This window comes from Ixodes scapularis, unplaced genomic scaffold (genome assembly GCF_016920785.2).
Source record: "Ixodes scapularis isolate PalLabHiFi unplaced genomic scaffold, ASM1692078v2 PGA_scaffold2__306_contigs__length_199485367, whole genome shotgun sequence".
Classification (NCBI taxonomy): domain Eukaryota; kingdom Metazoa; phylum Arthropoda; class Arachnida; order Ixodida; family Ixodidae; genus Ixodes; species Ixodes scapularis.
In genome coordinates, this window is record NW_024609857.1 from 30,576,142 (window position 1) to 30,647,924 (window position 71,783).

The 71,783-nt window shown below is 47.6% G+C and overlaps 2 protein-coding genes across 3 annotated transcripts in view; both read left to right on the plus strand.

Annotated features, from left to right (window-relative positions):
* Window positions 1–1,513: 1,513 nt before the first annotated feature.
* On the plus strand, window positions 1,514–33,499 carry LOC8039725 (superoxide dismutase [Cu-Zn]). The gene is made up of 5 exons (XM_029983252.4): window positions 1,514–2,092; window positions 28,687–28,783; window positions 29,298–29,367; window positions 31,167–31,284; window positions 33,226–33,499. The coding sequence occupies exons 1-5, from the start codon at window positions 1,931–1,933 to the stop codon at window positions 33,415–33,417; spliced, it is 639 nt and encodes a 212-aa protein (XP_029839112.2). The 5' UTR covers window positions 1,514–1,930; the 3' UTR covers window positions 33,418–33,499.
* A 32,116-nt stretch (window positions 33,500–65,615) lies between these two features.
* Window positions 65,616–71,783, plus strand: part of LOC8032157 (superoxide dismutase [Cu-Zn]-like) — a 20,099-nt gene continuing 13,931 nt past the window's right edge. Inside the window, exons 1-2 of one of the 2 annotated variants that reach the window (XM_029983251.3) lie at window positions 65,735–65,748; window positions 65,809–66,050. In XM_029983251.3, coding sequence (XP_029839111.2) covers window positions 65,868–66,050 — 183 coding nt within the window. In that variant the 5' untranslated portion in view covers window positions 65,735–65,748; window positions 65,809–65,867. Of the gene's footprint in view, window positions 66,051–71,783 lie in introns of both variants that reach the window. The other variant, XM_040210008.2, reaches the window with a different exon arrangement.

The following is a 71,783-nucleotide window of genomic DNA, read 5'->3' on the forward strand; positions in this document are numbered from 1 at the left end:
AACTTTTTATTTGAGAGCCATAATTTGTTAGCTGCGTGACCATCTTCCACCTCTCTGGGTTACGGGTAGGATACGGTGGAAAAGTTTCCCTTAGCGATACAAGGCTTTCCAAAAGACATGTATATCTTGTTCTTTGTTTGTTTGTTTGTTTCACTTTTATAACTAGTACAATATCCATATTGTTATAGCTTGTGAATAGTAATTATTAGAAAGTCCTTAAATAAATCAGCGGTATGAAAGTCACGTGACACGTTACATATACATCTAAATACTTTATTTTGTTACATAAGCAGTTATTCAATATCGGTAAATGTCAATTCCCCAAACAAAGTGACAATACGTTAAGTGGAAGAAAAATAATGATTTATAAAGCAAAATTGTTTATTAGGTTGGTAACACAGATCTGTATCGATTCATAATCCCCACCACTCGAGCTAGCTTTGGGATAAGATAATTTATATGGCTATCACAAGACATACCCTCAATAAAAATGACTCCAAGAGTTTTAAAACAAATAACAATTTCGATTGGAGTAGAGCTAAAAGTGAGTATTTTAGACAGCACTACGGGCTCATTTTTTGAACGAAAAATCACATCTTTTGTTTTATGAATATCTTTTTTCAAGGAGTTGCTATCTTTTCAACTTTTTATCTTTGATAAGGTCAGATTTGCCATATCGATTAAATCGTCGCAGGCATCGGAAGGAAAAAAATATGCTCGTATCATCCTCGTAGATCACGAACTTTGCAAGCTTATGTACGTTAACCATATCATTAATGTATAAATTAAATAGAAAAAGTTCCAATTTGCACCCTCGGGGGACCCCTGACGTGATGAACCTTACAGTGGATGAATAACCGTCTATATTTACATACTGTTGGCGGTATATTAGGTAGGACTGTAGAAGTAGCAACGCTAGTCCGCCGATGCCATACGCTTCATGCTTTTTATGTACGACCACATCACTAAGACTGTCGAACACCTTTGCAAAGTCTAAAAAGACCCCCAAAACAAATTTTTTGTTCTCAAAATTTTCCAATATATATTATTTGTGATTAAAAAGTGCAGTTTCAGTTGAACAGTTCCTTCTAAAACCGAACTGTGATGAAGTAACGCGGTCTCATTTATTCGAAAAATATACTTGACGTTGATAAAGTATTTCTCCAAAGCTTTAGAGAAAACATGCAGTATAGCAATAGGCCTATAGTTACCTAGCTCGTTTTTGTCACCTTTTTTTATATAGAACAGTTACTTTCGCTACTTGCATTCTTTTGGAAAACACACGTTTTCAAAGACGGATTAAAAATATAACTTAACACTGACGCAATTAAGTCAACTACGTAGTTGACTGAGCGGATTTGTAATCCATAATAAAACAAATCTTAAAAAAGTTGCGACACAGACAGAAACAACAACAAAAAAAAAAAAAGAAATAAAAGCACCGCGACCAATTAGATTTCGAGCTGGCAGACGGACAAAAATATTTTTACGTTTTTTTTGTTCTGGCGCTTTCCACTCACTGATCTCGGCTTGGCTCCGCTTCCGCTTCCGGCGCGATTGCAGCGCCAACCCGGCGGCGCGGGCCGCCTTTCCACTTGCCGTTTCCTGCGGCTGCGGCGGCTGCGGCCCGACGGGCGCATTTAAATATGGCGGAGCCTCCGGCGTGACATCAACAAAACGGGACCGCCTGCCAGCCGCCGGAGGTCTTATTTGGTGCAGCGCTCCTCGTCGACGACTACAGCCCGTGCCGTGTGCCGCTCCGTTCCGTGCCGGCGGTGGCGACTCCGGACTCCTCGGTCGCGGTGGGCTGGAGAAGCGGCCGAGCGGCGGCGACGAGTACGAGTGCGTGCTTCTGCCGCCCGGGACAGCTCGCCGGTGGTATCACTGGTATCACTACATCCCTAGGCAGCGGATTACGGTGACCGTAGCGATGCCGTCGTCCACGCTCTACGGCGGCGGCGGCGGAAGGTCGGCACTGCTCGGCGGCATCATCGCAGCGCTTTTCTTGCTCCCGTGTGCCACGGCTATCGAGCGGCGGGCTGTGTGCTACTCTCCCGGCAACGTGTCCATGATGCTCTTTTTCGTGCAGGAGGTGAGCTTTCGTTTTGTCATGTATGCTGCAAACTTTCGTTGTTGTTTTTTCTCGCAACTGTTGCGAAGGGGTGGCTGGGGGTGCCCGTCCCACGCCGAAATCACGAGTTCCTCTCCCGGGCCCGCGGCCGGTGTCGAGAATGTTGATTCGTCGTTCCGGAAAGGCGCGTTGTTTGAAACTAAGTGCTACCGCGCAATTGAACTTGCTGCTGTTATTGCTGCGGGTACCGAAGCGTACCGCGAGTTAGTACCGTGTTCCGTTATATAAGTGCGAACACAGTCGCGGACACTTAGTGTGTTGCGTTCGTTCTTCATTTTTCCCCAGTCTCGGGGTTTTGTCTTAAAGTAAATTATGTTCAATTATCGCCAGCTAGTTTGCGTTCTAAATTTTTGTTGGACTTTCCGTTATTTTGAGGAATGCCACACCCCTTTCACGGTAAACGTTTTTTGTTTTTTTGTTTTTTTTGTAATGTGCACCGCAAAACTCGGATATCTTATAAATCGTAGCGATAATGTTGCAACAAACTACGTTAACAAGTGTAACTTATATTCTCTATATCCTCGAAAACAAATTGTGCGCAGCGGACGATACGACAAGACGCCCCCCTGTGCGCTTATCTTTATAGCCCGTGCGCACCTTGCCGTTTTTGTTTACTTGATTAATTTAGAAGGTTTGGCTAGGTGGCGCAAGACGCCGCTCGATTAAAGAGGTGCAGACGTATCCTTTTATCCATCCATCCACTTAGCTGCCGAGCACGTTCTGAGCATACATCGGGCTTCCGCCCACAGCCCAGTTCCCCCGCATTTTTCGCCTGGTAGATAAGCGGGCTGCGAGGGTGCACAGAACTCGCTAAATCTCCCGATAATCATTTTTTGGGGTCTTCAACTCCTCCGGTAACATTGGCATAGGCAGTTACAGCTAGACTTTCTCGTGTGCCGTTTGAACATGATTAATCCCTACTACGGAATAGCCAATCCGCATTTGACTACCCTTTAAAGTTGCTCGCCGAATATTGTTGTTGTCGTGGCTTCTGCAAATAATTCCCCGTGATAGTGTCCCGGAACATGTGTGAGCGTACGTCAAGGGTAACAGTCCGCTGTCGCTAAGCGTGGATGGTGAATATAAAATCATATTTGTGTAATAATAACGAGAAAAGTTTCGTCGGTTTTAAACAGAATGTAAAACAAGTGGAACGTCCTTATACGAGCGATAACTAACTATGCTTCGTTTCAGCCTCGGTCCGAGCGCGGCCGTTGTTAAACGCCGAAAGGCCCAATCAAACGGCGTAAGAGGTACAGCGTCATGGCGTGCTCTCTGCAGTTGAGGACCAGCCGGTATTCGCCGTCTCTCTGTGCGCGTTCTTCCGCCGGCTGGTCCTATCAAGGGCAAAGAGCACGCCATGACGCTGCGCTTTTCGCGCTGTCTTGGGCTTATAACGTCGGCCGCGCTCGGACCGAAGCTGAAAGGAAGTATAGGCTAATGGAGTTCGTGCTTTCCGCCCGTACTCTTTACGTCACAAAAAAAAGGGGCACTTGTTTATTCTTTTTGGCAAAAAAAAAAAAAAAAAAAAAGGTATGGATTTCTTGCACGTGAAATCATCGAAACATGCTGGTGGTCCTTCCCACTTGCTCTTACCGAGGGAAACAACTTATGTGGTGCGAAGGGTGTGCGGCAGGGATGGCGCGCTCAGCAGCAAGGCCAAGAGAGCTGGAGCTCTAATCTGTACACTTGACGAAAAAGTCGGCGAGGAATTGGACCGCCGTGATTGGACGGGGCCGAGGTAATGCGCAGCGCCGGCCAAGCACGGCCACCGGATTCCTCGCAGACTTTTGCGCAAAGCGTCCACATCAGAACCCAACATGTCATTGCGTTTTAACGCGTGCTGACGTCGAGATCCCGCATTACCATCAAGATGGTAATTCTTCGCAAACTTCACCGACTTGCCACTTCCGCCTTCAAGGCCGAACACTCCACCCACTTCCGTTACTTTTCACGCACAGCGACGTGGCTTAAAGGCCCAACCACATGAAGCTTTTTTTGTTCTGTTTTCCACACGTCTCGACATGGAGCGATGCTGACGCCGACAAAACGCGTAACCCCTCCCCCCCCCCCCCCCCCCCCCTTTTTTTTTTTTTCCTTCGTAAAAAAAATTGTTTTGTCATGTGACTGTTTTAGAGAATTACAACCACGGCTACGCCCTCAGCACCCTTGTTTCGAGTAGCACACCCTTTATCGCTATGAAGTAGGGTTGTACAAAGTGCAGCAGCTTTTATTTTGTCGAGGGTGTAAACAATGTTGCGGTGCATGCTGCTGGGGTTCGACAACATGTATACAAGTGTCTCGTACAGCTTTATCGAAGGTTGTGTTCGCAACTACCTGCAAAAATCATCCTTGTACATACTGATGCTTTAACAGATGAATTCCTCGAATGCTGTAAATGACTAAATTTTCGCGGGGACCTAATTTTCGCGAATTTCGCGAATCGCCTACAGTTCGCGAAAAATGCATCCCGCGAACAATTCAGGCAATATTTGAACGCTACGGAAGCTACACTCGATTCGCGAAAATTAGAACCCGCGAATAATTTCAAATCTACAGCTTTGGCCCGATTCGCAAAAATTTGAGCCCGCGAAAATTAAGTCGTTTACAGTACTTGAAATGGAAAGTGTAAAAACGAGGACGTTCAGACAACCATGCAGACATGAAAGAGTGTAGCTGTTTGTCAACATCCTTGTCTTTATTCTTTCTATTTCAATTTTTCGGGATTCCAGCCCGCTCGTTTTAATCATTCGTGTAACTTCGATGCACTCTTGATGTGAAAATTTGACGAGGACTTGGCAACGTACCTGTAACCTTTGTACTTGCGGAACCGCTCGCCAGTGGATGAGTATCCTTTAATTGTCGACTAGCTGATGGATTAGGCAACAAGGTCGCAAATCGGATCTCGTGCGTGCTTCCCTGCATCTGTCGTTTCTCTGGGCGTGTCGGCTTCTATGTGTGCTGCTTTTTAAGCTGGTTGCTGGGGGCAAAATGTATATCTAGGGGCGCGCTTAGAATCACCAGGGTCTCTGCTTTAAAGTTTCAGAAGCGCCCTATAAAGCCGCTTTCATAACGTCAATACGTCACACGAAATAGTCTCACGAGCAGAGTGGCCGCGGCTTAATGGGTGTTGCTGCAACACCCTTAAGGGAGTTACCCCGTCCATGCACGTTAATTTGCAGCTGTTAATGGTGTGAAATGTAGCGCGTATACAGACATGCAACTCGAACCTGTTACGTCACGCCGTGGCGCTTTGAGCGCATTTCCGGTCTGGGGGTGTGAGCGGAAGTTGGCATCCGGGACGGGCATTCCTGTGTTTTGGAACAAGCCGGACCTGTCTTCTCGGTCAAGACGCTGCGACCGGAGATGTACCAAAAGGGCCGGGATAGGTGTGAAGATCAGTTTTCAAATGTTTTCACTCGCTCGGTTACGATTCGACGAAGTGGAGAGATGGCGTGAAAAGGGGAGAACACGGTTAGACCACGACTGCTTGTTCGGGAAGCCGATCGGTTTGAATTCACGGTGTTATGCGTTTTGTTCCGAAGGGAATGCGCGTCAGGTTGTCCGGACCACCCGCGGACGTTCAGTGCGTCTTCTCGTTCATACGGCCGTCCGATCGCTCAAGCTGTCGTCTGCTCTTTCAAACTCCTTCAAATAACTCGTCTGCTCGTTCAAACGACAGCGGTCAGTGGGCCGGACGTTCCGATAAGTGCAGGCTTCGAAAGATTTAAGTTTGAAGGTCGTTTGGGCTAAATGCTCGCTGTAAACGGGAGATTCAGAGATCTTTCATTGTTATGAGTTTCCAGTGGCCATCACCGACTTGTTGTGCCCTGACTGACCTGGTCCAATTCCGCGCGCGATTTTTTTTCTTTTTTTCCAAGTATTGACGTCGATTATCGCGGCCATACTGTCTACGCTTTTGCAGCGCGAGCGACGTCGCGACTGACGATGGCGAGCAGAATCTCGTGTGAATCGGGCTTTAGCGTCCATTGTGCGGAGTTTACGCGCAATGAATCGCCGCATGTCACATTATTAGCGTTAATTTCGCTCAGGCCACTAAAGTAGTACGACATTGCTGGACATCACATTCCAATGGTTTGTTGATGCGAGACGCGGCACCTCTTATTCTTGCTCATACGGTCATACCCAATTGCGCATGCGCGGTGCCAATGGCGTGGCTCAGGTTTGTTTGTAAACACGAGTTGGCGTACATTATCGTGAACACGGTTGTCGAACGGTGTCGCAGCGTCATGTTTTTTTGTTTTTTGTTTTCCTTTCCTTTCAATAAACCGGTAACGAACGCCATTTGTCGGGTTGGAGTCTTCGCTACCGGTCGCGTATCTGGTGTGCGCGCTGTTCAGTCGCGGCGTACTGAACTTTTTCTTTTTTTTTTTTCTGTATGTAAAAACTCATTTAAAATAAGTTTACATAAGAATTTATTTCTATCCTTACACAAATAATATCTGTGCACACCCACGAATAATAGCTTTGCACACACAGCCTTCGCTTGCCCCATTCGAGAACTTCGATTCATTGTTCCTTGTTCTCTCGTTTCACTGCCGTCAGCAGTGTGTCTACACGCACGATATATATACAGCATGTCCCCGTGCTCCGAATAGCAGCAGATTATTGACCGGAGAGAAATTTAAAGATTCCTTGACGACGCGATGCCCATATTGAACCTGTGGTCCCGATCTCGGTTTGCACCGCGAGCCCACGCCCTGGTGGGGGAGGCCCGCCGGATGGTCGGGGTCCACGTGTCGTCACGCACATACCGCCGTTCCCATGGCGATCCTACGCTCTTTGGCGGACCTTGTCGCGTTCTGTCTGTGTGTGCCTCTGCGGCACACGATTGAAGCAGACAAGGAAAAAAATGCGGTCTCTTCCGTAATCACGGTAATCGTGAGGCCGGTACAGTGCTCTCGTGTTCCGCCCTTGTTCACATGGCGGGGGTCGGAGCTCTGGGCGCCGATACGCGGTCGCCTGTTTCTGGCACGAAAGAAACGCCCAGGCTTTTTATATAGGGGAGAAGTGAGGGATGCCTCTTTAGTAAGCAATTTATTCGGCCTGTAGATTTACGTAGTAGCTTTTTCTATAGTCCGTTGCAAATCAAGGGCGAGGGTAAGACGGGCCGGGGAGGAGGAAGCAGACGGAACGCTAAAGAGTGAAGGAGGTTTTCAAAATCTCTTCTCAAGTGTTCGGTCTGCTACCTCCTTCCCGGCCCGCCCTATCCTCGCCCTTCGTTCTTAGAGTTACAACGGACTATAGAGATAGTTAACTAGTTTCTCAGCAGCTGGCAGGGTTATTGGGCGGCAAGCTCAGTGTTTTGCGGCTACGTTTTTTCATTTAAATGTTTCTTGTTGTTTTTTTTTGTTTTTTTCTTTCTTTTTCTTTTTAACATTGCTTTCGCGAAACCGGTTCCAAACTGCGTGGCGAGTCCGGCCACTGTATAATCGATATAACGACTTAATTTTAAGTAGCCTGGTAAACGTATCTCGCTTTTTATAGATGAGATTTCAATACTCTAAAGAGGTACTGTTGTAGGGGTAATTTGTTTTTCCTCCAGTGATTGCAGACTGCAGGATATCGCACACATAGCCCAGTGAGGTTTTGCCAGCGCGACATTTGTCGCGTCACTGGGACTTGCAAATTAGGGAATGAATCCGCCATAGTTGGCCGATTTTGTCACTTCTATGGAAAAAAAAATTTTTACCACAACTTTTATTATTTTTGCCAAGTTGGAACATTCTTTATTAGATTGGAATTGAGCGCCAAAGGAACGGGGACAGGTAAAGAAGTAGACAACACGGGGCGCTGTCGGCCCCTTCTTCACCTGTCCCCATTCCTTTGGCGCTCATTTCCGGTTATGAACCAAAAAGCCCAACTAAACATTTTGTTGCAATTCTTTATTGGATGTTTCAACTCCTTCACTGCAATAGGGTTGCGTGCTCCATACTACGCGTGCGTGGAGCCCAAACCTCCAGTCTTAAATTGGCGCATGGCGGCGGCGCGCGTGCGCAGCTTGCGAGTACCCCGACGCGCGGCGCTTGTGTTTGCCCCTATTCGTCCCTTTTTGTTTGGCCTCAAACTCAGTGGCGCCATCTATTGAATAGCCCCGGCGCACTTTCGGTTCACGTATATTTTCTCACTTTTGTTATCATGCTTTTATCATGAGTGAATTAAGCATGATAGTGCTATAATTGGCTATTTCAAGAAGATGGCGTCTAAAATTGATTTGGCAAATACTCCGAAACCCGCCGTCTAGTTCAGGACCTGAAGTGTTCGAGGGCTATTTGCACACTGGCACCACCACGCTTCAACTTGCGCGAGAAAGAGTGAATTCGCAATACTCGAAATTCGAAATTGCGCTATTCGTCAATAAGGCCGCCGAAGAACTTATTGCGAAGGAAGAATCGCAAATATAAACTACGCCCCGCGTTTCTTAATCTCTCAAAGACCGTGCGCCTCCGAGATGCGTATTTCCCCACGTACAAAATCGTCTTCTACCGGGCAGAAAACCGGTTCCCAGCTCACTTCTCTCCATACCCTCTCGCACTCTTCGCTCCTCTTCCCACGGGAGCAGGTCTCTCAACCACTCCCCGCAGAATAGAGGAGTTTCCCACTTCCTCTAATGGAAAGAAACAATTGACGGAGGTTCTTTTTTTCTTTTCTGACTGTTCGTCGGCCCTTAAAGGGGCCCTGCAATCATATTTAAGCGTCTACCATTTTTGCGGTTTCCACGTCTCTTGGTGTTCAGGCAAGCCAGCCGGCACGGCGAGAGTAACTAAATATCAGTGCAGCATATTTTAACCGGACGACGCGGAAACCTCCTCCACCGACGGGGGCGACCCGCGGTACCAAAAGCGCCCGAAATGTGACGTCTTTGGTCTTGGGCTTACTACTGGTCAGAGCCGCTGAAAGCTTCTTTTTAGTCGAAATACAAAACATAAGTGGCGCGAACCGTTTCAATTATTTATAAAAGTAGTTTTTGTTCAGTATTTTAGATCAGAAAAGAAACAAATGCAGTTTGTAAAGTACGGAAACAAGAAATGACCCGTCGACATACCCGCCACCAAGCGGTGGAAAAGGTGGCGCCTGATACTAAAAAAGCGGATCAGGCGCCGACACGGAAAGGTCCCGGATGGACGCGGCGGCGCTGTGGTCGTTTACGGACTGGAGGATCCGACCGGCTCCGAGCGTTCCGAAGGCCCTCAGCGAGCAGCTTTGTCTTGCGTTTTGGCCGTTTCGTGGTACGGCTACAGTGTACTAGAATACTTGGGTAGTGTTGGGACCGGAGGGGCTCGCCCGAAGCGCGTGGTATTGATCGCGACAGGTGTCGACACCGGCGCGTTATCCAGAGGGTGTGCGCGTGCGCGACTGCACGCGCGAAAATATGAATCTTTGGTGCCGCTTTGGTGAAGTGCACATAGGATTTCTGATACAGCTACGACCTGCCAGCGGTCATACTGCAGCATCTCTATCTAAAACTGGGAAGCAGTTTTTCTTTTTTTTTTTTTTTTTTCTTATTTTATAAAGGAACGAAACGGCACATACTAAAGTCCGAGATTGTTTTAGTGTGTTTTTAATACCCCAGGTTAACTTCTGTCTTTTCTGTCCGTCTTCTTTTTCTTGTCCTTAATCAGCTCGCTTCACTTGTCACTCATTCGTGTGTTCATTTATCCGACGAACCATCCAAGCGACGGTCGCAAAGGGGTGAGAATCTTTTATTTCTTCATGGCTGCCACGACCATCCGAGGACCACCCGACGTTCACTTGTAAGAAATGGCACATACGCAGTGACAATTTTTATCACGCGTTTTAACACTGAACTTAAGTCCAAAAACTGAGACAACATGGGCTGAACAAGTAATGCTTTATAAGATTTCAAGAAAACGAGCAACTATTTCACATGATTTTGAGCAGAAAACACGAGCACACGTAGATCAGGCAAGGAAAAAGTTGTAAAAGTTTACAGCACGGCATTGAAATAATGGTTACAATGCGCAGCGCATACGTGGTTACAATATGCAGCGCATTATCCTCTTGATCGATGGATAAACCATCTGAAACCTACACGCTCATAACAATACATTTAACCGACAGCTGCTTTCCGACAACCAGGTAGGTCTCGCCTGAGCTGGGTATTCGAAGTGAAAGACCCATGGTTCCACAGGGGGCGTATCTGGTTCACGCAGACATACTATGTGTTTTTGTTTTATTCTTTACAGAACTTTACATATTTTACAAAAAAAAAAAAAAGGGATATGGCATATATGTGGATACCGTCTTTCGTTATATATCTGTTGGGCTCGGTGGACAATAAATGGGTGAATAACCGTTGCAATCTTTAATAATTAACCAAAATCTGTTAGTTAACTTGTTTATTAACGGCTTAATTGGCCATGGTGCAATTGCAGTTTAAAAGGAGTCATTATTAAAGGCAAACACAATTTCGACAATTCGCGAAAAGGCAACGAGGTTCGCGAAATTTATCGTAAAAGTTTGCCTTTCTTCGCTTGATTCAGAAACCGCGTTATGAAAATAATATGTAGAATAGTGACTTTGTCGTTTTGTGTGGCGCCGGTGAAGCCACCGAAGGCACGCTGTCGAGTTAGTGACGAGGGGACAGAAACAACTGTGTCATTCTTCTACGCATCAATCTCGGCACAACCTCATTCGCGCTTTCAGCGCACGGTTTTTTAATTAAGCGAAGAAAGGCAAAATTTTAGCGATGAATATCTCAAGACAGAACGAGCGGGTTGGTAGAAATAATTAAGCTTGGGGAGGAAAACGAGAAGGGACGGACAAACGCAACAAAAACGAGCACCTTGTTGCATTCGCTCAAAGTTTGTTGTTTGTTCGCAAACTTTCTAAATTGGGTTGGCCTTTAATAATGGCTCCCTTTGAAGCTGCAATTGCAGCGTGGCCTATTAAACCGTTCATTAACCCTTTGCCTACCGCAAAAAAAAAAAGAAGAAAATAGCGATTTTTTTTTTTTTTTTTTATGTGCCCTATACTTTGTTTCACCTTGTGTTGTACCGCAGGAAAGGCTACATGCGCGAACTCCTTGCTCTGGGGCACATCTCGACGGCACAAGCTCTCGTGCACCAAAAGCAGCTGCCAACGCTATGAGCTTGCGCTTCTAGCCTTCGCTGCGGTACAACATAATGTAAAACGGAGCGTATAAAGTGATAGTACCGACACGTGCACCGCTCAAAGTGAGAAAAAAAAAAAAAAAAGGCGGGCTGCGCGATTTTTTCCGGATAACTCGACTACAGCGCCGCCACGAACTTTCAATACACGCGCCCTCACGAGCTCCCGTTGCCGAGCCGCTCCTGTCCCAACTAGTCCCAACACTACCCAAGTATTCTAGTACACTGTAGTACGGCAGCGCGAAGTGGCTCCCATTCTGAACTGATCTTTACCCCGTGTTTGCTGTCGTTTGTGACCAATGAAGTGTCTTGCCGAATTAGTGTTTAATCGCGCTGGCTGCCCGCTGTATACAGCCTATCCATGGATGGATGGATGAATACGGCTGAGCCCTTTGGATCGGGCGGTAGCTTACGCTACCTAGCCATTTTGTTTTACCATTTAAGCTTAGAATATTTAAATGTGAAATCTATATTCACTCCGCAGTGCAAAGAAAGTGAGGCTATGAAACCCCCTTGCCATCAGTGAATAAGAAAATACCTAGTTTTCTCTCGATTTCTGCCACCATTCACTTAATCTTTGCTTGGTAATCGCTACAGTCTTGAAATCCACTCTCCCTTCGCTGTCTCTAAAACCCAATGACTTTATTAGATCTATGTTGTCTTCGGTAGGCATAGGGTGAAGCCCTTTACAGTAGAGTATCAAGTGCTCAGCCGTCTCGTCCTCCTATCCACAAGCAGTGCAGAATGTTTCCATTTCCTGGTACCTCGATCTGTATGTTCTGGTTCGCAGAACACCCGTCCCCGCCTCAAACAGCAATGAGCTTCCCCTAGAATTGGCATAAATGGTTTCTTTGGCAATAACTGTTTTGTTTAATCTATAGCTTTCCAGAGCCGTCTTTGTCTGTCCAGAACACGCTTTAGTGGCGCCCTCTCGCGCCGTCGACACGGAGTGCGGCAGCCGTGAGTGCTTGATGAGCTCACTGTCCCTCGTCTAGTTGACAGCCACTCAAGCCAGGACCTACGACGTCATGAAGGAGGTTATTTTTTTGCTTGTTTTTGTAATTTTAATTTGCTAATAACTTTTAAACTAAAGCGAAATTCGAGAAAAGAAGTTTCATTAAGTTACTACGGTCAGGTTAGGTGCAAATTAAAAAGCAGTTAAAAAGTGCTTGCAGGGCCCCTTTAAAGTGGTTCTCCGGCAATTTTTCAAGCTACTCCAACTAATCATATTGTCTGAATCCCTGGCGTTTACCCTTTCCGGTATGTTATTTACTATCTCGAAATTCATAATAATTATTTTAAAATCGGCGAATGAAAATGTTGCAGAAACCAACATTCAAATATACTGGCACTGTTCAGTGGCGTGTCGTCCGTGGAAGGCAGTCTTGGCAGTCGAGCAAGCAGTCTAAAATAATAGACTATGTCGAGCATTTGTTCCGTGCTGGAGCGCGGGTAGTGGAGAGAGCTTCCAAAGCGTTCATTTCACACCCTGAAAATGTTCGTGATCAGTTGGGGACAAAATCTGCGGTCCAAAAAGCGAACCCATGCCTTCCACTGGCATCACTTTATCGTTGTTGCTAGTAGAAACTTTCAGTTTGCCGTAACACGGTGAGAACTATAATTGTAAATTCAACAACTTCGCATAAAATATTTGACCTAATATTTGGGATGCCATTTCAGCGATGTTTGTAGGTGTGTTTAGCAAATGTTCAGGTCCGTCGGAATCGACTATTTCACTGTCCATAATATGTGGAGCACTAACTCTCCACGAGCTAGCAGCCGCCCGTGTGCGTGAGCACACACAACGAAATTGACGTCATAGTCCTCCATTCACGCTTGACATGACAGTGAAATGTGTGGGCTTCGTGGAAAAGGAGAATAAAGACAGGCTTTTCATCTCCAAAGTGGGGTATGGTGATAAAAGGTAGGCGATTAATTGGCGTAACAAACACGTAGCATTCACGTGTGGACAGTAAAATCCTGTTTTTATTATTTTGCCCGGAGCCCATATATTTCACTGCCATCTTAAGCGCTAATGGGGACTGACCTCAATTTCGTTGCGTGTGCTCGCGCACACCGGCGGCTACTGACTGGCTCGTGGAAAGATCGCGTGCCGCTTATTATGGACACTAAAATATTTCGTTCAGTATCCTTTCAAACACTGCAATGAAAAAAAAATCTTTATGAGCATATATGGGACGCGTATATTTTTTTTTTGTAATATTTCCACTAGAAGAAAAATGTTTCGCAATATTTACGCCGTAAGACGCAATTTTAGGTCGAGGTCACGGCCCACTCTAAACTCCGCCCACAAATCAGTTGCCCCGCCCATTACTACCCGATTGGCCTGGCTGCTCAGCCGAACACGCTAACAAGCCTGGTGTCTTCCTCTCCCGGAATCCGTCGCGCCTAGTCTGGCGTCTGACAACGCCTGCTATTTGTACGAGCAGACGCGCGGCAGCCTCCGGCATCGTCTGCTATTTCACCACAGTCTATCGTCGTCTGCCATGCCCGTATGACGCGGACATCAACGCTGCCTGTCGGCGTCCGTTTTCGCCAACAAGGTAAAGGGGCTTAGAGCGATAAACTGGTATCCCGTTGACCAGGCAAGTCACCCCCCCCCCCCCCCCCCCCCCCGGGCTGCCGCCATATTGTACACTTTTGACCACTAGACACGTGACCGTACCAAATCCTCAGGGTTTCACGCAAAACTGAGCGAGATTTGTATTGCGATCGCTGCAAAAAACATGATAAACTATTTTTCAATACTGTTAGGCCCAGAGATCAGCGCCCGGCTCCGATAAGAACCAAAAATACAGCACCGTGGCTGACGGCATCTAGCGGAGCCATTGCGAAGCTGCCCGAGTTTTTGTGGTAAAAGCACGTTTTGGACTTAAAACAAACGAAACATAACTCATCTCTTCGGTACTGTTAATAAAGATACTTTGTTAAAATCGACGTGAAACTATAAGGTCACGTCTCTAGTGGTCAAAAATGTGTGCAACACAACGGCGCCCTGGTGGGGGTCACATTCAACTGCCAGTTTGTCGCTCTAACCCTCTGCCTTGTGGGTTTTCGCCTTCGTCCGTTTGCTATTCTGCCCCCCGTCTAAAAACTTTTACAACGCTCGCAAGACTCGACCATGAAAGGGTACGTTCACTATTGCGCAAGCAGCGGTCCAATACAAGAGTTTGCTTCTTTTTTTTTGTTTTCAATTTACGGTAAAAACCGACCGAGAGGACTAAAAAAAACAAGCAAGAAAATAAATATGCAGTAATTTCAGCTTTCATGTTTTTCGCATTGCTTCCGCGCGCAAGGGGAGAGAGCGTCATGACCAGGGTGTAAGATAGACAGGTGTGGAAACGGCCCATAGAAACCTACCGCAGCGCCGTGACCGGATTGTGTACTCGTCTGCTTGCGAAAGGCTTGCGGGTACCCCCGATTTGCGACAGATGGCGCTGCGGCGAGAAGAAAAAAATTGGAATCGAATTTGCATGGATCTCTATGGGAGAGTGCGCAAAATAAACTGAGAGCACGACAGTCCTCCACTGAAAATACACGAGAAACTATCTCCGTCAGTTTAACCGGTCGCCAGCGTTCGCCCAGCTGGAGTGAGAGTTCGCGGTGCTCCACATAGATGGCGCCACAGAAAAAGAGAAAACCGAGGGGGACACAATCCGGTCGCTCATTTGGCTCTCGTTTCACCACCTGTCTATCTTACACCCTGGTCATGACGCACAATTAATACGTGACGTAATAATATTCGCTTTGGCAGGCCAGGTGCACTGCAAAACTTGAGTGCTACTTGACTTTCGAAAAGAAATGACGGGAACATACCTGGACTAGCTTGAATTACTTCCAGCCAAATGGCTCGCAAATTCCTACCTGTATAGGTATCTTCTGTGTTAAAACCATGGTCGCAATCAACGGTTACACAATTCACAGAGCAGAGAGGCCGTTTTTACGGGAATCAACATTTTTATTCGGCATCAACACGCCCAAAGAAAGAAATGAACCCAGATCGCTCAAAATAGTACTGTGGGACGAATAGGCTTAGTCCAGTCCCGCTACGAAAACAAGCATCCGCACAGCCCTTCCAAAGGCGCGTACTTGGGGGTAGTTGTTTGCTCCAAACTATGTTGGTTGACGAGATCTTCCTCTAAGCACCTCTGGGAACTCAATACGACTCGATCCGCAGGCCCCGGCAGCCATGTTTGTTGACGTTTCAAACCGAAGCGGGAGAAGCAATCTCGGAATACATATGAAAGCAGTGACCCTCTCTTGATTAGTTCCCTCTCAAACATAATAGAAATAGTTTATTCAAATACTATTACGGCACGGAGATACAAATTTATAACCAACCTTTCACGCGTCAATAATCTCTCCAGCCAATGAGACATGTAAGCACCTTAGTACAGGGCGGGGCTTAGCGGGTTGCGACCTCCATTTTCGGCCCCTAAATTGCCTCTAGCGGCGTAAATATTGCTAAAAAGAAATATTTTTCGTGGTAATATTTCTTATTGTGTATTTTTGGATAAGTTTTTTTTTATTGCTGTGTTCCTTTCAGTGTAGCCTGTGGAAAACGAAGCCTCGGCTGTGCGCCAAAATTTGAAGTGTTCCTCCACCCGGCAGCAAATAGCTACACGCGCAAATCCCTTGTGAAAAATATTACATGTATAAGGAATTTTTTGGTCCCACAAGTGTGATCAAATAAGATCATATAAGAACCTTATAAGAACACGTGTTTCTTAGATCTTCTCATGCGGTCTTATAAGGTTCTTTTACGATCTCATTTTATCAAACGCGCCTATTGAACCAAGAAATATCTCACTAGGGAAATTCCTTGAAGTAACGTGTTTAATTGTTTTTAGTGAATCTTAGTCATAAACTGTCAATTACAAAGAAAAAGTAATCTGCCAATACACTTTTTTTTTTTTTTGCGGGAGACTTTTGGTTTGTTTTTTTGTGACACACCTCGTATATATTTAGAAACACTTCACCTTGGCGGTGCGGGAGACCTCGCCCTCGAACGAGTTTGGGTGTCGGCCCTGATTGAGGTCCCTTTATATTGTTTGGTTGTTTTTCTCCCCTTTTTCTTTATGCGAGGGTCTTGCACTCTAAAAAAGGCCTGCGCGTCTACTTACCCACAAAACACTGAAAGAGCCAATCGCTTCGATCTGCGAAATCAGCTCAGCGAATGATGAGGCGGGACATCCGTTTGGACAAAAAATGAAGTGTCTGCAATGCAAAATGTCATGCTCGCATTGCGAAATGCCACAGCAAGGACTTAATTTTGAGGTCGAAACAGATGTTCCGCATCATCATTCGCTGAGCTGATTTCGTAGATAGCACAGATTGGCTCTTCGGGTGTTTTGCGGATAAGTAGACGTGCAGGCATTTTTTAGAATGTGAGGTCGTTCAGCGGTTATCTCTGCTCCACCTCCCGCCTGCGTTAACCAAAAATATTGTGACAGGCTACTTTGCATGGGAAGGAAAAATGGTGCAGAAGAATGCAGAGTTCACATGTTCATATACATGTATATTGCCAGTGTCTAGCATTATTGTAGAATTACCCAAGACTGCGGTGTCGAGATAAACGACGCACTATTTATGAACAAGGCCCTTGCGCCTGCTTTCCCGCAAAACACATATACAGCTAATCATCGCATCGCGCATAAATTACATAGGGAATAACTAGATCGAGAACACGATTCTCCATACAAATGCAATCTTCACAGATGGTATTTTCGCGCGAAGACGTTATCTCCGTCCTGTGAACCGCTGGAATCATGCTGTCGATTGCGGTGATTGGCAATTCGCTTGCTCCGAGGAAAATCGAACCCTCGGGTTTTCGTCATAAACAGTGCGGCTATTACTCGAGTAAATAAGGTAATTGTCAGGGGAATTGTCAGAAAATAGGCGACGCGGTGACACGCAACGAAGCGAAAAGGTGCGGCGTGCAGAGGCGAGGATGGCCTTCGCGCTGCGCAACGGTTGTACGAGGCACACCCTAACCGCTCATTCACACTGGAAGCGGATCCGCGTTCGCAAGGCGGTTGCGAACGCGGTTGTGTAAAGATCCAGTACAATTGCACGCGCACTCGATGACATCAAGTACGTGTGCAATTGTACTGGATCTTTATACAACCGCGTTCGCAACCGCTTTGCGAACGCGGATCCGCTTCCAGTGTGAATGAGCGGTAAGGAGGCATCGCTGGGCAGCGTAACCGATCACCCATTTTACTGGATTAAACGGGAACGGCCGAACGGCACCTGCAACTCTATCCTCCGCACTTTCTTCTTTTGTGATGGTCTGGGAGTTTAATCTAAATATTCAGAGAAAACCTGGAGACTAGTAATAGATCTTTCCGGAAAATTCCAGGAGACCTTGCAACGAGGGGATTGTGGGGCTGTTCGGATGTCCGCTCGTGACGGCTCGAACTCTTCGTATATCCTGGTTGCGGCACGATTCATTCTTTCTTATTACTGGGAGCTCTAGAACACGGAAAAAGTAAAGCGAACGGAAACGGTCATCAAGTGTGCTCTGTTTTGCTTTCCTTCCGCCCTTTCTGCGTTCTGAAATCACAATCCGTTAAACCAACGTCAACTTCGTCTTCGCTTCTTATATAATTTCACGTCTAAACGTCACAATGCGTAAAGCAGACGCTGGGGGCACAACATATTTCCGGTAAGGTATATTATTTATTTAGAAACTAAAAATGCTCTGGGAAAAAAAAGCTAAGCTGAATTTTATTGTATTTTTGCCCTGTGAATTTGAATATAACGAGAATTTGACACAAGCGTATCCATAGACGAGGAGAGAAAAAAAAACGCTGGGTGTGACGTCATACCAGACATGTACACGTTACCCAAAAAACTAAATACCATTACTCGTTCCTCGCTCGAAATGTAACTAACTACGTTACTCGTTACAGACTCTTTCTTATATATTGAACGCTTTACCTGGCCTCAAATTTAACGAATTACTTTTCTCGTTACTTTGACGATCAAAGACAAAACTCTTCGGTTTCATGCTTTGCTTCTTTCTCACTATTTGTTGCACTTGAGCAGTAGCTGCTTCTTAAAGTTTTCATAAGTTGTGTTGTTGTTTTTTTCCCCGCTTCGGTTGAGAATACATCACCGGCGACACGCGCGCTTCCGGCGACACTGAAGAGCCGTACGTTCTTTAGTGACGCGCTCGAAGGAACGGCAGTGCTGTGCTTCAGGAAGAGCTTGTGAATCTGGGCTTCCTCTCTTTCTTTTGTCCTCTCTGCTTCTAATGCCCTATTCGCACGGTCAACATAAAGGTACCTTTAATATAGGTCCCTTTGCTATCGGCGAATCAGCTCGTGCTCTTGGGTCGCGAGCACACGCCACGGGCGGAAGATCGTTAATTGATTGGTCGCAGAGAATAAAGGTCCCTCAGCTAAATGTACTTTTACGGTCGTGTGAATAGGGTATTAAGTTCTAAGTTGACAATGGGTTCTGTGCCTTCCCGAGTTGGCAACCTCCAGGTTTAGATTCGATCTGTACACGATCCTAGACGGTTCGACCAACGAACTTTATTGTGTTCGCTGGTTGAAGGACATTTCTGCAGCTGTAGAGTTCGCCTGGCGTGTTCAGCGATAAACGTTGCTATACTGTCGTACTGTTTAGTAGTTTCTACGGGTTTCCCATTTGCCTTTGTAGCAATAGACGCATACTCAGGTTCGAATTAAAACGAGGCTGTTTAAACGGTGTTTTCCACGTATACTGCTCAAAAGTAACAAAATACCGTTACTCGTTACTTGGCCTTAGAAGTAACTAAGTATACGTTACTCGTTCACTTTCTAACATAGTAACTAAAGTACGTTACTCGCTGCCGGAAAAAGTAACTGGGTAGAAGTTACTAGTAACGCGTTACGTACATGTCCCCGTCATATCCAGAGGTTTCAGCTGCCTTGCGCGTGCCGTTTGTGAGGAAAGCGCGTGCAGTGCCATAGCCTCCTGTATACTGACAAAGCCTGGCAGATCGCCACGAGACGCGGCCGCCGAAACTGAAAAGGTAAAGCGGCAGACAACGGATGAGAGGAGAGCCACGTGACGGGCGCCCCGCTGTGGCGAGACGCCGAAACGCACTTCTCCCGAGCAATGGGATGTTCGCGTTCCTCGCGCTACCGCTTATTTTCTCGTCGGGTTTGAAAACCATGTTACGGGTCCTCGCTGCTGCAAAAAACTGTGCGCTGACGTCCAGGTTCCCCGAGCACTTGATACTCTACTGTAAAGGGCTTCACCCTATGCCTACCGAGTGGATTTCAAGACTGTAGAGATTACCAAGCAAAGATTAAGTGAATGGTGGCAGAAAGCGAGAGAAAACTAGGTCTTTTCTTATTCACTGATGGCCAAGGGGGTTTCATAGCCTCACTTTCTTTGCACTGCGGAGTGAATATAGATTTCACATATAAATATTCTAAGCTTAAATGGTAAAACAAAATGGCTAGGTGCCGTAAGCTACCGCCCGATCCAAAGGGCTCAGCCGGATTCATCCATCCATCCCGAGAAATGCTCTGTGCTACCATATCCTCACGCTTCAAATCTGCGACGGGCACCCTATGGCTCCGTCGCCGAACTGTCAGGCTTCTCTGACAGGTGCTTTTGAACGGTCGGGAAAATACTTGAATACATCCTACTCCCGATAATACAATGGCATCGGAGCGGACAGGTTTGGAGTAGTTTGAATGGCTGAATGACCAGCAGCCTTGGGTATTTCCGTATTGAATTGTGGTGTGGTGGGAGGCGCCACCTATTGCCATGGGGGTCGCTGTTATCAAGCATTCGCGCGGGTGAGCGAAGGGCGCGCCGCAGGCCTTTCTGTCGATGCAAGTGTTTGATCGATACGTGTCGCAACTTGTTCCCTAAACATTAAAAAAAAAAAATTTGCGCGGCAAGACTTTTAAATTTTGGGGGGAAAAATTGGTTCAGTGGGCGCGCCGTCTAACGCTTACACGAGCGGAGTAGGATGCATTCCCCTAGTAAAGTATTTGGCTCGGGTAAGGCTTGCGAAAGCGTGGAAACGTTTCCCTCCTGGCACCAAACGCGAGGGGAAAGGGGGACTTCAGTGCTATTTCGAAAGCGCTGCTGTGGCTACTTGGCGCATCAATCTGAAATATAATTGTTATTCGTAATCTTGGAGGCCAAATCTGACCCGCTTCAGTTTCTCTTTAAGGAAGCAATTTGGTAGGCAGCCTGCTTGATGCACAGACATCCTAATGCTTTAGCGCAAACTTTGCCGCAGCGCAAGACTTGACACTAACAGTTCTCCGAGTTTTATGCGGGGCACATTTATGATCCAGTGACACGATTGCTACGCCATTTCTGCCGAACTGCGCCAGAGTGCTTACCCACGCCCTGCTGCATTTCACTAGAATGCGGGTAATCTGCGCCAACGCTGCGCCAAAAGCTCATTTTACTTGATCAGAGCAGAAACTAATAGCCCAGTCGTCGCTACACCGCCAAATCGCAACGGAAAACTTGCGCAGATTAAAAAAAAAATGTATATCGCTCTGAATAACGTGACTTGATATGATCTTCGTATCGAGCACGACTCGGTACTCGATGTTTCGAGTACTGAGTCTGTGATGTTTGAATGGCAAAGCTAAAAAAAAGAATGTGCTATAACGCTCATAGATAACAAACTTTACTTGGCACATTTGCGTTATTGCAAGTTCACGTTGCTGTTTTCCGCGGCGTCTCAGCCGTCGCGATTACTATAGTCGGTCCGACAGAAACTGCGAATGAGTTCCCCCGATCCGATTTAGTAGCGAATGTCTTTTTCGGTTATGTCATTACGTATTCCCGTGGGGCAGCGCACAAATGACCTTCGAGGTGAATCTCATTGGCTAGAAATTTTATTAATTTTTTTTTCTGTGTGACGGGTGAAAATTTTGCCACAAAGAAAAAGAATTAGTACCGCTCCACCAAAATTTGATTTTTTTTTTTTGTTTTTATTTTTTTGCTTTACGGTTTTTGAGGTAAAACGCTGCGCAGCAAATAAGTCTTTTTGACATGTGGGAAAATAGTCGGCTTTTCACTTCCGCAGTTTGCGGCATGTTCCCAAATATGTGTTCCTGTGCGGCCTAACGATGCATAGAAAACGTTGCTACCAAGGGTCCTAATCTGGACACTTGGCGAAGAACTCAGCGAGAAATTCGGCGGACGTGATTAGCCGATACTGCACTTGACATCGGTGCCGGCCACTCATAGCCACCAGATTTCTCGCCGACTTTTTCGCCAAGCGTCCCGTCGCAGGGGGCACCTGTGAAAGCAGGTGTTCGAGGAGTGGCGTCACCACGGACCCCGAGCCATGCGGGTTCGCCCGCCCGCGTCTGGCTGTGCGTGACTTTCCCGTGTTTGGGGAAAGGGGCATCCTGGTGGTTGAGTCGAGCCCGGGGCAGGTTTGAACCTTTCGGGGCCCCTGGGTGAGGCAATACACCACTTGGCCCCCCCTTCTCGTAGACGGGTGTCTTGGCTTGGCAGGACCAGGATGATTCAGTCAGTCGTCATACCTTCTCTGTCCCCTCTTATCTTTCTCTTTACTCTACTGATCATTCATTTTCACCTTCTTTGTAGACAACGGCTAACCTTGGGTAGCGACAGAGCTCTCCCTTAATCCACACTTGGTTATAGCTTCCTGGTAGCACTGGAAAAGTAAGGTACTCAGACAAACCAGACCTTGTTGGACTCCGCGGTGGGTCGTGCGCTACGAATGCCGAGGTTTCTGCCCTTTATATGCGTTCTGAACAACAAAAAAAAAAAAAAAAACCTCCCCCGATCTGACCTTGAAAAGGGTCCGGACCGAAGTATTCACAAAAAGACATCAGCTGCAGCCCAGGAGCAATAAACTCGTCAAACACAACATTGGAGCCGAAAGCTCGCGGGGCGCGCCGATTTGACGTAGTTGGTGCGCCCCATCAACTTAGGCCGCAACTTTGCGTTTGACGAGTTTAAAGGCCCGGAAGAGCTTCAGCGGCTTTCTGGTATTGCTATCAAAAGAAAATGGAAAACCACTGGCCAAGCTTCAACCCTTTCTTATTTCGAAGACTTTCAAAGGCTCCGAAGATGTTATATCCAGTGCACCATCTTGGTTTACGACTCACTCGACACCGGTGCTTACCGTACGTCCCTCATTCTGAGTTTATACGCAGAGTCAAACGAGTTCTTGTTGGTTAAAAGACGCCAATATCTCAGTATGACATATGCCTACAAAATCTTAGCTTAATCCTCGTCATGCAACATATGATTCCATAAAACGTTCAAGGTTCTCTCGCCTTTTTCGAAAACAAGCCTAGCATTTTGAGGCCGTTAAGCCTCCGCCTCGCAGCCTGTCATCTCTTCAGATGTCTTACGATAGAATGACCCTATCTTTCACCAGCTGACTGTATTGCTCTCTGAGAGTGCCGGTTTGTTGCGATTAGTCGCTTACAAAATATAATAAGCACTGTATTATTTCAGTGGTTATCCAGCTAGATTTTCAAGAGTTGGAGTCAAAGTATGCTGATTATTGTCAGTTTAATTTATACCGATGGTGCTAAGGCTCATTCCTTCACTGGATGTGTCTTGCATTTTGAGAACGTTTCTATAACTAAGCGCCTTCATTCGATCACCAGTATCTTCACAGCAGAACTATATGCAGTATTGTTGGCAGTTGACCATATTATACTGAAGAGAAAAGTAAGATCGATTATATATGTGAACTCGCAAAGCGTGATGACTGCAATACTTCCTCAAAGACACCAAAAATATGCTTGTGCACCTTGTGCGTGCCAAGATTAATCGTACATTGCAAAACGGACATCGTATTATACTTTGCTGGCTTCCAATTCTTGTAAATATATTGCCTAATGAGAAAGCTGAGTGATAGGCTCGCTTCTTCCTCTAGGAACCTTCGGCAGTTACCAGCCTCTTTACCTTACCAGGATATCACACCGGTCGTGAGGGCATCAATTTTCCAGAGATGCACACAGAATGGTACGAAGAGTTTGACATGAAGCTTCACCTCACCAAGCCCATTCTTGGACTGTGGGATTCCATGAGGTCTTATTATACAACCTTCGCATAGATCATTCCTATATAACCCACTAATTTCTCCTCTGTATAGAGAAGATACACCCCGATGTGTTCACTGCGGGTACGTTGTTTCCATCCTACACATTCTATGGATTTGTTCCGGTCTTGATGAGAACCTGCGGCATCATTTTCCTGAATTGTTTAGATATCATTTACCTTTTCACCCTGTTATTTTACTAGATCACCTTATTTCATTTGCATGTGTGCTCGGTTTTATTTCTAGTACTGGCTTTTTACACCAGCTTTAGTACCCATAATGGTGGCAAACAACATCCCATTTTAACTAGAATGTGAATAACAACCGATTTTGGCGCACTTTGGCCTCAGTAGCATTTGTCGCCATAAAGCCTGCAATCCTCATCGCCAAGTGTCCAGATTAGGGCCCCAGGTTGTATTATACGTGCCTGCGAGCAGCGTCTATTGTTTTCTTTTTCTGGGCGTAAATGTACCGGATTTACCGGTTCCCTTGTTAAGTCGTCCCGGGAGTGCATTGGGACTTTTAATGAACGAATATTCTGGCGCCCTGTGTTTTCTCTATTTGGTGCACCGTATTAGCGCCTTTCCGCAATTGCATACGATGCCCTCCTCCCCTTGTTTTCCGGGCTCGCGATGGGAGAAGAGAGGAAAGAGCTCGCTTCAGTGGGTTCCGCCGCTACGCCTTCAGTGGTTACTACCGGCCTCTAATCTTTTAACAAGCCGTCGTGTGCTCTAACGCTCTGTAATGTTGGCGCCCGCGTTATCCGACGCTGCCAGCCTTTGTTATGAATCGTCTTGGTCTTCGATCACACAGAGGGCGATAACTGAAACCAGGCCGGCGCGCAAGAACTAATCTGATCCAGCTAGAGTTACAATGCTATAGAGCCCGGCTACCCGTCCGTGAGAGTTTATCACTCTTCTACTTTTTGCACACTGGATCATTAATTAGGCTTGAAAACAGGCGCACGTGATGTACCGCGTGAATGAGCGTCGAACAGAGACGTATCTCGTACATCGCGGTTTCTTTGGCACCAAACTTGCGTCAAATAAACTTGAAACCCTATTGAATCTTTGAACAGGTTGTACTGAAGATGCTAGTTTCTTACCAAAATTGATTTTTTTTAATTCTCCTAGCTTTTGTACCTGATGTGTACTCTTTGAGGCGGTTTTATTTAACTCCTCCCATACGTTCCTTTATGCTGTTGAAAAACGTGACCGTTTCTCTGACTTCCGTCGCATCATAACGCGCGACACACTCGCACACAGCGTCAAAGCCTCGTCGTGCAATGTGTTGAACAGAACTTGCGAATTTATTGATGCCGCATCAAATTTTCAATATGGCTATGGTTACTATACAGCAGTTCGGGAGTATATTACAAGTTGAACTGGTCTAAACATGGCGCGTCTTGTATACGCAATCGTAGCTCAGCGATCGGTGAATGCCGATTCTCACATTAAGACGTGCCAGCGATGTTCCCCCGGCGGCTTATAGTACTACACCAGCGAGTTCTTCTTTATGGTGTCCGCGACTGTAAAGATGCCATGATAAACATACTGGCTGAGCGAGAATGCAGGCGAGCTGGTTAAATGTGTAGGCCCTCTTAACCTGGAGCGTGCGATGGGACAGGACAAACACAAACGAGAAGCTTCGTGTTTGTGTCTCTCCGGCTGGAACCACTGCTCGATGAGGCACTCCCATGAAGCAGCCAGATTCGCAGCTTTCATAATACAAACGCGACGAAGTCGTTTCCGCAGCTGGTATATGCCCACATGTTTACACCCCAGCTGGCACGCATGCGCGCATTGTAGCCTGCACAGGACTGATGTGCTCCCAGACCGTTGTTGTGAACATTGCGCATTTGGCGAAGCCGTCGCTTCGCAAATGCCACAGCTTCGCCAAACACGCTCTAAAATCTAAAAAAAAAAGGGAACAAATTGCTTTTTTTTTTTTAGGAACACAAGTCGACGAATCACGGCAGACAACAGAAGGATTCCAGCGAATAACGGAGCTCGTAATGCAGGACCAAAAATGCGATGTATTCCGAGATAATGAGCATAACGTTTCACTTGATCATTGTCTCTGCACGCGTGATCTGATCGTATACTATCATTCATGATCATTCATGCATGGTCATTCTCTGTCATCCTTTTTGTTCTACGCCGCGATTTGTTGTCTCATATACTGCAGAAAAACGCACTCGCTTTTTTTCCTTTTTTATATAGGGAGCAAATAATCCTTTGTATTCCTTGCTCTTAGCAAATTGTTCTTGAGTAATTTTTTTTAAGCTACACACGAGTACTCGGGGGCATCTTCCTCCCCTCACTTAGCCCCTTCGCTCTGAAACATTTTGGTTTAAACTTGAAACGACCCCTGGGAAACCATTTTTTGCTTCCCGTGGAAACTGGAATAGCAGGTTAACGCACCACACAAATGAACAGTCGTGAATTTTCGAAAGGAAGGCAAACCGAAGCCATAAAATACACCCCTTTCCCGCCGCACTAACCCGGCAGTAATACCCCAATGTATTGCGTGGGCAGTACCCGCGATGCAAATGTATCTGATAGCATCTTGGGGATTCTTTTGGGTATCTGTATATCTGTACCGAACTACATTTCGCAAAACATTTATTTGTATCTTAGTAGTGAAATACACTTTCTTGAGTACTAACTGAACGTATAGGAAAAGCGAAGGAGAGGAGAAAACATTTTTCCTATACGTGCAGCTGATATTCAAGAAAGCATGTCAAACCAACTGGCTCAGCTCCAGGCCGTCGCAGTGAAATGTACATTCCAGATCTATCGATTCTGTCGAAATGCTCTGCCAGGCTTAGATATCCCGTTGCATCTGTTGTCGAAAATTAACTGCCGGGTTTCTATAATACCTCGAAGGCCACATTTTTTATGTACCCCCTTATAATGAGCTTTCTAAAGAAAAAGAAAAAAAAAAAAAGAAGCAAAGGTAGTTCGAACAAGAGCTGCGATAAAATTTCAGAATAAGCTCCTGCCGCAAAGCTCTCCACTTAATCCACTTTAGCAGAGCGGGCGCTAGAACAGGGGCGAGTGGAGAAAAGAAAATCGCCTATCATACAGTGGAGAACTTGGTAAGAGGAGCTTCGCTTCATCTTGTTGCAACAGGTTCCGTGTAAAGCTTAGGTACCCGAATACGGGGGCTTTAGTTTCGTGTATACTAGGGTGCTTTAATGCAAACAAACTCTACTTTGTTTTTTGTCTGCTTATTTTGGGTGCCTCGGATGCACTGCATCGGACAATTTGAGACAGACCCTCACGGCAAAGCAGGGTTCGCTGCGGGTAGCATGGCCTTTTGCCAAGCATGGCCTTTTGCCAAGCATGGCCTTTTGCCAAGCATGGCAGGCAGTCATTGTCCTCTATATTACCTACGTGGGTCACTCGGTGCGACCATTTATTTCGCGACATTCGGGATGGTAGTTTGTAAATAATGTGCGGAATGAGGGGAGGTGCGTCAACTTGCAGAGGGAGGGACACCAAAACTGCTACCATTTGCACACCATTCGGGAGGAATGTATTTCTGTGCGTATCTCTATCTTCCGGGATACTTCTCGGCCGTTGTCCAAGAAGTAGACCAGGGATATCCGTTACATATGACAAATTACACTGTATTTTGGCCTCAAAATTACATATGTATTTTAAGTGTTTGTATTCCCGAATACTTTGTGTATCTCTGCCCAGCCGTGATACATATTCGGTGTCTTCAAACCTGACTGAAGACGAGAGCGGTGATTGTACTGACGATCAATTCTCGATCGGCAATTTTCGTAAAAAAACAAAAAAAACTAAAGCTGCAATTTTCTTTTTTTTTTTTTTTTCACGGTTGGGATTTTGTTGCAGGCTGTAACTGCCGGTTTGGGGTCTTTTGCTGGGGAAAACTAGACAAAAGACCAGAGGAGACTCACGTGGACAGCGCCGTCTGCCTATACGTCTAACTGGACCTGCGCCTTGTTTGCGCAGTTTTTAGTTTTTAAAGATATATACCCTACTCGCCCAAGCGTCTACCTCTTCTCGGTAGGGGCACGTGCCTCCACTGTGTTCGTTCGATCCGTGTGCAGCTCATACTAAAACCTCCCGAACCGGCGATTTCGGAAAATGGTATGCACTGTGCATCCGCAAACAATACACGTGCCTGACCTTCTGCCCCTTTCCTTGTTTGCCGACGACCGTGCCGTTCTCTTGTTTGTGCGGTCGCCGTTCTATTTCCGTTTTCTTGGTCCATGCACTGCATCCTGCTTTGGCCTCCGGGACACGCGTTATTATCGCAAAATGCTTTTTTTTTTTTGCTCGCGGAATGTCGGGACGTGACAATCCCCGACTTCTCGAGATCGAGCTTGCTGCGTCGCCAGGGGCTAAGATACGAAAATAGGGCTAGCATTATAGACAATTGCAAGCATGGCGCCACAACTGGTGCCCCATGCATGCAAGCGCGTGCAACGCGCGGGTGAACGTAGCTTTGGCAAGCTCGTGATCGCACGGGCGTGCCTGCTCAAGCAGAAACATGGCGGTGGCCAGTCGCCCAGCTTGCAATCGTCTATACACCACACCGAACATTATTCGGGAGTACAAAAAAAATTAGCATAAATAAACCAATGTACTGAGTGCAACGAACCTTTTCACAAAAGTTTCTTTAGGTGGTGCATTTATTACCCTCAAACTCCTTCCAGAAATGATTTCTATAGATACGCCACCGCTTCAGCGCTAGGGAGACTCTCGCATACCGGCTCTCTTTGCATTGTTTAAGCTAGGTATTACGCTTGGCTATTCTATTCGCACACCTGTGTGCAATATTAAACCATTCAATAAAATTTTGTTTGGGGCTACTTGGTTCATATCGATTAAAAGGTTAAAAGGCGCGAACAAACAGGACGAAAAGAGACACGTACGACACGGGCAGGCGCCTGTCCGTGTCGTACGTGTCTCTTTTTTCGTCCTGTTTGTTCGCGCCTTTTAACCTTTTAATCGATTTAAACCATTCGTTCGCCACTTGACACGCAACCGTGTACAGTTTCTGTGCACTACCATGTTCCCTGCACATTCTTGTTGGAACTAAGCCCACTTTCCCGTTAATTTGCTTACGACTTACAACTTTGGTTGTTTTTCGCAAACAATGTTGGTGTTTGTAATCCCCGCCTCTCATTATGTTCAACCTTTCAAACTTCTCTGTAGTAAGTGTATCATAAATAAAGTGGCTTTCTGCTGATTGTGTTTGTATTGAGCCTTCTTTTTCCAAAATTACCCGCTCCCTTGTAGCTCCCGCTGAATCTTTTCCTTTCCGTTTGCCTTTCTTTGCAGAACATCGAACACGCGGTGGTGATCAACGGCGAGATCGTCGGACTGACGCCAGGCGACCACGGCCTTCACGTCCACAGCCTCGGCGACCTGACCAACGGTACTGCAGCATCTCTGAGCTGTTCAGTCTGAACTTTCCCCAGTCATGAATCCCCCTTATAGACCAACGCACTATTTACGAACAAGTCAGCGTTTCCCCACACCAGGTGTGGACATTGCGCGTGCACAGACTCCAAATTCGCGTAAAGAATAGAAACCTGATTCCCGTAAAGATGAGCGCATGCGGAGTACCGAGCGTCACCTCTAGCTGCGGTGTGACGTAAATGCGTGTTGGTCTATATACGCTCTAAACACGCGCCAGATTGCGCCGCCATTGCCGACCTTCACTTGTCATACCGAACCACTGAAGCGGGCGTTCACGAGCCTTTACAAAGGCCTATGCTGGGGACAAGGACGCAGTAGCACCTAAAGTGGCAATGACCTGTCTTGCTGTGGCAATGATGAAGTGAGGCGAACGGAATAAAAAGGTACAAAAGCTGCTGAAGGTCGGTTATGGCGGCGCCCATGCACAGCTGCCTGAAAGCGCCTATACCGAGCCTGTCTAATGTTCGCAGGTTGCAACTCGACGGGCACCCACTTCAACCCTATGCACAAGGACCACGGTGCACGTGAAGATCGCGAAAGGTACGCCCCATCTGGCACTCGGGTGTCGCCCCTGCGCCAACGTTGTTTCGTGCGGTATTCAGAAACACGAGGTGGCCTAAGCCGCTTAGCTAGCGACTATATTGAATAATTAAAGGCCTCTACCAGTGATCTGTACGGGAGATAACATTCATAGAACATAGGTGTATGCCTACGAATGAGTCTCCTTGAATTGTCGGGTATACAATTCGGTAAATAGCAGTCGACTGGATCGCGGTTCTGTATGTCGAGCATGATTCATTGCGTCTGTATTTGCTTTTTCTTTAAATATGACAGGTGCATGTAGTGCTTCCCGCTTGTAAACTTGTTGATCGTAAAATACAATATCCCCGGGATGCCGCTGAGATCGTCAGAATTTTATTTTTAGGGTGTTAACGAGCGGTCTAGGACAACCTGATTTACACCCTGAAGGGTGTAAAACATTTTGGTGTGAAGGCTATGGAACTAAAACTACCTAATTCAAAAGCAAACAAAAACATTATATCGCATTATAGGAAAAGGTTGTTCGACGTATACTGAACGTCCGAGAAGCAAAGAACGGGAGCGAGACCAAGTAGTTGTATGGTGAGCCCTACAAACATATTCCAAGCCACTCTGCTCAAATCGAATTACCCCCGAGGGAAACGAAACGGTAACCGAAACCGCCGGTCGGCGGAGAGCGAGAACTCCCACCACGAACATTGAGAGTGCCTTTTTCATCGTACTTTCGTCTTCTGTTGCTTATTGTTCTTTCGTGTGTTTTCTGTTTGAACAAGACGTTTCTAGCGTTAATGCTCCTGGGCAAGTTCCGCGCGATTGTCGCCATTCTGCACCCTTGAACGAGAGCCGGACTGGACTCGTAGGAAAAATACACCTATGTTTATTTCTGGGAATGCTCAGCATTTGTGGGGCTTGCGCTTCGATTCCTGGGCAGCGTACATCAATCTAAAAAAATATATATTTAATTTGATTGCTTTTGGCATTTTAGCCTAACAATTCGCGGTTCGGGGGAATCTGGGCACACGATGACGATGGTTAAGAAACACGCGGTTCGCGTTCATCGGCTGTCTAAGGTTTACTGCTATACTTCAGCTTTAAAAGTGAAAAGGAGCGAGGTCGAAGCTGCGTGCGTGAGATGCTGCCTCGAAGCAACAACAAAATCGCTTGTACTGCAAAAGCACGTCCTTTTCTCTTTCCCGCTTTTTATTTGAGGCGTGTATCCGAATAATAATGCAGATGTTGATTATTCCGCAAGCTGGAGTCACTAGAAAGTGATAAACCTGTTGGATACTCCGCAACAAGTTTATTGGCCAATTTGTTTTTGGTTCTTAATATGATGCAACTTTTATGCAGTGATCCGCACCATATCTTGAAAAATCAAACGACTTTGGTGAATACCATTGAAATTGATGGGATCACGACTGCATGCTTGCTGCATCCGACAGCGGTACAGGATTGCGGCATGCCGCCGTCCGAAAGATAATCTATCGAAGACACGTCGTCACGTACCTCTCTACGACGCTCCGATTGGTTCACTGGAGTCGTTTCCGGTTACGCGGAAACTCTGGCATTTCCGATGCCGCCGAAAATTCAAGACTCGTCCGTCTGCTACCGCTGCGCATGTGCTGTATACCCTGCAGGCAACCCCGAAAACAACGTTACTCCCCGAAGGTGCTCCATTGTGTTGCTCGGAACCTTGAGAAAGTCTGCCGTTGACTTTCGATGCTTTGAACAAAAAATAAAACATATAAAAGACTAACCGCACGGGTGTACAACCTCTCGCGTCGTGTTTTACAACGCAGGCACGTCGGAGACTTGGGCAACATCAACGCCGACGTGACGGGCAAGGCAAGGGTGTACATCAGCGACGGCATGATCTCGCTCATCGGGCACCACAACATTATCGGCCGGGCTTTGGTGGTGCGTACGCATTGAAAATCCGTAACCGCGCGTCTTGCGTGAAGCATCCGTGCTACACGTCATAGATACAAGGCGCTGTATGGTTGCTGACGGGTTGAGAGCGGCGGGGAGAACTTTCAGTTGTCCTAACACCCAGCGCGAGCTTCCTTCCTAACTACGGTTTCTGGAAAGCGTCTAGAGCTGGCGCGTTTTACCGCGTCCAAAAAAAAAGTGGTCCCTCGATTTCCGCTTGATGACGTCATAAGTGTCCCACTATCGCCCGCCGCGATCCTGGCGGTGGTGTACTGTACACGTGCCAGACGCCTGTCCTGCTGCAGCCAATGCCACAAGCACTACAGCTCGAGGTCGCTGCTACAAAGCGTTCTTCCGCAGAGCGCCCGCGCTAGAAATCCACGTATCGAAGCAAGGAGCGCGGACTAGCTCGCGCTTGTTGCTTTGCCTGCAATCTCTACTAAAGGATGAACGGAGTATAGGGTGTATTCACTGGCGGCCATAGCTGTGTGCGCGACTGCTGAGCACGTGCTAATGACGAGCTTCCACATTTCTTTTGTAACGTGCATTCCGCACCCTCAAGATTGCCGGTCTTAGCAGCCTATTAATGTGGGCTCGTTCTGAGCATGCGCTCTAAACAGCACCCACAAATATGGCGCCCAGTGAATACTGCTTATAGGGGTGTGCGAATCGTTGTCCGAATCGAATGGCACTACGTCATTCGTAGCCTTCACAGTGCAGGAGGATGCCACAACAACGTGTATAGTTTGATGCCACATGTACCGTGGCTTCGGCCTTGTCCGCTACTGTGCATTTGTCTTAACGACTGGCATCTAAAGACTGTGACCGACTGCATTGCGACTTTTTTCAGCTCCAGTACAACGCTTTGCGCGCACTTCGGTTGCCGTAGCAACCCTCTCGTAAGTAGGCAGTGGTTCACCCAAGCGGAAATATCTTAATCAGCCTAAAAGGGGTGGTGCAACAATATTGGGTAGATGTTTCCCTTCTTACACAAGCTTCCTGGCACTAGTGGAAGCCAAGTGTACTCGCACGCAACGCCGCTGGCCAAGAAGCTTCTTGGTTGCCGCATAAGTTCCTGGATATAGAAGCGGGCGTTTTCTTTAATTCAGGCTCTTTCGCACGACGTGATGACAAAGCTGATGGAATAGCATTATTGGTCTTGACAACAATGCGATCTCTAGGATTTTGTAATCGAGCTTGTACGGCCCATATAGAGAACACGAGCAGTGGGTGACCATTCGATTTGGGCTCGTGACAATCGGTGCCTGAACATGCATTTGGGTAATGACTGCCTACCAATTTTATAGGTTATAAATATCGAGAAACAATTCTCGGCGCTCTTTATTCAAAGTACTAAAAATGTTGCATTGCCCCTTTAATGGAGTCGAGATGAGCGGATTGGTTATATTCTACGGTGCCTGCATGGAAAGGGTCTTCGACTGGTGCGTTTATAGCGTCCTATCTCGCCCAAGTAATGGTCCCGAGGTGCCAACAAATGGCGTCGCAGAAGGCGTCGGATGTCACGATTAATGCTAAGGAGTCGCAGTGAAAAGCATGAGCGCACGCGATTGTCGCTGTCGTCCGGGCGACCCAACTGCTAGCTGCCAAAGCTTCTGTGCGCTGTCAAGCTCGCAGAAGCTTTGGCAACTCGCAGAAGCTCGGACAGGCGTCTGCTACACCCACCAGCGCTTCTGTGACACTGCAAGTGTCGCGGCCAGCGACAGCGTGACACTTCTGCGATGTCCTCGGGTCGGAAATCGAGGGAACACTTTTTAGGACGCAATAAACACAACCAGTCGGAGACACTTTCCAGGCACCGTTCTACGACACACACTTTGAGGGAGATAACAGAAAAGGACGTGCAGACAAATTATGTGTGGCCTAGTTAGTGATTATCGTGAAACTCATCGGAAGGACTCGTCTCGCCAGGTCCACGCCCTCCCGGACGACTTGGGCAGGGGAGGTACCGACGAAAGCAAGGCGACAGGCAGCTCCGGCGCCCGCCTGGCCTGCTGCGTCATCGGCTTCCAGTCCGGCACTGGATGGCCCAGCCCCAACTCGAGGCTGCTCTTCCTCATGTTTTCTGCTCTGCTCGTTTTCTTCTGCAGGCACGGCGCCTGAACCTCGTGTGCCTCCTTGTTCACTGTGTACATAGCTTCGTTGCGTTTTCGCCAACTTGTTGAATAAAACACTGCTAGCTGCGCTCGTCCCTTGTTCTTTCTGAACCTGGGACGGATCGGACCACGGTGGAAGGTGAGATCACTATTTGAACGGCGCCGCCTCACCGTAGAACAAATCTGGCGAAGGTTCCCTCGCACTTCCCACGAGAGATGGCGCAACACATCTAGGGTAGACGAGTTGCAGATTTAGTAAAATGCTTTGAACTTCAAAGTCACTGACGCAAAAATAGACATTGGGACCAAGCACAGGTGATCGGACTGGTGGCATTAGGGAAGAATGAAGTATTATATTCTTTCAATCTGTAGGGCGGAAAGTGCGTCAACCAGATTGCGAAGAGCACCATCGTCATACGGATTGTAACCGCCGTTTGTGAAAAATGCTAAATTATAATCGCGCACAGTAGCAAAATAATTCCCAATTCTAAGTATACCGTTGAAAGGCGTAACATTTTGTTCTCGAGCTCTAGTTAGGTGGCGCAAGCCGCTGCCCGATTAGAACGCACATTCGTTCATCCAGTAGGAAGCTCGTCGTGAGAGCCCTCTCGAAGAACCGTCCTTGTGTGCGCACAAGGGCGCGCGACATAAAATGCGCGAAGGCCCCTAAACCGACAGCGCCCCTGACGGGAGGTGCGCAAAGCCCGAGCGAAGGTCTGCCGCCTTGGCTGGCCTTGTTCAGAACCTTCTATTCTTCTTGGTAATAAAACCCGTGACTCGAGAACACAGAAGGGGACGAACACAACACAGCGTCTCGCACAGCTGAGGGTTTATTAGTCATTTGTTTAAAAGGGCGGTGCAACGATTACCAGACATTTGCTAATTAACTGTGGAAGTTAATTTGTCACCCATGAAACAAAGGACTGAAGACCGAATTTTCTTTGGAGCGCTAGTTTTTGTGTAGAAAAATTAAACAAATCGAAGAAGTGCCTCTCAACTCTCCACGTCGCCTTTCGAGTGACGTACTCTGGAGGATCACGTAATTTCCCCTTCGGTTCTCTCTTTGGAGACCCCAGCAGCTTCCATTCATTCATTCATTACATTCATTTATTGATACTCTCAGCCCTTGCACAGGGCTATTACAGGGATGGAAAAAAAGGACAATAATAAACAAACATGTACGCTTACACGCAAGCATACGCAATGGTTACAGACATATTGAGATGCTTCGGTATTTCGGCAGTTTACGAAACGAATATCACTTCCTAGATGTGAAACATTTCTTTATACAAGCTGTAGGGGTTTTAATTTGTAGCACATAAAATAATATCAGTGATACGCTCCAGAAATTCATTTAGCGACATAGATGACACAGCGGAATCAGGTAATATATTCCAATCTTTAATAGCCCTTGGAAAAAAAACTACTTGAAGCAATCGTTTTTAACAGATGGATTCGGAATGTACATGCTATGACGATGTCTTGAGGATTCAGTGGAGTAAATTTCAAAATACTCAGATTTCCTTATCTTTACGCAATTATGAATAATCTAAAAAAGAAACTTTAACCTTTCATACTTCGTTCTTGATTCAAATGTAGGAAGATTGGCAAGTTCACATAGTTTTGTGGGGGAATGAACGTGGCTGTATTTATTAAAAATAAACCTGGATGCGAGTCGCTGAATTTTCTACAGCGTATTGCATTTTGTAATGGTATATGGGTCCCATACAATTTTAGAATACTCGATGACTGGTCTTACCAGTGTCTTATAAGCCAGACTTTTTATTTCAGGAGTTGCAATAGCGAGGTTTCGTCGAAGGCACCACAGTGCTTTATTAGCTTTGATGCATATACGTTATCAATGTGAGTGTCCAATTTTAGATCAGGAGTAAATATTAAGCCTAAGTATTTATGTTCTTTTACTCTCTCAAGCTCAGCACCCGCAATACAATAATTATAAGCCAAAACATTTTTTTTTCTCGTAATAGACATGAAGACTGATTTTTCAGGGTTTAGCACCATTTGCCAATTGTTACACCACTCTTTAATTTTTTCTAAGTTATAGTTTAATTCGATTTGATCAGCTGATGTTTCAATTTTATTGTAAATCACACAATCGTCGGCGAATAATCTGATTGGAACTGAGATGTCATTGCGCAGATCCTTAATATAAATCAAAAATAAAAGAGGACCCAAGACGCTGCCCTGGGGTACGCCTGAAACGACTGGGGACATGGTGGATTTGCTACCCCCAACTGTAACATACTCCTTCCGTGATGAAAGTTAAGAGGAAAACCACTTCGGTGATGGCTGGATTCTTAAAGACAGCACTGATTTTCAATAACAATTTGGGGTGAGATACTTTGTCAAACGCCTTTGCGAAATCTAGGAATATTATATCAGTTTGACCACGACAGTTTATCCTTTGAGAGAGATCATGAACAGTTTCTATGAGCTGGGTAGTCGTGGAAAGACCTCTGCGGAAACCATGCTGTGATTTAAATAATATATCATATTTTTCAAAGTTAGCCAGTAGATGTTTAGATATGATATGCTCAAGAAGTTTAGAGCATGTACTAGTAAGGGAAATGGGGCGAAAGTTACAGACGTCATTAATACTACCGCTCTTGTGGACGGGTATAATTTTTGCTATTTTCCACGCGCTGGTAAAAGAACCGCTACTCATAGACAATCTAAAGATGATAGTAAGGTATTTAGAAACCAACTCAGCATACCTTTTTTTAAAAATTCATTTGGAATTTCGTCTGGACCCGGGCTCTTTTTTGAGTCGATGTTAAGTAGAAGGTTAAAAACTCCTTGCTCACTTATATCTAAATCATTGATGGGAGGATTGTTGGAAGAATCACTAAAGCTTGGCAAATTTCCATCATCGTTGGTAAAACTGATGAAAAAAAAGTGCTAAAATTTTCAACTCTTTGCTTTTTATTTTTTGGGTCAGAGGCACGCTGCTGGAACTTAGCCGAAGAGTTGACGTACCGCCAGAACTTCTCAGGTGCCTCGCTAAGGAATTTTTTAAGTGTTATATTATAAAACCTTTCTTTAGACTCTCTAACTAGACGCCTCAGCTCCCGACTCAATCGCTGAATGCAAGTTTTTTTTTTTTTCTACACCTGTACCATGTGAACTCGCTCGTTTCCTCTTCAGTTGTCGTTTTGCATGGATTATTTCCCTTGTAATCCAAGGATTTTTGTTCGCGATGTTTTTAGGGCGCTTTGGTATAAATCGCTCAATACACCGTAAAGTCATGCTTGAAAAATAGTCCCATAACGTGTCTGGGCTAGCATTTGATTGGTAAAGAAACATAAAATCATCAAACGATTGTTCAAGGCAATCAAGTACGCTTACATCATCAGCACTTCTAAAATCCAAAAGCATCTTTCGTGAATGACTGTGCGATTTTTCTGGGGTAACATTCAATGAGACGAGTACCATCCTATGACGAAGGAAAAATAAAAAAACGGACAGTACAACGAAGTCTCTAGAGAGACTTCGTTGTACTGTCCGTTTTTTTATTTTTCCTTCGTCTCAGGGTTATTATGGATACCATTCACCAGCTCGCCTGTGTTTTTTACCTTTCTTTACCATCCTATGATCGGATAGGCCTTCTTCGGTTTCACATTTCGAAAAAGATGGTTTTAAACTCTCGGAAACAAAAACTAGATCTAAAATTGTTGACGTTGTTGAACATACTCTAGTGTAATCTGTTACCTGCGCAATTATCGACTTCAAAAAGATTAGCATCACGGAAGGTCTCGCGGCGAGCGATCGACACGAAAGACTGTTCGCCACGGGGGTGACGGGGGACCTACTTTGTTCACTTCCGCGTATCCTCCAGAGTACGTCACAGATCAGTTCCGTTAACCACCACACGCGGCTGCAGATCAGCAAATATTCTGTTTTCTTTGCGATTACGCACCGGAATAGCAGTTTTGGGGGGCAAGGTGACACATTTTTGGTCACTTGTGCTTGGATGAACAACATAAAAAAATGAAAGCCGTTTACAATTCCCTGTAACGCCGGTTAGAGCGCAGCTCTTGAGGAGGAAGATGGAAGCGTACTGAGAGATAGGTGACTCCTTGAGGTCACGTGACCTCAGGGGGGTCACGTGACCTCAGAAGGTCACGTGACATCAGGGGCTCACGTGACCTCGGGGCCACGTGACCTGAAGGGGTCACATGACCTTAGGGGGGTCACGTGACCTCAAGGGGTCACGTGACTTCAGGGGGTCACGTGACCTCAGGGGGTCACGTGACCTCGGCGGGTCACGTGACCTGGGGGTGTCACGTGACCTGGGGGTGTCACGTGACCTGGGTGGGTCACGTGACCTCGGGGGGTTCACGTGACCTCGCGGTTACGCCGACGGCGACGCCGACGGCGACGCCGACGCCGCTCAAGCCGGAAACGGGCCCCTAAGAGCTGCGCTCTAAAATACGAACTGCCAATTCTTTCAATACTAAAATCGTTGCACTACCCCTTAAAAAGGCGAGCCTCCCGTGCCCCAAACGACACCCACAGTCCCGAAGGTCAAGCCGCCTCCTCCTGAGTCCTGACCGGTCTATCGTCAGCCAGCTCTCCTCACGCACACACATACATGCACACGCGCCAGGCGCCACAACCGCTAATCCCCCAATTCCGCGCAAAGCTTTCTTGCCCCCCGCCGTTGACTCGTACACAAGCGCACCCCTCCGATACCCCCTTCCCTCCACCCCTCCCTCACAGTTACCGACGTAAACACAAACATCGAAGACACAACACATGTGGAAATGCGCCCCAAAGTAATCTCAAATCCTTAAAGGCCTGTTCACACATGCAGCGGAGCGCTACAAGCATAGCGCTGACCTCGCGCTAACCGCGTGCTGACGGGAGCATTCACCAGCTTTGTATTGCACCGTCAAAACTGTTGCTCATGGCAGACGATAAGTAGCTGACGGCGCGTGAGGAGCGCTACATCAGCGCTTCGCTGCATGTGAGAACCGGCCTTAAAGCTTATACCGCTAGTAACCGACCTTCTCCAAGAGCCTACCCCCCCCCCCCCCCCTCCCTCCCTCCCTTTCTTTGTCTCTTTCCGATGCCTTCACAAAGACCAAAAACAAAACAGACCAAAGTTTCTTAACCTTTCGGTTGAACCTCACGCGTCATGGAGAGGGAAACTCCGTTTCTGATAAAGGACCAGGTAAGGGTTGTCTAAAGAAACGGGAGAATTGGGATGCTTCTGCAATTCCCAATACTCCCCATTCCAATAGTCTCCATCAATATCCTTTTAGTCGCATCTTTTTCACTGTAGATAATTTCTGTTCTGGCCCACTCGGGGTTGCACCCATTGCACTTCTCAACGTGTCTGGCTATTTCTGAATTTTGAGCCCTCAATCCCACTGCCCTTTTGTGCTCTAATTTACCTGTCTGGCCAACGTAAGTAAATCCACATGCCAGTGGTATGCCGTAAACCACCCCCTCCCGAGACTCGACTTCTCTATTTCTGTGGGGTTTTTTTTGGCACTCACTCACTCCTCCTGTGAATGGGGTTAGTCTGCTGAGTATAAAGTCTGATCTGAAAACCACTGTTACGTTGATTTTTTTAGAAAGAGCTTTCAGATTATGGGAAACCCAATGGTAAAAGGGAATGTAAACTGCATTGTTGATTCTTTCTCTTATTCTGAACGTACCCACCAAGCGCTGCACACCCCTCGCGGCTACGCTACCCAAAAGCTCCCTTTTTTATCCTGCCGCTAACAGCCCAGACACCTGTGTCTGCACAGCCTCTGCAACCTTACGCGCACACGATTTTCTGAGCGCACTATTCAACAGTGAAGCGGCAACACCTCTATTGACCGTTTTGGCCAAGCACCTGGCTCGTGTGCATGTATGTGTGTGCGCGAAGAGAGCTGCTCACGATAGACCGGAGAGGAGGAAGCGGCTTGACCTTCGGGACGGTGGATGTCGTTTGGAGCCCGGGGGGTTCGCCTTTTAAACGAGTGTCTGACAATTAAATCCTCAGCTGTGTTTCAGACGTTGTGTTGTGTTCGTCCCCTTCTGTATTCCTGAGTCTCGGGGTTTATTACCATAAATCACCACCAGCTAGCTCGTTTTTTAAGTATTGTTGCAGTGTTTCTATTCTTCCACCGTGGATTGAACCAAACCCTCCTAGATAAGACCAGTGGTGCCGAATTATTGGCGTCACCTGAAAGTAAAAGGCACCGGGCTCAGATTGGGCGCGAGTTCTGCGTCAGCGTTCTGCTGGGACTCGGAACTTTACTGATTGGTCGCGAGTATAGTCCGGACGCTGACGCGGCACTCGTGTCCAATTCGCGCTCCGGATTCATCTGCTTTAGGCGACGCCGAAAATTCAGCACTATAGAACTTTGGATGGATGGATGCTAACGGCTGGAGAGGAGAAGAGCACCTCCTCGCCTTTTTTCCAGCTTCGGCGGAGTGTTGGTTATCGTCATCAGAAGAATTTACTAAAACTTTCTAAAATGGGAAAAGTTGGCTAGTAGTCGCCCGATCACGCTAGGAGGTGGTACGAAAAAGGCCCTGGCCTTTGTCAGTCATAAATACAACAATTATTGTGAAATGTTATAAAATAATTCTCCAAATATTGATTTTAAAAATAAAGTATATATATTCATACACTTCAGTTTTTTTTTTTTTCATATCTACTCTAGCTTTTAGGTGGTGTTTTTATGCTTATCGAGGATCATTTATTTAGTTTTTCCTTCTTTTTATTTGCTTATTTATTTTCCGGCACTCGAGGCAGCGACAGATTTCCGATCCGGCCCCTTGGGCAAAATGTTGGGGGACCCCTGACTTTTGCGTAAAATTAATTTCTTGACACGCGTGTCCCAGCTAAACTGTTAAAAAAAAAATATCATTTTTTTTTTCTTTTCAGGGACCTTTTAAAGGGAAACTGAAGTGTTTCTGCATTTGAGGATCCAGGATCACGAATATCGAGAATATATATATATATATTTTTTTTTTCAATTGGGTGCACGGAGACTGCAGGAAATTATTTTCAAATTACCACTGAAGCAGCTCCTTCCGGGAGCGTGACGTCATATCCGGAGTTCTCGGAACCTCTGCGCTTGGGCACTCTCAGCGCCTATCAAAGCTATGCACGCGCACTCTTGCTATTTTCAAAAAAGGTAAGAAAAAAGACTTCACAACTGGTGTCAGTGCGGAGGAATATAGCCGCTTTCAGGTCAGCTGTGCACGGGCTCTGCCATAACCGACCTTCAGTTTTTGTTTCCTCTTATTCCGTTCGCTTCACACTTCATCGTTGCCACAGCAGGACAGGTTATTGCTACTTTAGACGACTGTGTCCTTCTTCCCAGCACTGGCCTTTGTGGAGACTCGTCAACGACCGTTCCAGTGGCTCGGCATCTAAAAAAAAAATTGGGTTGTGTGTATGTTTATACAGGCTAAAACTTGGTCTGCCTCAACGGGCGACGAGTCTCCCAGCTGAAGTTGAGAAATTTAGCCAGTGCAGTACGACCGCTAGCCTGGAGTCTTTAACGTGCATCACGCAGTAGTGAAACACGACCGCACGCCGGTACGACGCTCATCCAGATCGAAACGAGCAAATGTGGGGGATTGAACCCAAATCCTGGGCGCGAGCTTTCGCTCCACGTGCTCCGAGCTGGTGCGCGCCGGCCCACTCTTGGCATCTCGGTAAGACGAGAGAAGGTCAGCGATGGCGGCTGTGATTGGGCGCGTGTGCAAAGCGCCTACAGTCAAAGTAAGTTGTCCCTGAATATACAGGCCTATAGGTGCCTTCATGTGCGCTTTGCTTAGGGTGGAGACATCTACCCATTTTGTCACACACATTTATTTTTATTGTTTGTTCAGAAGCGCGTGAAAGAGCGTGTCCCTGCATGCGTTTCTGGCGCAGTGTCGCTGACAGTGCTATGGCGACATTTTGTTTTCGTCGATTTCTTTGTATTTCCCCATGAGCGCGTGCTGTCGGCATCGGGCACTACAAAGGGTGGCATCACCTTAAACAGAAGGACATTGAGGCACCCCCATGCTGGCCCATATCTATGCCTCGCCGATTACAAGGAAGCAAGCATGAGGCTTCGCATGTGGTATATTGTAACGAATGAAGGTGACGAGAAGCCGAACAGTGAACTGAAGGATAAAGGTTTGATTGGAGAACTTGTGCCAAAAAAAATAAGTAACGAAAGAGCGTCGAGGCAGCAGAAAAGCGAGCGGCGATTCGGCGGCATTATAGAGCGCTAGCGAGACAGACTCGACAAGGTCGCGTGCAGCTGCTTATCTACCCTGCGTCACTATCTCGAAAGTTCGGCAAAGAAAGTTCGAGCGTCGCGCGCCCGGGGCGAGGATGACCTGGCACTTTCGAGAACAAGAAATCAGGAGGAAAGTTACGTCTCGTGCGGAGAAAAAACGCGAATCCTCTGGAAGTCCGTAACCGAGCGTTTCTTTATCGACCCTGCGGGCGGCATTATATCCCCCCTTTTAAAAGTGCATCGTCCCGATGCAACGCAAAAGGAAATCAGAAATGGCTAAAACAATTTACGGTGAAACGAAATAAGCATGCGGTGTCACAATCCTAACGCGCGTGGAACGGCTTTAGTCGAACTACGTGGACGACTTCAGGTCGTGGCTGGCGACGTCCTGATCGTCGGGTTCCGTCGGGGAGTACCTCGTAGTTCAAATCCCCAAGGCGGCGAATGACCTTGTAGGGTCCAAAGTAGCGTTTTAGCGGTTTCTCGCTGAGTCTGCGGCGGCGAATGGGTGTCCACACCCACACCCTGTCTCCGGGCTGGAACTCCACGTCGCGGCGACGAAGGTTGTACCGGCCAGCGTCGACACGTTGCTGGTCTTTTATGCGGAGGCGGGCTAGCTGGCGTACCTCTTCTGCTTCTTCTGCTCGTTGGGTGACCAGCCGGGCGTCGTCGGTGCCGTCGTCTGTCGGGTCGTGGGGCAGCAATGGCGTCGAGCATCGTCGTCACATTTCTGCCGTGCACCAGCTGAAAAGGTGTAATCCCAGTGGTTTCTTGAACCGCCGTGTTGTACGCAAACGTGACGTAGGGCAACACCTCATCCCACGTCTTGTGTTCCACGTCCACGTACATCGAGATGATGTCGGCGATGGTCTTGTTTAGTCGCTCCGTTAGCCCGTTGGTCTGTGGGTGGTACGCCGTGGTCCGGCGGTGGTCGGTGTGGCTCAAGCGGAGTATCTCTTGTGTCAGGAAAGCCATGAACGAGGAACTTCGGTCCGTAATCAAGACTTGGGGAGCGCTGTGTCGGAGGACGATATAGACTCAACGAAGAACTCGGCTACTTCCACGGCGGTCCCCGACGGGAGTGCTTTTGTCTCGGCGTATCTGGTGAGATAGTCAGTTGCCACGATTATCCAGCGGTTTCCCTGCGTCGACAGCGGGAAAGGTCCAAGAAGATCCATTCCAATCTGCTGGAACGGTGCAGTCGGGGGAGCGATCGGTTGCAGGAGTCCGGTCCGGCTTCGTCGGTGGTTTCTTGCGTCGTTGGCATTCGCGGCACGAACGGACGTAGAGGTGTACGGTCTTCGGGAGCTTGGGCCAGTAGTATTTTTCTCGTATCCGTGCAAGAGTCCTGCTGTAGCCAAGGTGACCAGATGTTGGGTCGTCGTGGCAGGCTTGGAAGGCCTCTTCTCGAAGACTAGTAGGAATCACCAGGAGCCACGTCGAGTTACTATCCCCAAAGTTCTCTTTGTAGGTGATACCTCTCCGGACGGCGAATCTTGGCAGATCACGTGAGAAGACTCGGGGAATCGTGCCCCCTCGTCCCTTCAAGTGGTCGATCAGTGCGCGCAGCTCAGGATCGTCCCGCTGGAGCGCTGCCATACTGTGAACGCTCACTGCGCCAAGAAAGTGATCGTCATCGTCGTTGTCTTTGGCACAGCCAGTAGCTGACTCGACGGGGGCTCTGGGCAGGCAGTCGGCGTCGCTGTGTTTTCGGCCTGACCTGTAGACCACGGTCACGTCATACTCTTGCAGTCGTAGGCTCTAACGAGTGAGGCGTCCCGATGGGTCCTTCAGGCTCGCTAACCAACACAGCGAATGGTGGTCGGTGAACACTCGAAAAGGAGTCGCATACAAGTATGGGCGGAATTTCGTGATGGACCCAGACGACGGCCAGACATTCCTTCTCGGTCGTCGAGTAATTGAGTTCCGCGTTCGACAGCGTCCGGCTAGCGTATGCGATCACGCGCTCCGCACCGTCTTGTCGTTGGACCAGTACCGCTCCGAGTCCTGTAATACTGGCGTCGGTGTGAACTTCCGTTTCGGCTCATTGATCGAAATAGCCGAAAATCGGTGGTGACTGAAGCCGTCGCTTTAGTTCGTCGAATGCCTGTTGTCGTTCTCCGCCCCACTCAAATTTCACGGCGTCTTTCGTAAGGTGCGTGAGCGGCGCAGAAAGCTTGGTGAAATCCGGAACGAATCGCCGGTAGTATGCGCAAAGTCCAAGGAATCTTCGGACGGCCTTTTTGTCGGTGGGCGGTGGAAAGGCCGCTACGGCGCGAGTTTCCTCAGGGTCACGACTTACACCTTCGTTTCTCACAACGTGGCCCAGGAACTTCAGTTCATCGTAGGCGAACCGGCACTTCGTCGGCTTGACAGTGTGTCCTGCGGTCCTGATGGTTTCAAGAACGGCCCGGAGGCGGCGTAAGTGCTCGTCGAAGTTGGTCGAGAATACCACGACGTCGCCGAGGTAAACAAGACAGCTCTGCCATGTGAGGCCTGCCAGGACGGTGTCCATGACACGTTGGAACGTTGCCGGCGCCGTGGACAGTCCGAAGGGCATTACCTTGAACTGATACAGTCCGCCGGGCGTGACGAAGGCAGTCTTTTCACGGTCCCGTTCGTCGACTTCGATCTGCCAGTAGCCACTCTTAAGGCCGGTTCTCACATGCAGCGAAGCGCTGATGTAGCGCTCCTCACGTGTCGTCAGCTACTTATCGTCTGCCATGAGCAACAATTTGGACGGTGCGACACAAAGCTGGTGAACGCTCGCATCAGCACGCGCTTAGCGCGAGGTCAGCGCTATGCTTGTAGCGCTCCGCTACATCTGTGAACAGGCCTTTAAAGTCCATCGACGAAAAGTATCGAGAGTGGCACAGCCGGTCCAGCGTGTCGTCGATGCGGGGGAGCGGATACATGTCTTTCTTGGTGACCGCGTTGAGCCGCCAGTAGTCAACGCAGAAGCGAAGCGATCCGTCCTTCTTCACCAGTACGACTGGATAGGCCCACGGGCTGCTCGAAGGCTGAATGATGTCGTCGTTCAGCATCTCTTGTACTTGTTTATGGATGGCCTCTCGTTCCTTTGGGGAGACCTGGTACGGCGGCCAAGGCACAGGGAGCGCATCCTCGTTGGTAATGATGCGGTGTTCAGCAACTGTTGTCTGGCGCACCCTCGACGTCGTCGCAAAGCAGTCGCTGAATTCGTCGAGGAGGTCTCCGAGCTGTCGTCGTTCCGTGGCACTGAGCTTGGGGTTAACGTCGAGCTGTGGCGGCGGTGTACTGTACGGCTGACATGACGAGGGATCGTCGGCGATCACGGCGATTTCGGCGTCGGCCCGGAGTTCCTCGACGTGTGCTACAGCGGCACCTTTCGTTAGGTGCTGCGCCTCCGGTCGAAAGTTCGTCACAAGGACCACAGTACGTCCATCCTGTAGCTCTGCAACGCCCCTTGCGACTCGTATTCCTCTCCCGAGGAGAAATTGGACGTCGCCTTCCAGAACAACCTTCCCGCGGGCGACTGCATCGGTCACGACGGGCACAAGAACACTCGACCTCGGCGGCAGGTTCACGTAATCCGCAATGACTCGGACGGCGGCTGGCGTCGTCGAATCCATCCGGAGGTAGGACGGGCTTTCGCAGCGTCAACCTGTTTGCTCCAAGGTCGATCACGACACCGTACTCACAGAGGAAGTCCATGCCAAGGATGACGTCTTTTGAACAGTCCTTAAGGATGACGAATTTCACGGGACAGCAAGAAAGCAGGAGGAAAGTTACGTCTCGTGCGAGAATGAACGCGAATCCTTTAGAAGTCCGTGACCGGGCGTTTCTTTATCGACCCTGAGGGCGGCAATATTTAGGTGATGTAAGCATGCTGTCTCCGCGGCGATCGAGACAGCGAATCGAATCTGGCGAGATGAAGCAATGACGTAAGTCGTAAATGATTACATCGCAATCTTCAAAGTGGTCGCCATGCCTACGGACGGCCATTGGCAAACAAAACACTTGTTCAAAAAGCAGAAAAAAAAAGTGCCAATACTTTGACAAGTTTTGAGAAAATAAAAGTCCACAGTTATTCACCTCCGGCTCGAGTGAATGTCGATCAACAGTATTAACGTGTGATAGGATCCAAAGATAATCTGTGAGCGAATATTTGCAATAAATTTTGGTTTACCGAGGAAGATGTCGGGGAGAGGAGGTCTACGCTACATGCCATGCAAGTGGTGAAAGGCTTTGGTGTCTTTCCCAAGCACGCGCTCTCGTGCAGCGAGAGCATCGCTCTGGAATTCGCACCTGTGACACGCTCTGACTCGCTCTCTATCTTCAAGGCGCCCTGAGGAGGTCACTCTGCGAGCTCTAAGCATCCTAGAAATCCAGAAATCGTAACGATGCGCTTCCGATTTCCCTTTTAGGCCATCTCGGAAACCTCCTCAGGGTACCTTTAAAGGTGGACTGAAGTCATTTCTAAAAAAGGTCGTTTTTATTTTATTTTACATTGTTTAAAATGTGTTAGTTTCCACATATACCAAGTCCTATATTACAAAACTGCCTATTCATCTCAGGGCGAGAGAAAAACTCGTGGACTCTTTTTTTTTTTTTTTTCTCGCGGACTACACTGTGTGGACCAATGAAAGCCCTACAATACGCGCAGATTCCGCATGATTTTATTATAACTCGTTTCGAAGAGAGTGATAGGCACACATTCAGATAAGACTTGTTTTAGTTTTCTTCACTGCGGGTGAAGCTATCGCTTTCAACTTGCCGACAAGCGCCCTTCGTCGACCGCTTCACTGGGAAGAAAATTCTCAAAAAGGGCGTGTCTCGAGCTTTGAACACTCTTTTAACGAGGAAACGGACTACACACAATTGTAATTTCTGGTTTGTTTGGCTGCTTAGAGCGTCTAGAAATAGATTGAGTTGTCACCACAAAAGGACGATCTCAGAATCGCCTTGAGTGTCCCTTTAACATTAGACTTTCTTCTTATTTTATTTATTTTTTTTTGGAAAAGGAAGGGGGAAGGGAAGGATCAATACTTTATTAATTTTTTGTTATCGCTACGTGTGATTGAGTTCCGCATTCCTGCAAGAAAAAAAATAACACGAAAATTGATTAACAGAAGGTTAGGGCGCAAGCGAGCTGGTGGTAGGTAGTTGAATACAGTAAAAACACCCCGGGGCTGGGATCCGCGTTAAATTGGACATTTTCTATAAAATAGCAACAAATAATGAAGACCGCTTCCTAAAGCCGGGGTCACATTGCTCATACATCATACAAAAGACAGTCTGCAAACACGAGTCATCGCATTATTCGTGGTTCGAATGCCGCGTACCAAGATTCCTCTTTGAACTCATTGCCATGCGGCATTCGAAGCACGGATCTCGCGGTGACTCGCGTTCGAATCTGTTTTGCAGACGGTCTTTTCTATTATGTATAAGCAGGGTGACACCTTTTTAAGATGACCTCAGCACTATTCGTGTGATGCTGCGTCATATAAGGCAAAAGGCGAAACTGTTCAGGCATTGTTCCTGTTTATTGGGGGCGCGGTTGATGCATGCGATTTCGAACGCTTTCTTTCAGCCTCATGCCCGGCAACACAACGAAACAAAAGAAATATATTAACATTACATTTTTTATTTATTTATTTAAGTATTTGGGCGTTGGAAGCCGGCACAGATTCTGCTCTTCCTAAGATTATGCGGCGGTTTCTCCGCGAGTTGTTTACGGGCTACAGGATGGCTTGGCACATTGCCGAGAGTGTAGTGTCCCTCGCGCTTTTATCGATCTCTCTTCGCTTCATCTTCCTATGTAGCAGGAATCTATCAAACTGCTTACCCCTCGCAAGCAGTACATGAAGGGGGTCCGAAATTGGAAGCAAAAACTTGTAAGAGGTGTCTTCAGAAAGTGTCAGAGATATAGGCAGTGGACGTTTCATTCCGTTTCATCTTAATGAAATCCGAGCGCTATATACCAATACTACGGGCCATTGGGGCAACCAAGCTTCTCGGAAAGCTCTAGATCGCGGCATTCTTCGTGTTTCTTCGCGTGTGTTACCGCCGACTGACCCAGTCGAGCGCGAAGAACGAGTTTGCATTTGTGGGTTTGTGTTGTAAGTGGCTTTTGGTTCCGCTTGGACTTCAAATGAAACGAAATATACGGCGCACCTCTTGCCCGCCAAATACGCCCACGTGTTTTTTTCTTTCGCCCCGACCACAGCAATATAACAACGCCCACTTGGCTGCCTCCTCACTGCGCGTCCGGCACGCGCTCTCTATGTCGCTATTTGATTGGCGTGTCCCTCCTTGCGTTCCGATGCTCCAAAGACACATTTTCGAACACTTTCTCACCGCGTATACCTTGTACGGGACGAATTTGTGGTATAGACGCTTTACACACGCGCCAGATTACAGCCGCCATTGCTGACCTTCTCTTGTCTTACCGAGATGCCGAGCAACTGCAACGGTAGTTGACGATCCTCTGTAAAGGCCGACGCTTTAGAAAATGACACAGTTGAATCTAATGTGGCAATAACCTGGCCTGCTATGGTAAAGATGGAGTTAAATAAACGAAATAAGAGGAAACAAAAACTGAAGGTCAGTTATGGCGGCGTCTATGCACAGCTGCTGCAAAGCGTCTATAGATAAGGTTATATTACGGTCTCAGACATGTGGTGCCGACTCTCTTGAAATCCCTGCTTTGCGACCAACCTCGATTAGTGCGGGGTAAATGTTAATTTATACTTTAGCATTTGCCTGTACTTTTGTCTACAATCTACTACATGTCTACTACAGTCAAGCACATCATACCATGCCTGACTAGGAGCCCGGAGCGAAGAAAGGCTACGCTCCTCCTGCGACTTCGTGTTTTCACACGAGCCTTTCTATTCAAATCCTGCTCCACTGTCCCGGAGTACTCGGATGCTCGTCGTGTCCTGCTCGCCAAGCTGTCCGCGATTTCAATGGACAGTCCTTCAGAAGAGTTTATCATCTTCCATTTTGGCTCCAACCGCCGTCGCCAGAAAATTCAGAACTACTGGAGTTCGTCAAGTCAACCGGCCCTCTCCTCCCTCCCATTTCTTCTTTCTACCTACTCTTCCCCTTTATCTTTGTGAATTGTGTCTCTTTTTCTCTTTCTCTCTCTCTCTCTTTCTCTCTCTCTCTCTCTCTGTAATTCTTTGACAAAAGCTAGTTCGGCAACCCACTTCCAGGGTTATGTCACGAATCACAGAGCGAAGACGGACTCACCAAAATGTTCAATGAAATTATACCAGTTGATGAAGAAAAAAAAAAAGATAACTCGTGTTAAGATGATATATAAAGCGACGTGACGTTACGTCAAGAGATAATAAAATAAAAACACTACAGGACTACAACTGTGACGTAGAGAAGAAGCTGACGCCGAAATTATCTGGGCGGGAAATTTGGAGAACGCTCGAAATGGCTGCAGGGATTAAGTAATGTAGTACTCACACCCACGAGAAATAGTCAGTAGCTACACTTGGAAATGGAAAGTGGTCTTTTTAGCTGTACGTTTTGTCTGGGGACGACCTAACAGTGAGTAAATACGTTGAAAATAGGTCACCCATTATGAAAATGTACACAAGTAGTGAAACTGTGCAGCAGAAAGTCAATAAAAATAGCCGAATGAATTCGCAGACCGATTGTGTTTGACTTAGAAAAAACGGCTGCGACCGCTCCACCCCCCCCCCCCTTCCCCCCCGTTCATTACCGTTAAGAAAACGTTTAGGACATGCCGAAATTAATTATGAGGAGCTACAAAAACCCAAGAGAGTTATTGATAAAGGGCTACGAAACCCCCAAGGCAGAAAAACCAGATTCAACAGAATCGAGCTCTCTGCGTCTTTTGTTGTAAGACGCACTAATACACTTCAGCATGAAGAGAGCTTTAGTGACAAGTGTCGAGTGATGTCTTCATCCCGACACAAGAAGCACATCGAAATGCAAAGCCTCTTATTGCAATAGGTGCTTTCGGTTGTAGCTCGACGTGTATCTGAACTTGAAGACGACTACCATATTGTTACAAAATTATTAAAAAAGTTACTGAAAAATCTATTTGTCAACAGTGACGCGGAATCACGCCCCTGTGCCGTCTTTTTATTCGTCTTTGCCCGATTTAAACAATATAAAGGAAGAATATATAAAAAGTACATACATTTTTTTATCTATACTTATTTTTTCTGTGAAACAGAAAAGTGGCTATTCAACAGTCCTCGTTCACGGTACGACGACGATGACGATTACTCATATCCCGGTGCAGTTTCATCCCGTCGAAAAAAGAAATAACAAAAAATATACCCGAGAACTTGATTCCGGCGAGGCTAACGAACACAAGCTACGCAGATACATAAATGGCGCGCGCAACGTTAAATAAAAATAAACAGTGCATGAGTACCGCTCCGAAAGCAGAAAGTCATCAGATCACCAACGCGTGCACTACACTAAAAAAAAAAAAATTGTCTGTGCGTCTACTTTCACGCACAACACTCACAGAGCCAATCACCGCAACTTACGGAGGCAGCTCAGCGAATGACGACGCTGAAACATGTGTTTAGACCAAAAAACGCAGTCTGAGTTGTGACATTAAGCAATGCAAAACGTCACGCTTGCATTTCTTAATGTCACAACTCAGACTGCGTTTTTTTATCTAAACATATGTTTCGGCATTGTCATTCGCTGAGCTGCCTCCGTAAGTTGCGCTGATTGGCTCTCCGAGTGTTGTGCATGGAAGTAGACGCACAGACTTTTTTTAGAGGGCATGCTGACTTTTATTTATTTGTTTTTATTTATTCAGAACATGACGAGATAAAACCTATACAATGATGAACGAACACAAACGGCAACGAACAAATTCAACAAATCTTAACAAACTCTGCGACACAGACACACACAAAAAGAGAAGAAAAAATACAAGCACCGCGACCAATGAGATTTCGAGCTGGCAGTCAGTCAGAAAACGTTTAATTTCATAAAAGAAAAGAAAAAGATTTTAAAAAAAGGAAGAATAGAGCGAAGGGCATATGAGGGAGTGCGCTGGCGATATCAAGATCTGAACGCTGGCACTAAGGAAAGATGACTAAATCTAAACGAATATTTCCAACTTGGCCTCAAAGATAAAATCCAGGAGACCTTTCAAGACTCTTCGTCTGTCATTCTCGGAGCCTGGTGGATGTGTCCACCCCTCCATGAATGCGATGTCTGCTGGTCGATGTTTTGCCTTCGTGTATTTGTACTTCGGACACCCCCACATCAAGTGAAAAATGCCTGCCTTGACGCACACGTTGCGCTTGGAGCAAGTTCCGGATCTTTTTCCTTGGCTCCAAGGTGCGATGCGCGCTGGTGTTAGTGCGGTGTCCGTCCTGAGTCAGAACTCTCGCCCGTCATCCAAAACCCGTGCAATAAAAATTGTGTTGTGTGTATGTTTATACAGCCTAGAACTTGGTTTGCCTCAACGGGCGACGAGTCTCCCAGCTGTAGATGAGAAATTTAGCCAGTGAAGTACAACCGCCAGCCTGGGGTCTTTAACATGCATCACGCAGTAGTGATACACTACCGCACGCCGGTACGATGCTCATCCAGGGGTGCTATTCTGGTCGCAAACGGAACCTTTCGAGTTGTGACGTATCGAGAAAGAAGGGGCGGAGCCTCAAACTATAATGATTCTTGTTTGAGGCTCCGCCCCAACGTTCGGGTTCACGCACGCGGTCAGCTAGAATCTGACGATGCCCTACGTCGCGATGACGTGCCCACCCAGTTGGGGCGAAGAAATCCCTGCATTTCCCCCTGTTCTTTTTGTTATCTTCTTCCTTTCCTCCGGGACTTAGAACGAGCGAATAACGGTGAAAAGGCTACCTTCCGGAAAATGGAAGGAAACAGAGAAAAATAATATTATCCTTTTATAAAATACGAAAGATTATTTCAATAATTATGACGTAAAGTAAATTTAGCTAAGATATCTCAGCTTTTTTTCTCGAAGTCTTTCGCTACGGTCTTTGAAAACAAACATGGCGAAAACTGCGGTAACGACCTTGTGGTGTTTGTGTCTCGCTTGCGTGGTTGCTTTCCCTGTTTCTGCACGATACGGATGGCATTACGAGAAGAAAATATTATGTGAAGGTACGCTGCGACACCGACCATCCTTTGTGAAGCCGCCGTGAACATAAGCTGCAAATGAAATTTCCTGTTCGCCTGTGAAGGAGACTCCAAATGGATACAGAGCTGACGACGACTCTGTGGTAATATATGACTAGTCATGAGATGGACGCAGAGTGCACCGGTTGTGAACATGCTGCGGATGATGCAGGAAAGTTTCTTCGTGCAGTTTTAATAATGCCGTGCTCGCTTTGCTCACCGCAGTGATTACGACGGTAGTCCCCATAAGCCATTAGGGAGTTTTAGAATAGCGCACGCTAAAGCTTTGCGCACGCAAAGAATAGCGTCGTCGCCACTGCGCATGCTCCGAACGCAAACCAGGTTTTGCGCTTTGCGTGCGCAATTTTAGCGCGCGCTATTTCTCGGAAATAGCGTGCGTACGCAAAGAGTCTTTGCGCTTCTCCAAGGAGGATTCGTGATGAGAAGTTGGCTAAAGCCAAGACGAGCACAGTTAAAAAAAATGGCGGCTTCCAGGATTATGTCGGCGGCTGTTTTGGCGGCGTCGTGAGTTCGACGTCGGCGGCATCCTCGCGACTGCAATTTTCAATACGGGACGACATTGTACTCGGTTTGGCAGCGATCACCAGCAACTTGATGCTTGCGACGCGCGAACATTTCACGGCGAACGAACGATGTGCGAAGGTCAGTCAGTACACGAGACCTCTCTTGCCGAGGCGACGCAAGCGGACACGACCGGTCAACCGCTCGCGTCGCGTTCTTATGTTTAAACAAATTAAAATGCTACTCTGGACCAAAAAACTCGTTTTTTTTTTTTTCTAAAGTTACACCATTTCGTGTGTGAAATAAAATTTTTTACTGTATCTTGGTGGCGTCGCAAGCGCGAGATGCTTGGGCTTTTGCGTCGCGGCGGAGAAACGCTATTCTAAAACTCTCCTGCGTCGCGTGCGCTAATACAAGCGCTAAATTTAGCGCTAGCGTGCGCTAAAATTGCGTACGTTATTCTAAAACTCCCTATTATCTTCTCTTTCGGCGCTGAAGAAATGGACGCGACCGCATAATCTCAGACAGTCTTTTTTACTTATTTTTTTATATAAAAAAAAAGCTCGTGCAAAAAAAAAAAAAAAAGAAAACGGCTTCCACGTTTTTACACGTCCCTACATAGGTACTCTCGCTATCCCATTGGCTTCATTGCGCGTGACGATTCAACGCTCTTTGCCATGGAAACGTTCGTGAAACTAGAAAGCCTCGGTTTGCCGCTAACAGTCATTTTTCGAGTTCGGGTTGTGACGACAAAATGACGTAAGAACAAGAATGCACGGGACTATTTGCGTTGTTTTAACTCGACAACCGTACCCTTGGCGAGTTAAACTCGAAAGAACATGGCCGTGATCTCGTCGGATCGACCGCGGCTGGGATTTGACATGCGATCGGTCACTCGGTCAACGCGCACACGAATGCTTTCGTGCTGTTGGATGAGCCCATTCGGCGGCAGGACCGGGTCGAAGAGCACAGTGAGCTGGCGTTTAACGTCTACGATATAACACTTGGCGAGATGCAAGACTTGGCTTCTATTTGTGCCGGTATGAAGCTTGAAACTGGTGGTGGTGTTGTGGCTCGTACGGTAGCCTTGCTGAGATTATGAAGACAGTAATATAGACGCTTTGCACACGCGCCAGATTGAGCCGCCATAGCTCACGTTCTCCTGTTTTACCGAGATGCCGAGCCACCGAAGCGGGCGTTTATGAGCCCCCAAAGAGGTCTATGATGAGGAAAAGGACGCAGTAGCACCTAAAGTCGCAATAACCTGTTCTGCTGTGGTAATGATGACGTGAAGCGAACGGAATAAGAGGAAACAAAAACTGAAGGTCGCTTATGGCGGCGCCCATGCACAGCTACTGCAAAGCGTCTATACCTTCATTCAGCGTTGCCATGCATCAAGATTCAAAACCTCCCTTTTACACAAAGGAAACCACATCTCTGCGAGCACGGAGGAAGCAGCCAACGGTCTGAGAAAGAATTGTGCCGCCGCCACGACCGCCAGCGATCGCTCCAACGGCAAGAAAACAAACCACAAGCTCATTGAGGTTTGTGTAGTGCTGACTGCTGATTCATCGGACGACAAAGGTGAATGATGTAAAACGCAACGTAAGTTTGCCAGCGTTTTGCAAAACTAGTGCGTTTCGTTGAAAATTTAATTTGTGGAATTCGTTAACGCCTTGAACGTTTGACGGGGACTGCATTGTGAACCTGCAGGCTTCACACAAGTGTTTTCTACAGTGTGTGCTTTGCCTGCACACATATAAAGACAAAAACACTGCCTATATGGTGCATAAAATAAAGAAAATTTCGCTTATCTTGATAATGTTGACTATCAATTGAATGCTGTTGATAGTAGTGGCGTAGCCAGGAACTTTTAAGGGGGTGAGGGTGGAGGGGGTTTGAGGTGGCTGGCATGTTTATGACTTGGGGAGCGGGAGGGGGGGGGGGGGGGGTCGAAATTTGTGTGTATATTCTAGAGGCCGCCGGATTCGGGGAGGGGGGGGGGCGAAGATAAGCCCCCCCCCCCCTGGCTTTGCCACTGGATGATACCATAAGGGGAGCATCCTACATTCACAGGGTGCCATAAGCATGTGCAGAGCCACTGAACTCGTACCACAATGGCAAGATAGTTGATGACATTTTTCACGTTACGTAGCGGTTCTATGCTCGTTTTTCCTTCACACATCTACTCTGCTTCAACAGTGCGTATTTGCTCTGCATTACAAACAAAAATCCAGCTCACACTACTCTATAATTTCAACGAGTTACTGTCACTTTTGAAACAACAATCTTCTTAATTTGTATGATAACCTTTATATGTATGATAACCAACACACGGGTGTTGAATGGAGGACAATTGTATCTTTATTATTTTTCTTGGTCATGGAGATGACGACCATCCACAAGATTGCACTGGCTAAATTTCTCGTCTACAGTGGGTAACAATGTTACCATGCTCCGTCAGACTAAACTCCTGCTGTCTAAATAACTAACGATTCATTTTAGGACACACTGTTCGTAGTTCATTGCAGGGCATCGAAAAGTGTTTCTTATGACTGTCCGATGACTGACATGCAATTCCAGAAGCTTGGCGTAAAAAGGTAAAATATCTAGTTGATACAATAAAATGCCATCAGCAACCCATCCAGATTTTATTGCGTGATTGACAGTAGCTACAAACCGCAACAAATGGTCAACTGAAGACATAGGTACTAAGCGTGCACTAACTTCGAAGCGGTAGAAACCCTGAAATTTTAACGTAAACTTACCACCAAGTTGTTAATGACAAAGTGGTGTTTGCGAAAAAGTGTTGGAGTCCTTCAGAACGGTGACGATCTCCTTCAGACCGATGATGATGGTGCCGACGGTTCTCTTAGATTCTAGGTCCCGTCAACGCACCCCACGACGTCGGTGCGCTTGTCGTGGTGGCGACAAAAGCCTTCTTTCGCACATGCCTCAGCTGCCTCGGTTCGGGGTTTCGTCGACCCAGCCGTCTCTTCCCAGCCGGTTGACAGCGACACTCGCGACGGCCGTCACGGCTCTGATCACCATCCACTGGGCATTAGCTATGTGATCATCGGTAGCAACCGCGCTCTTGTAGTTCCCCGCTGCGAAAAATCTCAGTGCGATTCAATTAGTCTGCTGCTGCTCGACGATCATCATCTCTCATCGTCGCCGTCTCTCGTCGCGCAGCTGGTCACACTGCGATCACACGCGGTGCTTTTCGACAAGCGGTATTGTCGTCAGAAACAGTCGCCGTGCATCGCAAAGGCTACCGGGTGCTCGCGGAAAACCCGTCATTGTACGCGTTAATCGAGCCATCGTTGCGCAACAAGCATCGCCGCCATTTTCTACGCTCTAGAATCCTGCCCAAAGCTTGTTCCCCTTCTTGCAATAGAAACAGAAGTTAAAAGCACGAGCACATCACCCCAAACGATGCTTGCACGAACGTTGGTTTGCACTCCGGGCGTTGAAAGCCCGGAGCACGTTCTTGTAGCTCCTACACCCGCACTAGCTCGCACTCATAGTGAAACAGAGAGTAGGGTGTGTCGAGTAATACTGCAGTTAATCTAGTTACGCAACTTCCGCTATGTGCTACGTAGGTCGGACGTGGTCATACGTCACTTTGTCGTCACGGTCCGAGCTCGAAGAGTGACAGTTACCGCAAACAGTTGCTTTCGTGTTTCGCGAACGTTCGCATGGGAACAGCGTGGAATTATCACGCGGGCTGTGGCCAATAGGAGCGCGCGGTTCGTAGGGGGGAGGACTTTTCGAGAAACACGAACGTGACCGTTTGTGACCAGGGGTGCTATTCTGGTCACAAACGGTCACGTTCGTGTTTCTCGAAAACTCCTCCCCCCTACGAACCGCGCGCTCCTATTGGCCACAGCCCGCGTGATAATTCCACGCGGTTCCCATGGGAACGTTCGCGAAACACGAAAGCAACCGTTTGCCGTAAATGTCGCTCTTCGAGTTCGGACCGTGACGACAAAGTGACGTATGACCACGTCCGACCTACGTAGCACATAGCGGAAGTCGCGTCACTAGATTAACTGCGGTATTACTCGACACACCCTACTCTCTGTTTCACTATGAGTGCGAGCTAGTGCGGGTGTAGGAGCTACAAGAACGTGCTCCGGGCTTTCAACGTCCCTGTCGAGCAGGCACGCTTGCGCAGTGCAAGCCAACGTTCGTGCAAGATCGTTCGGGGTGATGCGCTCGTGCTTTTAACCTCTCTTTCTATTGCATGAAGCGGAACAAGCTTTGGGCAGGATTCTAGAGCGTAGAAAATGGCGGCGATGCTTGTTGCTCAACGATGGCTACGCGTACAATGACGGGTTTTCCGCGAGCACCCGGTTGCCTTCGCGATGCACGACGACTGTTTCTGACGACAATACCGCTTGTCGAAAAGCACCGTGTGATCGCAGTGTGACAACGAGAGACGGCGACGATGAGAGATGATGACCGTCGAGCAGCAGCTACTAATTGAATCGCACTGAGATTTTTCGCAACGGGGAACTACAAGGGCGCGGTTGCCCCCGATGATCACATAGCTAATGCCCAGTGGATGGTGATCAGAGCCTTGACGGCCGTCGTGAGTGTCGCTGTCAACCGGCTGGGAAGAGATGGTTGGAACTTGGGTCGACAAAACCCCGGACCGAGGCAGCTGAGGCATGTGCGAAAGAAGGCTTTCGTCGCCACCATGACAAGCACACCGACGTCGTCGGGTGCGTTGACCAAACTTAGACTCTAACTAAACCTTTGTCACCGTCATCATCGGTCTGAAGGAGAACGTCACCATTCTGAAGGACTCCAACACTTTGCCGCAATCACCATTTTGCCATTAACAACATGGTGGTAAGTTGACGTTTAAACTTCAGGGTTTCTACCGCTTCAAAGTTAGTGCACGCTTAGTACCTATGTCTTTAGTTGACAATTTGTTGCGGTCTGTAGCTACTGTCAATTACGCAATAAAATCTGGATGGGTTGCTGATGGCATTTCGTTGTATCAATTAGATGTTTTACCTTTTCACGCCAAGCTGCTGGAATTGCAAGTCAGTCATCGGAAAGTTATAAGAACACTTTTCAATGTCCTGCAATAAACTACGAACAGGTCTGTCCTAAAATTAATCGTTACTTGTCTATACAGCAGCAGTTTAGTCTGACAGAGTATGGTAACATTGTTACCCACTGTAGACGAGAAATTTAGCCAGTGTCTTGTGGATGGTTGTCATCTTCGTGACCAAGAAAAACAATAAAAATAGAATTGTCCTACAGTCAACATACGTGTTATGATAGCAATTCAATAGATTGTCGTTTCAAAAGTGACAGTAACTCATTGAAATTAAAGAGTAGTGTGAGCTGGATTTTTGAAATTTGCCTGTGATGCAGAGCAAATACGCACTGTTGGCCTATCACCATCAAGCATAAACGACAAGCGGAGGCAGAGTACATGTGTGAAGGAAAAGCGAGCATATGTACAAAAAAGAAATAACTGCTACGTAACGTGAAGAATGTCAGCAACTATCTTGCCATTGTGGTACGAGCTCAGTGGCTATGCACATGCTTATAGCAGCCTGTGAATGTAGTATGCTCGCCTTATGTGGCAAAGCCGGGGATGGGGAGGGGGGGGGGGGGGGGGGGGGGGTTATAGGGCTTCGCTCCTTCCCTCCCCAAATCGGCGGGCCCTAGAATATACACACAAATTCCAAAACCATCCCCCTCGCACCCCAAGTCATGAACATCCCAGCCACCTCAGCCCCCCTCCATCCTCACCCCCTGAGAAGTTCCTGGCTACGCCACTACTATCAACAGCACTCAATAGATAGTCAACATTATCAAGATAAACGAAATTTCTTTTATTTTATGCACCATATAGGCAGTGTTTTTGTCTTTATATGCATGCAGCCAAAGCACACACTGTAGAAAACACTTGTGTGAAGCCTGCGTTCACAATGCGGTCCCCGTCAAACTTTCAAAGCGTTAACGAATTCCCCAAATTAAATTTTCAACGAAACGAATTCGTTTTGCAAAACGCTGGCAAACTTACGTTGCGTTTTACATCATTCACCTTGGTCGTCCGATGAATCAGTAGTCAGCACTACACAAACCTCAATGAGCTTGTCGTTTGTTTTCTTGCCGTTGGGGCAATCGCTGGCGATCGTGGCGGCGGCACAATTCTTTCTCAGACCGTTGGCTGCTGCCTCCGTGCTCGCGGAAACGTCGTTCCCTTTGTGCCAAGGTGAGGTTTTGAATTTTAATGCACGGCAACGCTGAATAAAGGTCTATTACCGTCTTCGTAATCTCAGCAACGGTACCGTACGAGCCACAACAACACCACCACTTTCAAGCTTCATAACACCGGCACAAATAGAAGCCAAGTCTTGCATCTCTTCAAGCGTTACATCGGAGACGTTAAACGCCAGCTCACTGTGCTCTTCGACCCGGTCCTGTCGCCGAATGGGCTCATCCAACAGCACGAAAGTATTCGTGTGCGCGTTGATCAAGTGACCGATCGCAAGTCAAACCCCAGCCGCGGTCGATCCGACGAGCATCGCGGCCATGTTCTTTCGAGTTTAACTCGCCAAGGGTACGGTTGTCGAGTTAAAACAATGCAGATAGTCCCGTGCATTCTTGTTCTTACGTCATTTTGTCGTCACAACCCGAACTCGAAAAATGACTGTTAGCGGCAAACAGAGGCTTTCTAGTTTCACGAACGTTTCCATGGCAAATGACGTCGAATCGTCACGCGCAATGAAGCCAATGGGAAAGCGAGGTACCTAGGGTGCCTTCTAGAGGTACCTATGTAGGGACGTGTAAAAACGTAAAAGCCGTTTTTTTTTTTGCACGAGCTCTTCTGCAAATAAAAATAAGTAAAAAAGACTGACCGAGATTATGCCGTCGCGTGCATTTCTTCAGCGCCGAAAGAGAAGAGCATGGCTTATGGAGACTACACCGGCATAATCACTGCAGTGAGCAAAGGAGCAAAGCATTATTAAAAGTGCCCGAAGAAACTTTCCTGCATCATCCACAGAATGCTCACAACCGTTGCACTCTGCGTCGATCTCATGACTTGTCATATACTACCACAGAGTCGTCGTCAGCTCTGTATCCATTTGGAGTCTCCTTCACAGGCGAACAGGAAATTTCATTTGCAGCTTATGTTCACGACGGCTTCACAAAGGATGGTCGGTGTCGCAGCGTACCTTCACATAATATTTTCTTATCGTAATGCCATCCGTATCGTGCAGAAACAGGGAAAGCAACCACGCAAGCGAGACACAAACACCACAAGGTCGTTACCGCGGTTTTCGCCATGTTTGTTTTCAAAGACCGTATCGAAAAACTTCGAGAAAAAAAAGCTGAGATATCTTAGCTAAATTTACTTTACGTCATAATTATTGAAATAATCATTCGTATTTTATAAAAGGATAATATTATTTTTCTCTGTTTCCTTCCATTTTCCGGAAGGTAGCCTTTTCTCCGTTATTCGCTTGTTCTAAGTCCCGGAGGAAAGGAAGAAGATATCAAAAAGAACAGGGGGAAATGCAGGGATTTCTTCGCCCCAACTGGGTAGACACGTCACCGCGACGTAGGGCATCGTCAGATTCTAGCTGACCGCGTGCGTGAACCCGAACGTTGGGGCGGAGCCTCAAACAAGAATCATTCTAGTTTGAGGCTCCGCCCCTTCTTTCTCGATACGTCACAACTCGAAAGGTACCCGTTTGCGACCAGAATAGCACCCCAGAATAGCACCCCAGATCGAAACGAGCAGGGGCGGGGATTGAGCCCAGAATCCTGGGTTCTGCAGCGCGAGCTTTCGCTCCACGTGCTCCGAGCTTGTGTGCGCTGGCCCACTCGTCCACCGATCCCCCAAAACTCGTGCAAGGAGCGGGTCTGGGGTTTCGGGGAGCTCCTGATCGAGTTTTGCTTGGTATATCATCTTTGATCTTTGCCCGAACCTCGCCTGGATCATATTCTTGTGGTTCCCAGTAGGCCTGTGCCCGATCGCGAGCGTGGCCGTACCCGTGGTCATGTTGTGATGCAGGTATTTCGTCCGAACCGCGGGGAAGAATAAGCCACGCGCGGGCCAGACGATGTACAGTACCTGTTCGTTGCTGAGTATGCCCGCGTGACCGGGAACCCATGCCATTCTTGTGGTGATGCCTCTTGAAACTAGTTGGGAGGAAAGTTTATTTATCGTGCAAACTATCCAGCTTAAATTATTTTATTTATTTTTTTTACATTTTTTTACCACCTTTTGCGAATATGTAAAGATCCGGAGATTCGTTGCTAGTGGGTCGGGGAGTGCGAGGACCGTCTCGAGGGCGAGGCGGATTGCTGTAAGTTCTCCTCCTTTGTTCGAGGCGCCTTCGGGGAGCTGCTTGGTACCGCTGATTTGTAGTGCAGGGATGGCTACAGCTGCGTCTTAGGGGTGACGGGGCCGTCTAGCGATGCGGTATCCGTGCAGGCAGCCATGACACAACTCGGATCCCATGCTTCTACCATCTTGGTGTGCACCTTGTGCTTTACGATTTAGCTGCTTGGTGTCCCCCTTGAGTGCACTAGGCTTGTTGTCGGTTATCTCTGCGAGGACTTCCCATGGCAGAAGCTGTTCGAGTAGTTCTGGGACGCTCTCCGTCGGCCAGTGGCGGAGTTTCGTAATATATCTGCCTTGTCTAGTGAGCTTCATGCGATCGCTGTGAGCAACCGTGCGGGCCGTCACTACGTCATGGAGTTTGTTGATACCGGCTTGTTCCCGCAGTTTTCAGAGGGGAGTAAACTTGGGAAGGCCGGTAATGGCACGCATTGTTTGATTGTTCAAAGCTTCCAGTCTCTGCCACTCTCCCTTGTTGAGCCAGTAGTGACGGGCTCCATAGACTACGCGCGAGACTACGAGGGCTTTGACCATCCGTTTGGCTATGTTTTCAGCCGCGCCTCCTCTTCCGCTGCATATATGCCTGATGGTGTTGAGCGTGGAGTAGCAGTACTTGATTGTACCTTGCAACCAGATGTCTCCCTAGCCCGTTTCTTCGATTGTAGTACCTAGGATCCTGACTGAAAGGGGGGGGGGGGGGGGGGGATTGGACTCTTTTACCCACGAGGACGAGATTAAATCGTTCTGCAATCTTGGCATTTCTGCGTCTTCTTAGTTCCACCGCGGTGTAATGGGTCTTTTCCGCAGATGCTTGCATTCCTACCCTGGCTAGGTGAGCGTCGATTGTGTCGAGGCCTGCTTGAACCGTGTCTTGCGGCTTTGCGATGTCTTCCCCTTTCGCCCACATTGTGATGTCATCCGCATACACGGTAAAACCAAGTCGGGGTATCTTGGCGGGTTCGTGCGGCAGGGCTGCCATTGCGAGATTGAATAGTGTTGGTGAGAGGACGGAACCCTGAGGGACCCCTATTCGGTTCACCTTCGGGTCGCTGCCGTGCGTGCCGCAGCGCACCGAAAACGTCCTTCCTTCTAGGAAGCTCTTGATGAAGTTCAGCGGCCTTCCAACCATGCCGCATTGTCTGGCTTCGCTTATGATTGAGATGTAGGATACAGAATCAAACGCTTTTTTTATGTCAACCGCCACAACTGTTCTTATAACCGCGCGGTCGAGTCCGGTATATCTTATGACTTCTGCCAAGATGAGGGCGAGGCTTTCTTGCGTTCTGAGGCAGGGTCGGAGATCTGTCTGGGAGGGATGGAAGGTGCCCGAGGATTCTAGGTGCCAGTCGATTCGCGTCAATACCATCCGATTCATGACCTTATAGATGCACGAGGTTAGCGAGATGGGTTCGCAATGGCCGGGGGTACCTTTGTCTTTCCCGGGTTTGGGAATGGGAACGACAATTGAATGCTTCCACTGCTCAGGGAGCTTTCCGGTGACTCAGATGTGGTTCATCCATTCGAGGAGCTGTTCTTGTGTGTTTTCTAAAAGGTTCTTAAGCAGAGTCATGGTGATTTTATCCGGCCCGGGCGCCGATCGGGATTTCCCTTTGTGTAGAGCCCACTCGAGTTCTTCCCTCGTAAACGGTCGGTCCATGCCGTTGTCCGGGGGCAAGATTTCTGCGTCGTACGGAGAAGGGCAGTCATTCACGTCTGACTGCGAGAAAAATAATTCTTCGCCATTCCTGCGAGCTGTTCTTTCGTCTCATTCATCTTGAGAGCGAGTGTGAGCGTCGCTCCTTTCATCTTCTTTCCAAGCAGAGCCCGATTTGTAGCCCATAGCTTCGTAATCGAGGACCTGTCGGAGAGCGAAGAGCTGTAGTCTAGCCATCGGCGTGTATCTAATTATGGGGCGTTTTCCTTGGCCTGGTGAAGGCGAGCGGGTTGAACATGAACACATAAAGAATAAAACACAGAGGACAAGCACAGGACAACCACTTTCTTTCATTTAGCAACGACGTTTGCTAAATGAAAGAAAGTGGTTGTCCTGTGCTTGTCCTCTGTGTTTTATTCTTTCAATTGTATGTTTTCCTTGGCCTCTACCGTAGCTCTTGCTTGTTATGGCGTGACTGCCTCGCGGGGTTCTGCGCCTATCGGTACTTTTGTACCACATGCAGCCGTTTAGCCCAGAGCCGTAGTAGGTGAAAGTCGGGGTTTGGAGCGTCTTCATCGACGTTCCTTGTAATCGTAGCTCCTTGCAGGGCGCTGTTTAGGAGGCTCTCGATACTGGACCCTTCGAAGTTGCGTTCTTCCAGCGTTGACCTGAACTTGTCCCAGTAAATGGTTTTAGCCACTCTCCGCTTAGATCTGTCTTTGATCTTTTTTGTAGGCAAGAATTCAAAGATTGGGAAGTGGTCGCTGCTCCAAGAGTCCGGAAGTCACTTCCACTTGTGATAATATATGCAGGTATTTGAGGTCAATGTTAGGTCTGGGGTGGTTTCCTTCTGCCTGGTATCTCCCAGCCTTGTCTTGGTCCCGTGGTTGTTGATTTGGTTCAGTCTGAAGATCTTCATCTCACCAAGCAGCTCTTCCGCTCCTGTTGATACGTGGTTGTATCCCCATGCATGATGTTGGAGGTTGAAGTCTTCACAATAGAGCTTTTGTTCTATTGGGTTGAGATCGTGCAGATAAGCGATCCAACCGTGGTTCTTATTTGTGTCTTGCTCAAGAGGCCTGTAGTATGCGTATATGAATACGATGTTCTGTTGCCGAACCGTGACTCTGACCGTAACGATTTCTTGATTTTCATTACAATAGAGGGTTAGATCTGCTTGGTGCTGGGGCCAGTCGCACTTTACATAGACGAGCGCTTTCTCTGACGGGGAGGCAGATTGCACCGGCCGTTTGCTAGTTATGGATGGGCTCGAGTAGGTAGTGTAGCCACTGAAGTCGATGCTTGTAGTATTAGTCTCCTGAACCAATAGCACATCAGGAAACTCGTCAGGCTTGTTCGACAGACGTACTCGAAGCTCGGCTGCCCGCTTGCGGAGCGCCTGGCAGTTCTATCGAAACACCCTTATTAGCGTTAAAAAATATTCGCTGTAAGTGCCCTCATCTGACTGAGGGTATATAGACTTGTGGTGGTTGTTCTCTTTCTGCTGGATTTAGACAATGACCTTGAGCCTGCCTAGCTCGGCTTTGAAGTTGTTGCAAGTGTTGCGTAGTTCTTGGATCTCCGCCTGTAACGACGGTGATGGTGGTGGAGCGATGATGCCTTGCTTGACTCTGTTAGCCCACGAGGTGCCGCTGGGAGGGACCGGGGTCTCGATAGCCCTGATCGCAGTCTCCTGCTGCTGCTGTTGGGGCTGATGTTGTTCTCGGAATTTTTTAACATCTTCCCGCATTCGCTTGTTGGTCTCTTGCCCGGTGGGGCATTTGCGGTACGTTCCCAGGTGGCCCCTCTTTCTGCACCCTTGGCAGTAGAGTGTGGAGTTGGGGCATCCGGGTCCCTGGGCAGGATCCGTAGAGGCTAAATGTTGAGTTCGGCAGATGGGGCACACGGCAGCATTTGGGCAGATGTTTGGTTTCTGTCCCAATTGGTGGCAGTTACCGCAGGTCACCGCTTTCGGCTTGAACAGGAAGACCCGCATATATCTTTTTCCGTATACAAGACGGACCTTGGCGTCTTTTCTCCATCAAGTGTGAGCATTGCCGTGTTAGACCTTCCCAGTCTACGAGCAGGGACCACGTGGATCTTCTCAGATTCCAATTCAAGGTTCAGGGTGGTGTCTTGGGGATCCTCTTCTTTTGAGTATATGTCGTAGATGGCCCCTTTGCAATAGGTGGTTACGTACGTTCTAAAGACCTGTGAAGAACCTGCTTGCCTGTCTATGGCGACCTCGGTGATCTTCTCGAGGGTTTCAGCCAGCTGTTTCGAGACCGTGCGGACTGAAATTGTGTTGGCCATGTCTATTAGATGCATTGTGAATGCTGTTGAAACGTTTGGGAGGTGCGTTTTCAGTCTTGGTAGTAGTGGCTTTATCGATACTTGCGATCGTGTCAGGCGGATCTTGTGCTCGAATTGCCAGCGTCAGGAGGGCTTAGCCTTTTCAGTATTTTGTTATGTCAGGTATTCGCGAGCCCGTTTTCCTTTCTTCTTGCTCGTGACGGTGGTGAAGCCGTCCTCTTCTTTTGTTTGTGCTGTAGTAGGTGGCGTGGCTGCCGCAGGCTTTTGTGCCGGCAGTGGCTTAGCAGGCACCGGAGCTGTCGCCCTGGATCCCTGCTTGTTTAGCCAGATGTAGGTACAGCTAGTGCCGGCTAGCGCTGGCAGGATTGTTGTTGCTGTGTTGCTTTTCAAGGCTTTCTTAGAAGCCGCAGACTTTTTCTTCTTCTTCACTTTGGTAGTTGGCACGATTTCATGAGATTCTCCAAGGACACTTCAAAATGTCGATAAGGTTCTCTTTCGATATGCTCGAAAGAAGAGCCCTTAAGACTAGCTCGACAGATTTCCCTGTGCTTGAAAATGTGGAGGGCTCACCAAACTGGAAGACGGTTGAGCACTCCATCGTCGGTTAGTTTAGTATCGAGGCTGGAGCAGTTCCTGGCGTCTTGGTAGCGGCGGGACCGGGGTTGCTCGCATTTTTCGTGTCCATGGCCTCTGGTTGACCGTGGCTGGTCGATACGTTGCTCGAAGGCTGCTGGCAGACGGACAAAAGTACTTTTTTTACGTTTTTTGTTCTGGCGCTTTCCACTCACTATTCTCGGTTTGGCTCCGCTTCCGCTTCCGGCGCGATTGCAGCGCCAACCCGGCGGCGCGGGGCGTCGGTTCCACTTGCCGTTTCCTGCGGCTGCGGCGGCTGCGGCTGAACCATGGGCGCATTTAAATATGGCGGAGCGTCCGGCGTGACATCAACAAAACGGGACCACCTGCCTGCCGCCGTAGATCTTATTTAACGGAGCGCTCGTCGACGACTACAGCCCGTGCCGTGTGCCACTCCCTTCCGTGCCGGCGGTGGCGACTCCGAACTCCTCGGTCGCGGTGAGCTGGAGAAGCGGCCGAGCGGCGGCGACGAGTACGAGTGCATGCGTCTGCCTCCAGGGACAGCTCGCCGGTGGAATCGCTACAGCCCTAGGCAGTGGATTACGGTGACCGTAGCGATGCCGTCGTCCACGCACGGCGCCGGCGGCGGAGGCTCGGCACTGTTCGGCGGCATCATCACAGCGCTCTTTTTGCTCCCGAGTGCCACGGCTATTGAGCATCGCGCTGTCTGCCACACTCCTAGAGTGTACTCTCCCGACTCTCCCAGCAACGTGTCGATGACGCTCTTTTTCGTGCAGGAGGTGAGCTTTCATTTTGTCGTGTATGCTGCAAAATCTCGTTTTTTCTCAATATATTATGAAGGGGTGGGTGATGGTGCCCGTCCCACGTCGAAATCACGAGTACTCCCTCCCGGGGCCCGCGGCCGGTGTCGAGAAAGTTGATTCGCCGTTTCGGGTAGGCGCGTCGTTTGTAACTATGTTCCTCCGCGCAATCGAACTTGCGGCTGTTATTGCTGTGGGTATCGAAGCGTAACGTAACTTAGTACGATCTTTCGTTATATCTAGGTTGGTGTCTTAATAGTCGTTTTGTCTGGCAACCCGAGACTGTGGGAAAATTAACGTTCGAACCTGCGGACGAATACCGATCTGTAGAAACGCTTTGCGGATGTCTGCGGTCATGACCATAGGACTGCAACGAAACTTCAAAAGTATCTGAAGCAGGCTATTCTCAATATTAGGACCTTTGTCAAGCACGCTGTTGAGAGAAGGCTTGTCAGGAAGATGTGAAGATGCGTCAAATACAACTCGGAGCTTCGTCGTCACAGCTTCTTTGCGGACAGCTGCGTGATGGGGCAGATAATAAACATTTTCCGGTTGTTCCTTCGATTGTGGAACTCTTTCTGCGTGACCTTCATCAAAATACTCCCGCACAGAGCGGTCGTACTGCTCGAGCATTTCGAGATGCGCACGAAACCGTCTTAACTGTGCGAAGAGACGGGTTTCTGCCGTGGATCTGTTGTCATTGTCAGTTCCAATGCCTGGAGGCTTGATCATTAAGGGGACTTCGTAGCGGTTGTTCACGTTGGTGATTTTGTTGTTGAATTCTAGCATTGTTGGATGTTCAAGTAAGCTTGACCTGGTACCTTCTGAAATTCCAATAGCATCTAAACACCACATTTCTGACGGATCAAATGGCTCATTACATTGGTAGACGGGCTCGCATGTGAGGAAAAACGTAGAAACGCTTGTTAAAGGGTGAAAGACGACTTGAGGGTATGTTCCTTGGACCATCCATCCAAATATGGTTTCTACTGCGCTGAGGTCGTCAGTCATGCGCTGGATTCGTCCCGTGACGACTTGCCAGTAGAAGTCTGAACCAATGAGAAAACGCCGACGTCGTTGTCCACTCTGCCTTGAGCCCCAGCAGGGATGATATCTGCGGCTTGAATTCCGCGGGAATGAAGTTGCCTCAGTAGATTGTAATCTAGCTGCTGGTGTGATACTGTGCACAGGTCTGGGACTTCCAGTGCTTCAAGTGATGTCTTCTGGTTGCTTTGACGACTATGGAGGGTCACAACGACTCGTCCACAGGACCGTTTGGTGGCTGTGTTTCCAAATGTGTATATAGTAAGCTCCTCCTGGCCCACGACTTCACAGCCCAGTTTTTCATAAATGTCCTGCCGGATAAACGTGCGCTGACTCCCACTGTCCAGTAACAGCCTCAGTAGGAGGTGTCTCGGTGTCCCTAGGGCCCACGTTCTAGCAGTTTGCAGCAAGACAGCAAAGAGCGGAAATTGGTGGTTGGGGCGCTCACGACTGTTGCGCTTCCTTCACAAAGTCTTCCTGCCTGTGGGTTGTCCGATGCGGCTGATGTGGGACGTGATAGATCGCAGAGTTGATTCACGTGGTGACCTCCCCAAGTGGCACATGTAAAGTTCCTGCACGAACGGCAAACACGAGTGATGTGATTTCGCTTGCCGCATTTGAAGCAGCAGCGTGCTCGCGCAAGCTTGGTTCTTTTTTCTTGTGTTGAAAGTCTGGCCTGGCAGTTTTGCAACGTGTGCTGGGTGGTATCACACAAAGGGCACGTGGCCGCTCGGTAGCCAATAGTCTCAGTCGAGAGTGCGAGTGCGGAAGGGTGGCTCGCCTGTACGGATTCTTGACGCGGTATCGGCGATGACCCATACTGGGGAGAGTGACTTGGGTGTTCCATTTGGACATCTTCTCGAATCTCAACTTGAGTCTGTAGAAATAACATGATGACACGAACCTGCTCTTCCGGGCGCATGTCAGGTGTGTCGGCTGATGGTGTCAGTGCTGCTTCTTATGTCGGTATAGTATAGCCAAGTCAGCAGGAAGGCAGCGCATGAGAACACGATCTAGGACGACAGCGTAGTTGCTAGGCGGGATATCCAGCCCTTGAAGAGATGTTGTTCTGAAGCGAATCGCATCGTCGAGTTTACGAAGCTGTACTGCGTTCGTTTAACTGTTGACCGCAGGCACTCTTATGCATACACAACAATTTGAAAGCATAAAGAGAGGTTGACTTAATAATACTGAACTTGAAAAAATATTGTTCGGTATGCGCGCACCCCGAGACATTCGCAATCAGCCTTACTGCCCTTTTTTGCGCAAGAAGTAATTTGAGTTTGTTTTGTTTTGTGGTTGTTCCCCAGATGATATGACATGTAATAATAGGTAGTAAAAAGGCATTATAAATGAGGTTTTTAACACTTGTCGGAAGCGAGTATCTATGGCGACACACCCAAAGAAATTGCAAAAGCTAAATCGAAATTTTATGAAAACGACCTATTAAAAGTATTGTCTGATAATCCCAAACAGTTCTGGAATATGATCAATCGTAAACCTGTCACCCCTCACGCTTTCACTAACATCGAAGGACTGGCTTTAACTGACAAGCAGTGGGCTGATTGCTTAAATAAATATTTTTGTTCTGTATTTACCAACGAAAACCTTAACACCTGTTCCGAAGCTTCATATTCCTAATCATCCACAAATGGAAGCGATTGCTATCAACCCGTTCGGTGTCGCAAAAACCATCGAAAATCAGAAACTATACCTCAAGTACAGGGGATGACCTCATCAATTCCAAGATTCTATTCAACACCAAACACATATCATCTCTCTTCCTCTTTGACATTTTCCGTGAATCCTTTGCTTCTGGTTACATTCCCTTTGACTGGAAAATCTCCCGTGTCATCCCTATTCACAAGTCCGGAGACCGAAAATCACCTCTTAATTATCGCCCCATATCGCTCATTAGTATCCCATCCAAAATTATTGAACACATCATATTTTCAAACGTCGTAACCTTCTCAACGTTAATCAACATGGATTTAGGAAAAGACTATCGTGTGAAACGCAACTCCTAGAATTCGTACATAACATTCACTCTAACCTTGAACATAAAAAACAAGTCGATGCCATCTTTCTTGACTTCGCAAAAGCCTTCGATAGGGTACCTCATAATTGTCTTTTGACCAAACTTCATTATTCTAAAATTGATCCCCTTATCATCGCCTGGATATCACAATTTCTTTCTGGTCGCTCTCAATACACCGTCGCAAATAACTCCGAGTCATCTCGAACTAACGTAACATCAGGCGTCCCTCAAGGAAGCGTACTCGGACCACTTCTTTTTCTAATCTACATTAATGATCTCCCTCTCTGTGTCTGTTCCACCATCCGCCTTTTTGCAGATGACTGCGTAATTTATCGCACAATCACGAATACTGACGATCATTCATCCCTGCAAACCGACTTATCATCCATTGCTCATTGCTGTGACACGTGGCAGATGTCGTTGAACTTAGATAAATGCAAAGTGCTAACATTTTCTCGTATTTTGTCACTATCTTCTTACACCTACAATATTAACGACACTGTACTCAGTAGTGCTTCATCCTACAAATATCTTGGTCTTCATATAACAAGCGATTTAACATGGGCCACTCATATTAATCACATAATCGCTAAGGCAAATAGCACGCTGAGTTTTCTACGAAGGAACTTAAGACTCGCCCCCCCCCCCCCCCCCCCCCCCCCCCCCCCTAAAGTGAAACAGATCGCATACCTAAATTTAGTCCGCCCCAAGCTAGAGTATGCTCCATCCGTATGGTCCCCGTGGCAGAACTAAACCTTAAAACAGAGGTTTGCGATTTATTTATTCTGATTATTCTTTTTACACTAGTGTTTCTGGTTTGCGAGAGCGAGCGCATCTTCCTGAGCTCGCTTTAAGAAGGAAGATATCTCGATTGACGAAGTTTTTGAAGATCTACCACCACAACCCTACGCTTAGAAAAATTTTACTCCCACGTCCCATTTTGTTTTTCTCAAGGCTGGACAACAGCAGTAAAATAGAGCCTACACTTGCCTCCACCACCTCCTACGCCAATTCTTTTCTTCCTTTGACAATATTAGAATGGAATGCTTTACCTGATAACGTAGTTACAACTAACAATGTGGACGTATTTAAAAAGCTACTAGGTGAACATTTAGATCCCTGTGCAAACAATGCTGAGTCTTAACATGTTAATATTGTGCCCTTCATTTACTTTTTCTTATTTGTATTTTTATTGCTGCTCACGAGTTTGTATTACTGTTTTTACATTGAAACTTTTAGTGTCCCATCCCTAGTGTAATGCCCTGTAACGGGGCCTTCAAGGTATTATGAAATAAATAAATAAATACATAAATATATCAAATGTATACACGAGCACAGTGACTGCGGCTTAAGGGTGTTGCTGCAACACCCTTAAGGGTGTTATCCCCGTGCAAGCAAGTTAATTCGCACCTTTTAAGGGTGTAACATGTTGTAGCGTGCATACATAACACGCAACTCCAACCTATTACGTCACGCCGTGGCGCATTGAGCGCACTTCTGGTCTGGGGGTGTAAGCCGAAGTAGGCACGCGGGACGGGCATTCCTGTGTTTTGGAAGAAGGCAGACCTGCCTCCTCGGTCAAAACGCCGCTCATGGGGCTGAACCAAAATGGCCGAGGGAGGTGTGAAGATCAGTTTTCGGGTGTTTTCTTTCGCTCGGTTCGTCCCGAGAACGTGGACAGATGCCGTCAAAAGGGAAATCCAGACAAACCGTCGGACCGCGATCGCTTGTGCGGGAGCACATCGGGTTAAGTTCCCGGATACTTGTGGTCGTCGGGTTTATGCGTTTTGTTCCAACGTGAACGCGAGAAAGCCGTCAACTGGTCCGGACCAACCGCGAACCACGTTCAGTGCGACTTCACGTTCATACGGCCGCCCGAACGTTTAGGCTGTCGTCTGCTCTTTCAAACTCGTTCAAATGACTCGTCTGCTCGTTCAAACGACAGCGGCCAGTAGACCAGACGTTGCGATAAGAAATGCAGGCCTCAAAAGATTAAAGCTTGAAGGTTGTTTGGGGTATCATTACGAACCAGCGCAAGTAGACAGTTATTCAAAATCCAAACACACAAAAAAATACACTCACACAGCGCTGAACTATCAACTGAATTGTATCTCAAACTTCCTCTTCGACTCCAAGGAATAGGTTGCCAAGGAAGAAAAGGGGAAATACAAGGCAAAGGGGGGAAGGCAAAAGAAAAGAAAAGGAAAACAGATGAATAAAAGACAAAGGAAAGGAAAATAAAGGAGAATAATACTAATACACCAGAGTCCAAGAGTTACAAAAATTACAAAAATAATTGCAAAATTAATCACGAATAGGTATAAACCAGGTGATATGCTGGCCTACTGTCGACTACACTCTCGGCGTAAATAGTTTGAGTGATGCAAAAAGTCCAAGAGTTACAGAAATTAGTTGTTAAAGAATATCAGATGTAAACAAAAATCAGTGGTTATACTGGCTTACTGTCTTAGGCACCTTCTGTCTAAATAATGTAGTTCTTTCTCCGATAAAGCTAAGGACGGAGTGCTAACGCACTGGGCTTCTCGTCTTGCAATGTTCTCCGCTTCTATAATTTCTCGGGTGAGCTGGTTTTTACTCCTGCCTACCACAGCACAGTTGTTTGGAGTAAA

What these genes read in the sequence shown, in the direction of transcription:
- LOC8039725 (XM_029983252.4), top strand. Translation starts at nt 1,931, where the DNA reads ATGCCGTCGTCCACGCTCTACGGCGGCGGCGGCGGAAGGTCGGCACTG. An exon ending in TGCTCTTTTTCGTGCAGGAG is followed by an intron (nt 2,093 to 28,686) that starts GTGAGCTTTCGT and finishes CTTTCTTTGCAG; the next exon opens with AACATCGAACACGCGGTGGT. An exon ending in CCTCGGCGACCTGACCAACG is followed by an intron (nt 28,784 to 29,297) that starts GTACTGCAGCAT and finishes TAATGTTCGCAG; the next exon opens with GTTGCAACTCGACGGGCACC.